General features: G+C 37.0%; 1 protein-coding gene across 1 annotated transcript; it reads left to right on the forward strand.

Moving 5' to 3' along the window:
- The first annotated feature begins 1,502 nt into the window (after positions 1 to 1,502).
- LOC139708914 (ubiquitin-conjugating enzyme E2 H-like) lies at positions 1,503 to 48,898 on the forward strand. Its single transcript, XM_071620879.1, has 7 exons — positions 1,503 to 1,696; positions 28,273 to 28,349; positions 31,921 to 31,995; positions 40,153 to 40,192; positions 43,010 to 43,062; positions 44,216 to 44,344; positions 46,219 to 48,898. Exons 1-7 carry the CDS (start codon positions 1,503 to 1,505, stop codon positions 46,335 to 46,337), a joined length of 687 nt encoding a protein of 228 aa, XP_071476980.1. The 3' UTR covers positions 46,338 to 48,898.
- Positions 48,899 to 72,089: the final 23,191 nt, after the last annotated feature.

Genomic DNA, 72,089 nt, shown 5'->3' on the forward strand with positions numbered 1-72,089 from the left:
CTAGAAGACAAACACAGGGTAGATTGCACTTCTCATCAGTGGTCTGACATGAAATATCTTCATCCAATATTTCCTGAAGGAAATGGTCGAGAAATGTGTTACAAAGTACAACACAAGGACAGGCAAATCGTTTGTTCAGCAGCATGTTTCTTTACCAAAGCACACACTCGAAGTACTCTGCTTGCATTATTTTGGTAAAATCATGTTTTTCCAAGATAGCAATTTGCTTTCTCTCATGCAAATTCTAATTTGTGGAGAGGAATTAGCATCAATTGTGAAGAGTAATTTCAAACCATGTTTCAGATGACTAATTGAAAGAGCATATTAATCAGATGAAAAAAAATCAAACTTCAGACATGCATCACACATTTTTACCAAATAGTAACATTGGTTACATAAGCATATATTTTCTGCCTTGTAGATGTTATCGGTTTGTGAAAAACTACACGATAAACGTGTTTCATCAACAATTTAGCCACTACAGCGTTTGTCCTCGTTATAGTAATCATTTGCTGGGTTATTGCAATGAAACAAAGATACAATGAAACACATTTTTCTACTTTAATTCATGTATGAAAAGAAAAAAGAAATTCAATAAAGGTTCGTGTCTATTCCATGGGAGATGTGTGAGTCCATGACACCATCACCTCTTCTAATTAGCATAGTGGTCACTGCTAGGAATGCTCAGGGTCTGCATAAAAAGATGCATAACTCATTTTAGGTCTGAAGCAACTGCGGTCATTATCTTTTTAGATTTTATTCTGTTCGTAGAAGTCAACTTGAAAATGGAGTGGAATAGCACTTTAACCTTTGACTGCATTGTCTGAAATGCTTTTTAAAAAAAGGACAGAAATTATGTCTGACTTGGCAACTGATGATGATATTTAAAATATCGCATCTTGTCATAAAGTGGCAGATTGAAAGGGTGGTCAGACACCTTCCCCCCCCCCCCCCTACACTTAAAGTCATTTGAGTCCATAATATGTTCTGTCTTGTACATGTGCTGAAATGATTTTATTAACTCTGCTCGCTGATATTCAAAACTGTAATTTATTTCATACCAAGGGTTTCAGTCTATTGGTATGCTTAGTCAATTAAGCAAAATAACAACAACAAACGTCCCCGTTCTCCCTACGATATCTTTTCAATGGCTAAAACGTATTTCTTGGAAGATTTGTTTACCTAATTTGCATATTATGCAATAGATATGACCTTCCACCGGTGACCCCCGGTGCACTGTCGAAAACCGTACTTGCTTACGTCATTTTTTCCAAAAGGGTATGATATCAGGTGAACACGTATAATGTTAAGAAGAAGTTTTGTTTTATTTGAAAATCATCATGTAAAATATCAAATCGACGTCAAGCCTCCTTACAAATATCTATGGTAGTCTTAGATGAAATTGTAAGACAAATCTCTGCATTTTCCGCTATTTCAAAGCCGTCATTTATGATGTTAGTTTAGCAATTTTTAGCGACAGTGGATTATTTCCCCCGCAACAAATGGAATCGTCCAGTTCTGTCATTGTTTTGGTTCGTTCGGCAAACTTCGGTTCTGCTTGCGAGTTACTGAGGGCGGCCTGTTGTGCAGTAATCAGCTGTGTTTTCATTGACAAAAATTACCCAGAAATAGGATTTTGCAAGATGTCGTCGCCTCCACCGAATAAAAAGCGAATAGATGCAGACGTTATCAAGTTGTATCCTTTTTGATCAACATATTTTGTGTTTATTTGCACGACATTTCGTGAGATCTCGTCTCCTGCTTACGCGAGCAACGTAAGCACTGAACTGCCATTGGTTTCCGTAGATTTGTTGTACACGTATGGCAGACGTATTACAGGCGAGTTGAGTTCGTATGCAGCTATTATCAAATTAGCAGCACGATTGTTGTCCACTTTGACGAGTGATTACTCAGCAATTTTAAAGTGTCGAGCCATATATTAAGAAGGTTATAATGCTCAGCATTCATAATTATATGCACAATCCAAACTTATATTTATGCTACTTTCTTTTGTCAATGTGAGGGCAGTCAGAAGTGGCTGTAGCCTGTGAAGCCAGTTACAGTTATTAACATTGCATGCAACTTCTATGGCTTGCATACCATTCGTAAAATCTTCTATAAATTGTGAGAGATGCATGCAAGGAGTACAGAAAAGTTAGGAATCATTGCCAACCAATGTTTTCCTGCTTCTACCTTAGTGCATGCTAATTATGTGCTCTTATTCAAGTAGATCTGGTATTTGATGATGAAATGAGTAGTGTACATGTTGACATTTCTTTGCCTTTTTTAGTAGGAATAATGATTAGTACGCTCAGTTCATACTGCTTTAGCATTGATGAAATTTGCTTGTTTCAGAGCCAAGCATAAAAGAAGTTGATATCAAGATATCTTATCATCATAGTTTTTTAGGATGTCCCCTGCAACACTTGGCTGTAAACAGGCCCATGCTCCACTACGGTTCGCACTGCCACCGTTCATGAGCAATGACGTCATGTCTCGCTCAGCACACTGCACGCACCATGCCATTTATCCCTATCATAGCAGACGACGACAAGCTAATATCGCTTGATGATCAGTTTGCTATCGCTTTCAACTATGAAAGGTTTTCCCTGGTTGGTCGGGTTGTTCTCCCACAATGCCTTTTGAAAATGACGTCATCGCTTTCTTCCATTCATAATCTTTACGTTGATACCAAGTACTCCTCCGTCGCTTTTCAGAAAATGATGTAAATTTTCCTTGAAATTTCACCCTCTCTTATGGAATTTTTCAGCGATTTGTGCCAGGAATTTGTCATCAAAGGAGTAGTTTTGGTCATACATGCAATTTTTTTTCATTCTCGTATTTTTTTCAATGAAATCTAGAACGATTTGTCTGTGTTTTTTATACTACTTTTAATGTGTGCGAGTATGTGCGAGGATGTGCATAGATCATTGTTCAAACTGTGAGATTTCCGTAGCGAGTGACCTACCTGATACTTCTGCGGTGCGCAGCGAGGCTGTGAGGGTGCGTACAAATGGGTTACGAGAGCGAGATAGTGTGCAGTAACTACACGCGCGGTGCTGGCAGGAAGACACACGGCCAATGCAGTGCCTTGGCTCAGCCAATCAGCAACAAGGTAAGACGTGGCAAGCACATAGCGGAGTGGAGAGAGCCCGAGAGAGAAGAGGCCAAGATATTTCTAGTTCTCTCCTTGCTGCGATCGCACAGCCGATAGTCGAGATACCGATATTCTGTACTCAATCGGGAGTGAGTAATGGAGCAGAGGGCATTCTCAGTGGGTTCTTTGGCGATGTGAATTATGCATGTCGGGGATCTGCGCTTGCGCTGTGTTGACCGAGGCACTGCTTAAACTGTACATGGCATACGGCTGGCAAATCATAATGTGCTCTGTAATTCTATTTTTATAAATTAATTTTTTTGGGTGGGGGGGGGGGTGGGTGGGGGGGTAGGGGGCAAACCCATTGACTTTCCATTAGTAGTTTCAACTGTATCACAACAGCTTCCCTTCTTGTCTTGTTTTAGCATCCAATGCATGCAGTGATAATATGGCCCACTTACGAACAGGACAGTAGATAAGGAGGACCAAAGCTAACCTGTGCATACATGAAATCTAATGACTTGCCTTCCCCTTGATTTTTGATGGCCTTTGTTGGAATTAGTGTTCTGTCTAGGAACAATGAAAAATGCTGTACACAAAATTTCTTTAATCACAGTAATAAGGTTAGGGATAAGCACTTGAAGGATATTTTTATATTTCAAACCTTCATTCATCATATTTGATGACCATGTTTGTTCATCAGAACTGCCACTATCGCTCGATCATAACAAAATCAGCAATTTACATGGGCTGTCGAAATTTTACACATACTCTGCCTTAATTTATATTCATGCATATTGTACACACTGAAAACCAGAGAAATGTTCGCGTGCATTTGAATTTCGCGAAATTCACGAGCGGCAACATTCGTGAAATTAAAATGCACGCGAAAGTTCTTGCCTACACAATATGCGTTGGATGCCATTGGAAAGTCATGAAAATTTCATGCTGCAATAAAGGCCGTCAGCTCCAGTTCGTGAAATTTTCATGCTGCGAATATATCATGTTTTACAGTACATGACAAACAAAAGGAATAAAGACATTCTTTTGCACTGACCCTCGACCCCGTCACCTATGTTAGAGTGCTAAGAGACAAGATGGAAGGTGGTTCTTCATTTTTAAGCTTCCTGATAAACGAACCAATAACAGCGCATACACAAGGAATGTCATTATGTAAATGTGCAGACACACACACACACACACATGCATATTATAGATTCATTGTGTGCATCCTACTACAGCTGCATAGCAAGTTGTGTACATCCATTACAAGCATGCTACTTCTGTCAGCCGCTGTTTGTGGAATACTGTCACTTTCATGTGTGACATTGAGGTACAAAATTTACACATACATTAACAATCTGTTATGAACAAGAGATAAATTTGCACTTACCATGCATCATTACCTCAGCCAAGGAAGTAATTTTTTCCCAGGATTGGTTTGTTTGTTTGTCTGTGTGCAAAATAACTCAAAAAGTTGTGAACAGATTTCGATGAAACTTGCAGGAAAAGTTGATAATGACAAAAGGAATGGGTGATTAAATTTTGGTAGTGATCAAGGAATTTTATGAATTTTTAAAGGATTTTTTTAATGTTTTGGCAAATGGGGTCAATGAACTTGGGAGTTCAAGCTGTGCATATTTGAGGTTTGCATGTATATACACACTAAAATGCGTACTCTGCTCGAGGCACCATGCAGCATGCGAGAAGCTAATGAAGTACTAGATAAACACAAGGCTTCTTTATCAAAAAGTTGGATGAACACCTATACAAATCTTGAGATTCTGCTATTTTGTATGTGTAAATGCGGCTATAGGGAAATTGGGCAATTTTCACCATGCATGTATGGGTGGAAATGAGCTGCTTGGCAGAGGTCTGTGCTCTCAGAGTGCTTTTCTAGTTAGTAATACTGTAAAAGTGGTTATTTTCGCGTGAGTAATTTTTCATGCTCAGATGGGTAAGATGAGTTTCGCTTCAGCTTGTTTTTAATTCCGCGGAATCAAGACCACAGAAACATATGGCATGCAATAGTATTCACATGCTTTTATTTTCACGCCAGCTTCTGGATGTGCGAAATGCACAAAAATTTCAACACCGTGAAAATTTCCACTTTTACAGATTAGAGACCGCTTACATGAAATATGAAGGAGCATACAATTCAAAGAGAAACTTAAAGTTTATGTAATGAAAGTCAGGTTTGAAATTGCTGAGAGATCCAAAAACAAATAAAAACAAAGTGGTCCATATCAAAGGTGGGTTCCACCTTTTATTAGGACCACTTTGTTTTTTAAGATATCTCGGCCATTTTCAAACAGATTTTCATTAAATGAACTGTTAATTCCTCTTAGAATTTTATATGCTCTTTAATATTTCTCATAAGTGGTTTCTGATCACCTCGCAAAAAAAAAAAAGTTAAGATCTGAATCCCCATCTTAACCCGTTGAGGACGAGTCCTGAGTATTGAGAATTGCGTGTGGCAGCAAAATTAGCCCGTCCTCAACGGGTTAACAAAAACTATACCATCCCTTCAATACAAATTACAGTAGACCTATTTGTGACTAACAACAGAATTATTTGTGTCCCGAGTATTTTACTTATTAACATTGGATTTGAGAAGATACTAGGAATGCTGCCTCTGTTATATAAATCCCCTCTCCAAAATCAATTGTGTTACAAGAATGCCATCAGCTAACTATAAATAAAAAGCAATACAATACAATACATACAATACTCTTTCTCTGCATACCGTATTGTCCAAACAAAACCAAAAGCAAAAGCATGTAACACACACACAGTTCATTCAATACAAACCCTTACCCCCCAACATCGGGAGATCTGAATGAAGAGTGATTTTATGACTATTTGCTTTCAGATCAAGCCTTGTGTCTGCAATTGAATCAAAGCTACATGTAGGGGGAAAAACAAAAAGAACTAAAAAGAGTGGAGATCCCCATTTGTGGTCAAAGTGTAGATCATTGCAGTGCAGTGCTATTTACCAAATTGTATACTGTATACGCTATAATTTTCGCGTACATAAATTTTCGCGAATTGCCGCTGTCACACATTTTCGTGAGTGGTTAAATTCGCGATTGGGGGACCGGAGAAAATATGAAGTGACAAAGAAAGTGTGAATTTTCAACTTACTAGCAAATAAGAATGATACTAGTTATACACTGCATGAAAAAAACTTACCAAACTCTGCGAACTAGTAAGTTAGAATTCAACATTTTTGAAGTGGTTAAGTCCATCACGCTAGATTTCTGACGAGTGGTCCCCTTGGGGCCTTGCGATAATGGATTGGCTCTCTACAGTATTCATAAGTAGACGTGGACGTGCGTAAACAAGCTTAGCCAGTATGGTCTGTTCGGTAAGCCGTGACATGGTATACTAGTACTGAAATGTTCGTATCATCAAGGCAAGGGATTCATTTTGGAAGGTAATATTTTCGCGTGTTGTTAATTTCGCGAATAGCTCCCGACTCGCGAAATTCGCGAAAATAAAACCCCCGCGAAATATATAGCGTATACAGTACTTAGCATGCTTACTGCTCAGAAGTAGAAGTGGTCATACAGGTAGCTGTGCAGTTTCAAGTACAAAATGTAGTCACAGTATGTGCATGCCTGTTAGTGCAGAAATGATGATAATATAGAGAATATTGGCTCTAATGAGTGCAATTATCCCTGGCATTCCTTGAAATAAAGACATTCAATATAATTAAAGGATGGCTTTATTAATTTTAATCATTGCAGTATCTACAGAAGGCATAAACTGTAAAAAGTACTTTTTATAGTAGAATTGAAGTAGACAAAGTACTGAAACAAGAGTGACTTGCAATTGTAACAAGAGTTCATTCACTTAGCAAGTGTTCATGCACTCCAGCCTACGCGCAACAGGCAAGGTAATATACGGTGTAGTACTAGTATTCCACAGCTACTGTACTACAGTAACCTATGGGAGATTAATACATTAGCCTATGTGTTTCAGTGAATATGCTCAGATATTGTACATGACAATCAAGCGGACAAAATGTATGTTTTTAATGCATTGCTAAAAATGCCTTTGTGGACCACATAAAAAAACCTGTATCTGATAAAATTATGATGAAAGTCTTGATGACTCTAAAACAATTCTGCCTTCAAGCAAGCACTCACTTCTCTTATCTGCAAAGCACTAGACAGTAGATGTCTTTTATCTTAAATGCTCCTGGGCCTTTTCATAACAGAACATAAGGAGGCAAAAGCATCCTACAGATAGCATGATCTAAATCACCTCCTAGAGATAGTCGCAGCCCTCGTGCATTGATAGCACTTTATTCAAAATTCTTGTGGTTTTCCACCATATTCTGTTCACACCAAAGCGTCATAATATTCAAAAGTGTTATATGTTCACCTGAATTTTGCAATGTGTGAAAGGGCTGTCAGAGGGATCTGATATTTTATAGGCCATTATTCTTAAAGAGTATTGCAGATAGTACCCAACACAGTGACGAACAATGACTGCAAGCAAGTTATTATTCTTTCTCTCTCTCTTTTTGTTGAGCATTCATTACCCACTCACTAACCCATGAGTAATGTTCCATACATGATATATCTTTTCAATTTGTTTGTCATGATCATGTTGTTGTTAAGACAGAAATATGTTGAGAATTCTTTTTTACATTTTAAGAAAAAAAGAAAAAGATTTGGCCCATGCTGTTACCAAGTCATTTGTTTCAAGGTAGCATAGGCATACCCTCCATGGCAGCAGTTTCCTATACTAGGATTTCCACAAACTCACACATAAACACTCTATGTGATCAGCAAGTTGAGTGAGACAGTGCAATTATATATTATTAGAGAAAGAGGAGAACAGTTTGATCTGTCTGTAGAAGGAAAGACAGGAGAGGAAAAGAAACGGAAAGACTGCAGGCTCTATCTGTCATCTGTGGTAACAATTTTGTACCTTTTCTATCCTTTTCTTGGACATGGTTCTCTTTTCCACAACATGATCAACTAAAAACAGAGCTGGGAGTCAAGGGAGTTGTGCTATTAAATGTCAATGCTTATGAATTATTGAGAGGGAAGAAGGAGAAATAAAGAATGGGCTGATTTGGATTCTCAATGAATGTTGAATGATTGTTGTCAGAACATGTCTCAACTCATCAATAAATGGGCACTGCAGGAAAATCAGGCATACTCCTAAGTGACATATGAATGACAAACTCCACAGAGTAGTAGAACATTTTTATGTTTGGTAGCATTAGTACTGTTAAATATTAGCATGTAACATAAGACATGCATCCTTTATTACATGGTCTTACACATAAATATGTTTATATGTTTTCCTCATGTTCGCTTTGGCCACATACCTCACATTATACATCTATTGAATCTGCTTCTTGGAAACCAGCATCGTTTTCTCTGTTCTCTCTTTAGATCACATGCTCTTCTTGCAAACATGTGTGTTATTTATATCCCTTTTCAGTCACATGCACTGACAGTGTGGAATTGCAAGCAAAGTTTGCCAAGTTGACATAAAGAAACTGCATGTGACACACCCCCCACAACAACAAAACCCACCCCATGCAAAAAAGACTGCAATGCACTGCATACGCACATAAAGACGATTTATGAATCTTCTGTTCGACATACATTTTGTGAGAAAAGGCAACACAAACTAATAACACAAGTTTAGTGTACTTAGTAAGTGTCTCTACTGTTTCTCGAGAGATCTTGTTCTTTGTTTCTCATTCTCAGGTTTTTCCTTGTTGCTGTACTCTAGCTTTCATGTGAACTGTTTATAACAGTATTTCACACATTGTGCAATGGACTCTATTAAAGCACTGAAAAGCAAGTGCATAACCATCGATAGCTCTTTTTTACTCTCCTGCACATCGTATACAGAGAAGGTTCTTGTGTGTGATAGTGGAGTAAATCATTTTAATATACTGTAAAACCAAAAATTTTCATGTGCATTTTGATTTTGTAAATTTTACAAGAGCCAAGATTTGTGAAATTGAATGCTCTCGAAAGTTCTTGTCTACATAGACTCGGTATGCTTTGAATGCCAGTGGCAATTCACGAAAATTTCATGCATCGCCACCAAATTTCCAAAAAGGCTAGGTTATGGTGGCTGATAAGGTATCTAAAATTCAAAATAAATTTTCTGAATTTCCTTTTATTTTGGACCACCAAAATTTCATATTCGAAGATTTTAGTGGCCTGAACGAGCCCCAGTTAAGTTAGTGGTGAGCCCTGACTATATTTTCCATCTAGGCTAGTGTGATTATTGTAAAACCAGGAATGTTCTAACGTATTTTAATTTCGCTAATTTCGCAAGAGTCAATATTCGCGAAATTCAAATGCATGCGCAAGTTCTTGTCCACACTATAAGCTTGAATGCCAGTGGCAATTTTCAAAAATTTAATGCCGCAAAAAGGAACGGCTACGGCTCCAATTTGTGAACAATTTGTGCCGCGCCACCAAAGTTCCAAAAAGGCTATCTTTTCATGGCCCGATCAGGCATCTAAAATACTGAACTTCAAAATGAATTTTCTATATTTTTGGACCCCCATGATTTCATATTTGAAGACTTTAGTGGCCTGAACGGGCCTCCAGAAAAAATGTTAGTGTCAAAGCCTGACTATTTTGGCTATCTAGGCTAGTGTGACTAACTTTCAGGGCCCTAGTCTATTTGCCTGGGAGAATTTGTGTGGCCTGCAGAAAGAAATTGTTTAAAATGTGTTTAAAGACTGATTTAAGTGTATTGTTGAAATTCTGGGGTTTCTTTCTACTAACCATGCAGTTGTACAACTACAGTTCATCATATGGAACTGATGGAAAAAATATGACTGTACTTAGAATGTCTTTGAAATATAACTTCCATTGCCAAAAATGCTTCCTGCGTGTACAAATACTGTACAAATACATGCTTTTCAAACTGCTCACATCTGCCTTGAGTCAATGATATACCACACAGTTGCTTTCAGGATGAGGCATGGCAGGTCCTTGACTTTTACTGCACCTTGCCATGCTAGCAATATCTGTATTCCATCATGTTTTTACATTGTACATTATGTTTATCTATTGAATTTTGCTGCATCTCTGAGTAATGAAGCAAAGGTGATTTGGCCATGACTGTGCATGAGTTGATATCGCTGTGTAATCAGTCTGTTGGACCATACTAAAGTCATATGAATTATGCATTCTTTTGTTAATCCATACCTATCATAGGCTATGACTGAACCTTATACAGTGCTCAGTAAATCAGGGCCCTGAATAGACTGACTCCCTCCCAAGTTAAATAAACAACATTATATACCTAACTTGATGTATTCTTTATTATGATTAGTCAAAGAAGCAGTCACTAGTTTTTGCTTAATCTGCGTGGCAGTCACCTGCATATACTGTACATGTGTAAGTGTACTGTATTTGCAAGTTGTGAAATTGTACTGTATGTAATTTTTCTGACCAGTGGAATGACAACTCATTTCAGTTGCTAAATTAAGCATAAATGTCTTAAATCAAGCAGGATTCAGTATATAGAATAAATGCTGACTGCTTCTTTGCAGGTCATGGTTGAAACTATTTGCCCTGCTTGATTTCTCAATTTCTCACCTTTGTATCAGGGCATAGCACTGTGGAGAAATCACCTCCAGGCAATTAATTTTAACCATGCCCCTAAAAGCAGCTGATATTTGTATACTACCTGCACATTTTTAGACCATTTTATATTGTAAAATGCCTCCATCTTTCATGGAATACATTGTATGTTGAGATGAATCCCTAGGCTCCATGTTATTGATATACCACATCCTTGTGCTCAAGTTGCTTTATACACATATAGCTCTTCTAACGTAGAGTAAAGCAATTCACAATTTTTCTTCCATTATTTTGCAACAGCATGAAAAACTGTTTAATACCGGTACTCATGTGCAGTGAAGGTTCAGGCGATGAAGTTGCTAACAGAGTGTAGAAAACACTTTCAAAGTATTTGTAGCTCACATGACCTCGCCAAAATAAGCTGTGACCCAAAACCCATTATCCCACTTACCAATATCTTTGGCTTTTCATCAAGTCTTGAGTTGCGTCTTACAATACATGTATTTGAATTATGGCCTCTCCCTTGAAATCCATGATGTATGGTCATTTAGATTTATGACTGTCTAGTCAGCCATAGCTCACTGAATCTATTTTCATTGCTGTGCCTACATTGTACACCAGGGTACCAACTCTTCCAAGATCATCAATGTCACTTTCCACTTCACACAAGGTATCTAATCTTAAAGATTAGCTCAAAGCTTTTAAAAGAGATGATTAGCTCTTAGTTTAGCCCCATGAAGATGCACTCAAAACTTAGCAATCTCTAAGATTAGTGGATGATTAGATCCACAAGATTTCTTAGGGTTTATGCTCTAAACAGGAGCTGAGGGGGGTCCCCGCTTGTTGTTAACATCATGGAGACATGATAATCGACAAACTCAAAAGGTAGCGTGACTTCTCCATTAACCCCATTCTCCCTTCGCTTTTGGGTCAACCTCCAGTGCGTGTTGTACACTACTTCATCATCGCACATTATCAGGTATATGGTTACACATAGCTCTCCATGTACATGTATGCATTTCTGTGGTTTAATCATCAAAAGGGGCTCTTCCCGAAAGTTTAATTGTAAATATTAGGAGTCATCTGGACATGCATCGTAGTTTGAAACTACAAGCTAATCATCAAAGTGTAAAAACTTTGAAGACTGCAAATGTCATGTGAACCTAACTAATGAAGTACAAATCTCCGCAATGGGCTGAGAAGGGTTAAAGGGTGACCTCATGTTTGTCCAAGATCATGCTTTGCTGAATATGATTTATGATTCATCAGGCTGTGGTTTAAAGGCTGTACCTAGGCCTACACGTATGTTTGTGCTTATTCCTGCATGTAGTACATCATGGGTGTCTACTGTGAAGTTAGAAGTCATTACCCACAACACTGGGACATCTGAAGTAAATGTATCTAAGAAGTGTAATAAGGTCTAAAGTGTTCATTATCATTACTTGTATTTGTATTGTAATTTCAGGGATGTAAATTCACAGTTTAAAACACTAGTTAATAATAGCTTTATCAATTTCAGTTCCTTTTTTTCAGTGTAAGAAATCATCCCCATTCTTTTTGTAATTCTCCTTAATGCCATAATGCATTTATAAGATAACAATTAAGAGCACAAATAATGTACATTGAAACAACATCTGTCATCTATAATGTTAGCTTTCAAGGGGAGTCCAAAATAAACAACAGCTGTGTGCAGTGTAAGAATGATTTCTTATAGTCCTAATTCATTCCTTACTATAGTATAAAGATAACATGTTAAAATATGTTCACTGTCGGAAAGATGATACAGCACAAGATATGCTTTCACATGAATGGCGAACACATACATAGTAGTGAGGTTGTCGTTTATTGGGGAAGATTCATATGATGGCAGATTATGTATAGTTCATATCATGGATACCTTTTTTAAAGAACTGCATTAGCCCAGCAGTGTACGTGTATATGTTTGAAATTCTTTGCTCTCGCGATGAGCAAAAGCATACAAAGTAAAAAGCCAATATTTGCCCACAAGGTGACGAACTACGCATTTGTAGCTGGCCATTTGTTAGACAGAAAGATCCGTCTGTCTGGAGGAGTCTTTTATATTTTTGACGTTATCGCTCTCCTCCGTAGACAGACAGAAGGTATTAGTACCCATCGCTGTGTGGATGTTCTTAACCACTGTCTCTATGGAAACTTGGGTGAGGTACCTCACCCTTCTCGATTGCGTCTAATTCACGGCCCTAGGTCAGCAAATTTAAGCTTGTATAGCAAAATCAAAATTTCAAGAATGCACTACATGAATAATCCAACATTTTGGTAGAATTTTCAACGTAAAACACACATCAACCAGCCCGTCGCGTCGTCACGTTCAAACTGCAGAAACATACAGTAAGAATCCGTTAGCCAATCACATGCGAGGTAGTTTCTATGTGTTCTTTTTACTAAAACACGTACCTTGCATGTGATTGGCTTACAGATTCAAAATGGTGACTTATAGCTAGCGAACGGCAAAGTTGCGATATGGATAAAATTTCTGCGTTATAACCTAGTTACTGTGAGTATTTCGATTGCGCAATGTGAAAAATTTACCCCAAATATTGCTGCATAATGTGTCATGTCATGTCAAACTTGTTTGAATGTAAAAAAGCTGTCTGGAATTTGGTTTATCGTAACGTTTGATCTGTGCGCGACTGCTCCATGCAGGAGCCGGAATCATTGACTCTGGTCTGTATAAGGAGGGGATCCGTGAAGCAAGACGCAGTCTCAGCGGGACATTCCCCGACGACCAGATACAGACCGATCTTTCGGTCAAGCCATTTGTAAGAGAATTTCTTGACTCTACGTCACAATCTAGTTTACTGAAGTGACATGCCAATCTTCCTCATGAGTCTTCTGATGCCCATAGTGCTGACATGGCTGATTATTTATTTTTTAAAATATTTTTTCATTCTTTATATAAGCGCATTGTTATTTTTGCAAATCCCAAATGCAATTCGCAACATGCATGAAAATAAACCCACGGCTACAATTTCAGCGCGTACCATACTCTGAGGGCCAATATAAATATACACTGTAAAACCAGATATTTTTGCATACATGAAACTTTGGCAAATTTTGCGAAGGGCCAAGATTTGTGAAAGTGTTTGTTGACACAATGCAATGAATGCCAGTGTCGATAATTACCTCCGCAAAGGGAGGAGGTTATGTTTTCGTTACTGTTGGTTTGTTTGTTCGTTCGTTCGTTTGTCCGTGTGCAAAATAAGTCAAAAAGTAGTGAATGGATTTGGATGAAACTTGCAGGAAAGGTTGAGAATGACACAAGTAACCAACTATTAACTTTTGGTGGTGATCCGAGAATTTTGGGGGACTTTATTAAGGATTTTTGATATTTTGGCAGGTAGGGTCAATGAACTTGGGAGTTCAGGCTGCGTGTATTTTAGGTTTGCATGCGCGCACTAAAGTGCGTGCTCTAGTTTTTTCTGCTAGGGAGAGCTAGGCGCGCCATGCAGCTGAGGGTTTATGACGTAACAGAGGCTTGTATATTGGGAAATCGCACAATTTTTTCAGCATGTATACCTATGGATGGGTGGAAATCACTGATCGCTATATGGACTTCTAGCACAAAGAGCTTTTAAATCTCTTTGGGAAGAGCAAAAGCATCGGGGTGTGGAAAGTAGCTGCTTGGCGGAGGTCTGTGCTCTCAGAGTGCTTTTCTAGTTTGTGAAAGTAACATGCCACAAAAAGAGGTCCTAGGCTCCAATTTGCAAAAGTTTCATGCTGCGGATATTTCTGGTTTTACAGTAAATGCCACTGAGCATACTATTTCAAGCCAGCTCTTCCTATGTGTAGCTGGAGCTAATGAAGGGGTCTTTGCGAGCTGTAGGCTGAAGTCTCACCTCACCAAATGAGGACTGTTTTGGGCCAGATTGAAAGACAGTGCTTCTCATGTGGAATAATGGGAGGATTAGCTTGCCAGTGGAATGAGTTTGAGATATCTGTGGGCAAAGTCAAGGGGACAATCTCAGTTTGTTATATCTCAGCAGCTGATAAACTGACCGTGAATCCATTGTACCATCTTTGGTTGGTGCAAACATTGTGCAAGCGTCTAGTAACAGACTAATTATTAATTAATGAAACAATTTGATTATCAGCTCCATACTTGAAATTGACTCATTCAAGACTGACAAGTGTTTGAACGCCTTATGTTTGATTAGTGTGTCAGATCGTATGCAGAATTTCCTTCTCCCCTCGATTATGTAATACAGCCTGATTTCATACCACATGAACCTACAATGTACATGTATGAGCTAGATGTGCATGTCCACTGAGAAAGTAGAGTGAAAAGGAAAAACCATTATATCCTGTGCTTTAGTGAATGTCACATGACATTTGTAGGTTATCTTGCATTGGTACCGCATTTGGTTGCCATTGATGCTGGTATTGTTCCTTATCTGCATTTGTGCATTTACATACATTGCATTATGTCATGCATTGGATTCTTTTTTTTTTTAGGGCAACTACAGTATTCATCAACAAAGCCACACCACTTGATGAGGATAGTGACAAGAGAAAGAATCATAGGTGGGCATTTCCATGAGTTGTGCGACATGACCACCAAAATTTTACCCGCATATTTCAAGACAACTGATAATCTTACTTTGTTAGCCATAGTTTGAAGTGTGTGAAACCAACTTTACCTTTAAGAAAAGTTCCCTTTTGTGCATTTTTACACCTTTTGAAACCAGAAAGCATTTTTTGACCTAAAAATCCCTAAAAATGCATTTTTGTTGCTCTTTGTGATTATTTTTTATATTTGAGGCTCAAATCAAACTTTGTTTGGTTTTACAAATCAAAAATATATTAATCTAGCAGTAAATAAAGTGGAGACCTCGATATAAGATATGTACTTCGGACACTAGCGTGCTCTTACATAGCTCGAGAAGCTGCTGTAACGTGAGTTACCGAAACATGAACTTTTTAACCTAGCAATTTTACTATGCCCAACTGAGACATGGTATTTTGGATTATCAAATAACTATGCAGCACACATCCAAGAAATATGATGGGACTTATAGTCTTTGCTTCAAATTCTCATAACAGAGGTCTTAAAATTGTAACGTGAGTTACCATGTAACGTGAGTTACCACAATGTAACGTGAGTTACCGACATGATTTTTTCTTTAATACCAAGAAATGATATGAAGGTTGTGATTGTAAGTAACCCATGAGTACATGATTACTGAACTCTTGTATCAAGATTCTATTTCCAGTAGATTGTTATTCTCTTGGTCTCTCTCTATCACCAAACCAACTGGTATACATGTACAATGTATTAATTACACATGTTCATCACATGTGCTTCAACAGGTTCCATATTTACTATCTAATATTACAGTGCATGTATACTGATCTGTTACAAAAGTTGTTAAAAGACATTTCTTCTAAAGCTGCATGGACCTTGTTCCAGCAAATTATCAAAATTTTGTGATAACTATTAATAGCCTCCCGATTGGGATAATCACTGCATGATTACTCTTGAAAAGTTGTTGTTTTTGTAATTCAAGTGATTTCTATTTGACATTTCATAGTTTGCGTGTACCTACCTGTATAGACCAAAGCCATTGTTTATGAGGCTGAAACATTTACATGTATGAACAGAATTTTAAGATTGGAGCTCGCTTCCTGCTGTTTTTTCTGAGATTTTTGAGAACTGAACATTGTGAATTTGACATGCTTAATGTGTTTTATACTATTCTACTCTGAGGTTTTAGCTATATTGTTGCAAAATCCTACAATGAAACTTTTCCATGTTTACTATAATTTACTTTACATGCTGATCTATTACCAAAAACTTTTTGAATGTGAACCTCATTATCAGACATTTTCTTTAAGAGCTGGACAGTCATGTACCTTAAAGCAAACTATTAACATTTTGTGATATTAATAGTTAGCCTCCTGATCACAAAATATTTACTATTCATGTTTTTCATTGGGATTTACTGCTTCAGTCTGCTTGATTACCCTAGAAAATACTGGTATACTTTTTACATGTATGTACAATTTAAATAATGGCTACTTGACATTTCATAGACCAAAGCCATTGTTTTTTAAGGCTTAAACATTTTTGAACATGTTTTATTAAACTGATCAATACTGGTAGCAGATAACTAAAATTTATCTGCAGTTTCTGTAATTCAAGTCTAATTTCTGTACCAGTTTAGTATAAGAATTTGTAAACAAATCAAACATACAAACAATTGATTATTGAGTAATTCAAACAATTATCAAATAATTGTAATATAAATTGCATTGTTTAAAAGTTAAAAGATTTATTGAAATATTCATTTCTGAACCTTTAAACTCTCCACAGACTACATGTACAGGTCTCTAGTCTCGTGACTCAGTGTATTAAATGGAATAGTTTATGGATGACTTGTTTTATCTAGATAGCCTGAAATCCATTTAAATCTAGTAAAATAAAAAAAACAATCAAATCAAATTCTCAATTAAATCCTCAATTTCTGATGCATTTGTTAACTGGAAAAGAGTGTAATTTAATGAAATAGACTCTGTTTCATATCATTTTGTTCAATACAATTTTTGTCTCAGTACAAATGAAAGCTTGGAAAACGACTCAATTAAAAATGAAATTTATCTTCAAGTTGGTATTCTAAATGTAAAGTTTCCTGCCTTTTGGTAATCTCATGGATAAAATGGGATTAATTACTGTCAGATCAATGTTCAAATCAGTTTAGATTCTTTATTCATGGAGTTTGTTTGTGAAAAAAATTGTCTTGGTAAGTTTTCTTTGGATTATTAAGACAAAAAATCGTCTTGTGATCATGTGGACAAACTGTAACGTGAGTTACCGTAACGTGAGTTACCGCTTCACATGACGATACCTGGAGAATGTAAGACAATTTAAATTTTTACCATACTCGGTGATGTATCTTGTTAGTCCATGACTTTCACACAATAGACTTGAAAGTCTCTCTGTTTCTTGTTTGAGGAAACTTTTGAATAGAAGACATGCCAAATTTTTGCATGTCCAAATTATGTAACGTGAGTTACCGACATTTGTAGTGTTTTTTCTCATAGTTCTCATAAGAGTCTGTGGATGTAATGTTGCTGTGAGGTAGGATGGAGGTGCATGATACTCATTCACATATAGTAACTCATATCACTAATTAGGTTTTAAGGATATTGATCTCAATGACCTAATTTTGAGTTCAAAATGTAACGTGAGTTACCGTGGAAATGCCCAGGTACAAATTTAGAACTGAGAGTAAGAGCAGATGCTTTATGTCTCTACACCCAAGTACGTGTAAGAGCTTCTTATCCCATTTGCTATATTTCTGTGAGTGATTTAGGCCATATGTGGTGCTGACACGTACAGTCTTCTTACACTGTAGGCCAGACCAGTTGATACTTGATGCCATGACATTTACAAACATTCTGGAGGCAGTAGAGCCTGAAATGAACCATCGCTTAAAGAAAGAAGAAAAAATGGAACCACCCTTGGGGGCAGCATTACATCTTAAATGTCAGTGTCAACATGTTTACAGATGGTGACCGCAATGGGCTGAATATCTACAACATCCATCTATGGCTTCCTGAATTCCCTGTTACATTTTGAGGGACGTGATCCATTTCAGCGGAAGCAGAAAATGATGAATTGTGTCACAGTTCGTGTGAGATAGGGCGGAGACTGAACGGGGCATTAGTCCTCATCCATCATTAGGCAGGTGTGTGTGTGTTTGGCAGGGGGGGGGGGGGGGGAGTTGATGAGGCTTTCTTACTACACATGTCTTGGCCCTATCTTTAATGCCTGCTTATAGGATGTATTAGAAGACAAGTCATGGGGTCACAAGAATGAGAGAGATGGTGTGCAACAGTAAATAATGTGTAGCGAATGTGATTCATATGATATCAATCAAACAAAGGTGACAAGAGTTGGTAATGCTACAGTAATTGAAAGAAAAACAGATAAGGATTTCATATACATTGATAATGGAAAGTGAAAGGATGTATTTTGAATACTGATTTGAATGATGATATGAAAAAAAAAGGACAATAACTTTAGGTGCTGTCAATAGCAGGGGATGATGATTAAATGGTGATGATGGTGATGGTGATGGTGATGGTGATAGATGAACCCTTCGTAATGACGGTAATTTGATGCCGCTCTTCAGACTTGAAGATCTAGTTTTCTGATATGGCAGCAATTTGCAGAAAATCAAAGGCACATAGATATGGTTTATAAAAACAGTCAAGTCATGGTGTCAAAATCCTCAGTTGACCCTCTGTTGTTTGCATATACCTTGATTGCAAATATTGGCAGGTTGCATCAATATCTTGTCTTGCAAGTGGAAATGAGCGATATACTCGAATAAAAGTACACTGTAGTTGATTTATGATGCTTGAGTACAAAGTACAGTGACTTCAGCATTTCCACAAGTATCTGATAAAAAGCACAGTATAGTTCTACTTTTACAAAATTGAGCCATATGTTCTATAATAATCTGTCTATGCATGTGCATTTGTGTAGTGTAAGAGGAAAGTGATAGAGTTATATAGAGAGATATCCAGTAGACTGAGGTATTCTAGAGTGATCTGTGCAGCTCATCACAAAGCTTACATAATGTGCCCTGATGAGGTCATCGGGAAGTATTTTGAGTCTGTGACAGGAAGCTGAGAATTTTACCTGAATGCCAAACATGGCATAAAATATACTATTTTTAGAACCAGCTGAAAAATTAGATTGCATACATGTGTGCTAACATAGGGTGAAGTATTAACTTTACATTAAGTCTTGATGGACGGCCATGATTAATCAATTGTGTTTTGTGCATGCTCTTCATTACAATATTAACCAAAGATGAAATTTTCATTTTGAGAAAGCAATGCTTCATACAGGAGGTTTATAGCATTTTATGTGTGATAGTACAGATCTAGGCTGTTGCATTATTTGAACTCACTGTCAGATTCTGTGGGTATCAAAGGTTTTAATAATGAAATACAAACAAATTTAAATTAAGATTTGTAGGAAAATGTTTCATGCACAGAAATCACATGGGAGTGAAACATGCTAGAGGTTTATTTTCTATAGTACACATTTTATTCAGTGCAGTGATGTCGCTGGTGCCCTCTTTATAAAGGGGCCTAGTTAACCCAAATGAGCTTTTAATGAGCATTAAAGACGTATTATGAATCAGTCTCCCTTGCATTTCAGAAGTGACTGGGTTATTGTGAGCTATAGCTTTGGATGTGTAGGGGTTATTGTACAGTACAAGCAGTAAGCAGCCATTCCTGCCATCTTTTGTAATATTGTTTGTGTATTTATTGATTAATGGTTTAAAAAACAACTTCCATGACAGCCAAAACAGGCCGAATTGAGGTAGTTTACACAGTAATACAACATAACATTAACAATATCACATACAAATTGCTTATTAAAAAAACAACAACTTACATTACAGAACATGTGCATTGTTGCATTGCTTATTCATTTTACAACTCAATTTCCAAAAGGCAGATATAACATTAAAAACCGTCGGACTTTAAAACATTCACAATACAAATAGAAATGGATACAATTACACTCTTGAACACACTTGACACTTATACCCCTCACACACATCATACACCTCCCTCTGTGTATATATTTAAAAGCAAGTTTTACAGTGTATCTAATCTTCATTTGTGTTGACATTTCTGTGTGACAGACATACCAGAATGACACATATATTTGTATAGATGGCACACACAGATGTAGTTTAATTGTATCTTATTTTAATGTAAATCAGCTTTTTTATGTGAGTCTTTTATTTCGCAATGAATGATTTTTTTTTCTCAAACTCTCCATGAGGGTCATTACATGTCAGACTGTGTGCCTTTTGTCTTTATTTTATAAAAAAATGCTCATGAATGTTTTGTTTACAGTAATGAAAGTAGAAACAAAAATAGTTCTGGTTGATGTGAAGGAAATACACTGTATTTTGTAATGATTGAGTTTTACGAATTTTAAGAGAATTTAACCTTGAATTACTACAAGCTACCAATATACTTGTCATCAAGTCACAGTATTTATTTTGATTATAGAAATGATAGGGATCGTATAGTTTTGGTTGAGACCTAACTCCGGGTTTGTAACATTTTTTTGTGAGATGATGAGAAACCTCTTTTAAAATGTGGAAGAGCATGTAATTCCAAGACGAATTCAATGTTTATTTGCTGAAAATTGGTTTTGAAATGGCTGAGATATCCAAAACAGAGCAATCCTAATAAAAGGTGGGACCCACCTTAAAATTATTACCATCGCTTTGTTTTACTTTGTGTTTGGATGTCTTAGCCATTCGAAAACAGATTTTCATCGCATAAAGTTTGAATTCCTCTTAGAATGGTATGCTCTGTAATATTTCATAAGTGGTTTCTTGGTATCTTACAAAAAGCTCAAAGACCAATCCTCACCTCACCCAATACTGTACCATCCCTTTAAAATCAGTTTGCAAAGCTTTATGAATGTTTGTTTATATGCTCTGAAATAGCCCATTATGTGTTAATGACAAAAATTGGATCATGGAGGATTACAGAGCAATGCAGATGGTCATGTCATGTTGATATAATTGATAGTTAGTATCCATGTTATATAAAACCTCCTGGCATTGGGTTTGACAAGCCACAAGAGAGAGATCGAGAGAGATCAGAGAAGAGCAAAGAGCTGTGTGTACATGGAGAGAAGAATTTTAACTGATCAAGTTGCTATGTGCTAGATCAAGTGACATGCCATGTGGAGATGGCATGTTCTATTGGGTATCAACTGTACTTTTCATAAGAAGTCCAGGATAGAAGCTTCGTAGTAACACTTTTATCCACAACCAAGACATTTTAGTATTTACTTGTGGTTGTCTCTGCCCAGGTGTGCTAGATGAGTGCTGGGTACCGTAAAACGAGGAATATTCGTGCGCATTTTAATTTTGTGAATTTCGCGAGCGCCAAAATTTGCGAAATTAAAATGCATGCGAAAGTTCTTGTCTACACTCTATGCATTGAATGCCAATGGCAGTTCATGAAAATTTCATGCCGCGAAAAAGGCCATCGGCTCTAATTCGTGAAAATTTAATGTCGCGAATATATCATGTTTTACAGTATGCAATGGAATGTATCATTAGGTGCATTCCCATTGACCATAAAATGCCGCAGTATTTCACACGGTAATTTGTAATGTGAATGTGAATACACCATGAAATACACCATGAATTACATCCTGAAATACCTTCACGTACTGTAAAGGAAGATGTTTTCGCGGCATGAATTTTTTTGCAAATTTGAGCCGACTGCCTTTTTCACAGCATCAAATTTTTTGGAAAATATTAAATTGTGGTATTCAATGCATAGTGTAGACAAGAGTTTTTTCATGCATTTGAATTTCGCGAATCTTGGCTCTCACGAGACCGCCAACATTTCTGGTTTTATAGTACCTAGGGTAATTCAAAACTTTGCATGAAATATGTGTGCAAATTTTGAGTATGAATCGTGTGACAAATGACCACCGATCATACGCCAGTGTGTTTCTCACATGACCTAACACCCCCATCATGGGATTCGTCTTGTAGATTACACAACTTTTCACAGCACATTCTCCTGTGAAATAAATGTGGATGCAATTACACTCATGCACTGTTTGTTAATGCAAACATTATATTAGTAGTGATGATTACATCTACATCTTGTCACTTGTATTTTAAAGTACATTAGTATAATATGCACCATCAGCCTAATAATCTACAATATTCTGAGGAGCCAGCTTTAACAACTCTTTTATCTGCGTGTTCTAATATTCTAATTTCAATGACCATGTGAATGTTTGCTATCATTGTATACACAAGGAGGTATTATACCTCCTTGGTATACACAATGTGTACATACAAATGAGACTGGATTTGAAATGAGGACAATTTTAGAATGGATTACAGTTCTCAGTTTTTTGTATTATATGGGCACTTAGCGTATGACAATCGTCTCCAACTACGGAGAAGCCAAAAACTGTCTTTCAGACCAGCCTGCTGTGAACATACATATTGTGATTGAAATGTCCACAACGTACTGTGCAGGCTGTTAGAGAAAGGTTACAGATCATATATCTTCTTTCATGGGTTTAAAGGGACACCTAAGATAAGAACTAAAAAATGCAGTGATGTATTTGGGTTAGGGGGTCAGAAATTGTGTACTGCAGTTTTGGCAGTGCCCCCCGTGTATTTGTTGGTGTGGGACTGAGAGGGAGAGTCAGACTTGTACACTGTAAGGAGAAGGAATATACAGTCAAACTCGGATACCTCGAAGTCGTCGGGACTGAAGAAATTGGTTCGAGGTACGCGAATTTCGAGGTACGCGTACGTCGAATTTTCTTCGACTTATCCGATTTTTGTCGATGTTCAACATGGTATCTGTTACAGTGCCTACCGATTGTTTGTATGCTTGTCAATTGGATTTGAATCAACTTTAATATGAATGAATTGAATGAAAATCGATGTTCTTCTTTCATCAGTATTTTCTGGTGAACAATTAAATGACTTAAATCACCATAAAAACAAAAAGAAAATACCGGTACGTAATCGAGCGCAAGACAGGGTTGCAGAACATGCGTGCTGAATGTACATTGTCGCGTCGGCGTAGGTACCCCCTCGATCACTATTCGTTTTTCCTCCTTTTCTCTCTCTAAGTCATCATCTCGTACACAATATCCAACACAAGAATCAGTCTTAGCTTTGCAAACTATTAAAATTTCGCACAACTATGGGTGTACATGTAGCTCACCAAGACTGTGTAGAGCTACAGGGAGCGACGGCAATGTCGCACCGCTACGCACCGGTCTTCCATGTGTCTACCAGCAGCACTCACAGTCAGCAGGCGATACCGTTAATCATTTCCAAATGTAAAAGCAACGAACAGTTATTTATTTTAGTATCATACGGAGCAGAATATTACTGTTATTCATTTCTAAATTTCCAAGCAAACATCCGACATTCGTTTTACTACCATACGGAGCCCAATATTACTGCTGTCCACTTCCAAAAGTGAAATGAATTATCTGACAATCATTTTATCATCGAATGGAGCTGAATGTTACTGTTATTAATTTCGAAATGTATAATAGCAAATATCCGACATTTATTTTAGCATCGTATGGAGCAGAATGTTACTGCTATTCACTTCCAAATGTAAAAGCAATCATGAGTGTGATATTTATTTTGGAATCTTCCGCAGCCGAATGTTCTTGCTATTTACTTTCGAAAGTAAAAGCAAACATCCGACATTTATTTAATCATCGTACGGAGTTGAATGTTATTGTTATTCATTTCCGAACGTAAAAGGGATCATTCGACATTCATTTTAGCCTATCCCGGAGCCCAATGTTATCGCTATGTACTTTCGAACGTAAAAGCAAACATCCGGCATTCATATATTATCATCGTACGGAGTTGAATATTATTATTTATTTCCGAACGTCAAAGCAAACTTTCGAAATTTATTTTAGCATCTTCCGGAGCCGAATTTCATTGCTATTTATTTTCGAATATAAAAGCAAACATCATACGGAGTTGAATACTATTGTTATTCATTTCCGAACGTCTAAGGGATCTGATTGTTACCGCTGTTCATCTCCAAAAGTAAAGGCAAACATCCGACTTTTTTTTTGGTGGCCCGACGTGCGTTTTGGTGGCCTCGGGCCACTGTAAGTGTCGAGCCCTGAATAAGTGCAGCACAGTACATTAAGGATGGGCTACTAGTGAGTGATATCGCTAGATCAGATTCCGGCTATGGCTTCTGAGGACAGTGCTATTGCTGTAATCATAAACATTTACTGAAGAGGATTGTTCGCATTAAAAAAAAAAAAGAAGCGAAACAATCTTAGGGGGCCTTGACGATTGTGCTAGAAAAGAAAAGAAAAAAAAATACCGAAAACTCGAAAAAGATTCAATTCAAAACAGGGGTAAAATACATGATGATTTCTTTCTTCTTTTTTTTTTTGTCTGAAAATCGTAAAGCGTATTATTCCGTTACTTCGAAATTTATCAAAATAAACTGTTGTTAAATCATATCTATACTATTCTTTATTATGCTAGGCCTATACTTCCAGATCATATACCACACTTATGCTTCATAATCGCATTGCTGGAAAAAAAATATTCAGAGCTTGCGTTCTCGGGGAGAATAAATGAAACAAACTTCGTGAAAGGAAAAAAAAAACTAGCGGGAGATTGATGTTTGGACAGTGGACCTTGATTAATGCCAAAGATATAACTGTTAACACCTAAGCAGGTGCGCCACGACGGTTAAGAAATGTTCGCGCACGGCATGACTATCACGATCGCAAATCAAAATAGAGCGTAGTGCTATTGTAAGCTCTCCATTTGCACGGCTGCTACAAGTATATGCATTCCGGGTACGTGTGTAGGTACAGTAGGTGTTGGGGATTTTCCTTGTCAGCTGTGTATCGGGTATTTGAGCGCACGATCGTTCTGGGGCTCAGAATATTTACAATCGAGTGTGAAAAGATTTGTGACATGTCTTCGCTGTCCACGCGCGCTTCATCGGAAATGCTGAGTGATGTTTGCAATTTCAATTCGAGCAACATGCTGGGAAAAACAATAAGTTAATTAAGATCGGGACATGAGATTTCCCTTCGAGGTAACCGAACTTCGAGTTAGTTTTTTTCGAGCTACGCGAATTTTAACACACGAAAACTCCATAGGAACAATCGGGACTTTCATTTTGCCTTCGAGGTAAGCGATATTCGGCTTATCCGAGTTCGAGGTATCCGAGTTTGACTGTATCTGATATTCCACACTGGGAGATGATCTGGCCTCCAGAAAAACAGCAGCAATCAATAAAGCTGATTCAGTAATGGGATTGCCAGGGTGCACAGGTAGTACCTTTCCCCTCAATGGTTGGTAGCCCTTCCCTCTTTCTAATCTCTTCTTCCTCCCTGGGCTTTGTAAACAGACTTGATTGCTTTTGTGTGAAAGCCAAAATACATGCAGCCATGAACCTGTTCCACAGGGAGGCTGAAAAAACATGGTTGGTGTTTCGTTTGGAGTTCAGTGGTTGTCTTTCTGCCAACTTGAAAGAGATTGAAAATACACTAAACCCCACCTTTCTGTCTAGCATACTGTAGGCAAAAGTAGATATCCATTTATTGTGGGTAGCAGTTAAATTCAGGTGCTGTTTACAATGTATCTGAGATGGCTGTAAGATTTAAGGAACAGCCATAATCTTGCATTTATATGCCGAATGTATTGCATACAGGCATTTTTGTGAATGAGAGGATGTATGCCATTTTTGCCTACAAGTTTTCATGTCATGCAATTTGTATTCATTATTTGAAACCATTGAAGTCACAAGCACATCAGCCTGTCCTACCTGTGATGCCGCAAATTTAATAAAGAAAGAAAGAATGTATAATCACATATACTATTATAGTAAAGTATTTTTAGTGTAATAAGGCTGTGCCATTCTATTGCAAATCATATCCTGATTAGTATTCTCCTATCCATCTCCTACCTCTGTGTCATGTTTTTGTTGTGGGTCTAAACCTAACCTCAGATAGGTTGAGCACTTTTTGTGGTGAAGCAGGAATCGAGATAGGAGTGGAAGTGGATTTAAAGGTCTAATGAGGTGATAGGGTCGTACATGCCCACAGCGTACAAACTTGACAAACAAGTCACAAGTGATTTCGTCAAATATTTATTGCTGGCTGTAGCAATGTGATGTTCATATTAGTCATGTGGTGAGTCTGTCTGACCGTAGTGTCTCAGCTGATGCTGCCCGCCTACTGCACTGCTGCTTCACTAAATTCCACTAACCGCAACAAGACGTGTATATGCTTTGCCTCAAACATGTTAGCAGGTAGACAGTTCCTCCATGCTACAAGGAGTCTGTATCATCTTATTTATTGCTTCTCAGAATGAATGTGGAGTGAACGAGCCTCAATAAAACTAGACAGGGAGATAATTGAACAAATTGGTGGCGTAGAGTTGAAAAAGTACTAGCGCTCAGGGAGCAGAAATGATGTTGACGTTTGTAACAAGGTTTAAGCACTGAAAGAAGATAAAGAGCTCTACCTGTGACAAGCAGATGGAAGAGGTCACATGCTAGACCTGGTGCAAATATGAATTGGGGGAGAAAAAAGTGGCAGATAATGAAACAGTAAGATATACTTGTCTGCATTTTTATCAGTGATCAAAGAATATATAGTATCCTTCCTTCTTGCTTTTGGTAATAGTAACTGATAGATTAACTTAGTTGGATGATATTGCACCTTAAAGGCACTATTTACCATTTGCAGATGAAACAAAAACCCAGATTTAGTGCTTAAAAATAGTTCTAAAATGTGAGCCAGGGATAGAAACAAACAATGTAAAAATGTTAATCAGTATAATCAATGTTACATATTTTTGAATATACAGAATGTGAACAATGGTTATGATAAAATAGTTTCTAGACTAAACCGTCTACAGTTATGGTTTATAGTAAAAAAAAAAATAGTGGTATCTCCTTAGATTTTAGGCTTTATTGTAAAATCTTTATATGGTAGGATGTTTTGTGATACAACTGACCTACACATATGCATCAAATTTGATAACTCAAACATTTTTTGAAATCACTTCTCCCTAGAGTAAACAATGCCTTTGAAGTGTTCTGGGCACTATAAAGCCAGGAAAACTTAAACAAACAATGTATCGGTAGTTGTGTGAAATACAATTATAGTGGTATTGAATGAAAGCAAGCGACATCATGCAAACATAGTACAGTTTCCCTCCATGTGAGAGTCACGTGGTAACAACCGATATCTTGTTTGTTTTCTAATGGGAGATATTTTTTGCAGTATTTGATCCAAACATCGAGTAGCAGGAGAGGGAATGTCAAATAGCCAGCTGCGTTTATGTCATGTATTCCATCATTATTTAATGAAGAGCATGATTTTTTTTTTGTTATGATTTTATTTTTTACCATGTGTTCCAACTTGCAAGAACAGAAACATATTTCACAATGCAACCACAGGTTTACAGTTGTACATGTTCAGTGTACATTGCACTCTTCTTTTCAGTATTGCCAATTACTAATATTGTCTTGTTTTTGTGTATTTCAGAATTTTCTGCTGTGTTCATGTTATATTTATTATGCTATGTTATGTTCATCTATAACCTTATATATTTTTCCTGAATTGGAAGAACAGTGTAAATGAATTTATTGCAAATTTGCACTTACTAGTATAATATCTGACTCTTCTCATAATCTCAGTATCAAGTGATACTGTAAAAGTGGATATTTTCGTGCAACTAATTTTTCGCGCTCAGCCGGTTAAGAAGAGTTTCGCATGTTTTTAATTCCGTGGAATCAAGACATCAACTACTGGAACATATGGCAAGCAAAAATATTCGCATGCTTTTATTTTCGCGCTAGCTTCTGGTTGCGCAAAATGCACGAAAATTTCAACACCACGAAAATTTCCACTTTTACAGCACTGTGATATAAAGTTGTGCTGTTGAAGCAATTCATTAAGTATTGTACCACATTTGTACAGCCATTCCTTGACTTTGATTGCAACAACAGGATTGAAACCAAACGTGAAGTGACAATGTTAGGTGGGCTGAATGAATTCCTAGTCAAATTCTACGGACCCAAAGGAAGTAAGTATTGTGTGATTTCATATTTTTCTCACTATATTCTATCATACTAATGATAATAGAGATGCAGATTTGCACAAATTTATCAGTGCTTTTCTACATTGTTTGTGATTGTTCACTCAGTGCTTGTGTATACTTATATACATGTATGCATGTTTTTATATTGCAGGCATAAGAGAATTGACCCACTGTATACAACCTCTACCTTTGGATGTATTTGTCATTAGTCGTCTATCTCACTCGTGAAGTGCTATCACTACACTTTTTGTATTTAAATGCAGAGTCAGAAGAGAAACAAAAAAAGGAATGAAAATATATTTATCTTTTTAAAAAAAATGGATATTGTCTTTTCTGCAGTTGAGCCACATCTACTGTTCTAGATTTACATGCAGTTTCACTAAATTGCACTCTATTCATTAGTTTGCATAATTTATCCAAGTTTCTGCTGTGAAAAATGCTCTTCCCTTACCATGTTTTGCAGAGTTTGATAGTATCATTATGCAGGTATACTTGTGTTTAAGGTACATAAACATGATTTTCATGATTTTGTATTTACTTTATGTATTGATTGGTATTGTGCAAATTCATGAAAATTGCAATTAATGCATTTTTCCTTTGACTGTGAATATGACTTTCAGTATTCTAAAATGTCTTTAAAAACAATGCAGAGGATTTGAAGGCAAAATAACTTTGTGCCTCTTTACAATACATGCCATGTACATGTAGCATGTGACAACAGTTTTAGACAGTGGGCAAACTTGCTGTGTTCTTTGTAGCTGGTGCTGTCTACATGTTAACTGCACCAAGATGATAATATGGGATTATGTTCTTATACAACCACACAATGAGATTTCTAACAGTTCGAAATGAAAAAGTGTGAATAACTTCTTGTATTAGACCGTAATTGGGGAAGACGGAGATCATTTATCAAGGGAGCATTAATGCTGATTCTCCCCTCGCTGGCTATGTCAATTATGTGGTGGATGCTCGATCAGACATTTATGGCTTTTACACACACTTAACTGAGGTAGATGAACTCGTCTGAAGACATAGCGGTTGCCTGACTCTTTTCTGATGCAGGGAAGAGTATTAGGATGAGCTAGAAGCTTGGAAAAGATTGCCTGGTGGGGAGAAAAATAATTTCTGTGTATAGAAGTAGGTCGTGTCAGGGTTCATTTGCACTGACCTGATTACAGGCGACAACTTATTGCGAGCACACTCGTGATTGGCCTAGTGAAATGATATGTTTTGTTGCCGTGCATGGGTCGCAGTGATCTCATTTTGTCGATATCAGAGCATCACATGCACTTTATAGTCCAATACTCATTCATTGCACATCAGTAGGCTCCTCCTGTATCATTTGTTAATACACTATGCATCTATAGAGAGAAAAATACTCTATTATATGCTGTGTTTGCAGCATGCACATGATTGTCTTCATTGCATGAATGCTGGTGTCAATATATCTCTGAGATTAAATAGGAAAGTGAATAGAAAAAAAAAAAGGTGTAATGACTTCACATCCAAGACTGATAACCAATACTCTGTGTATTAAGTGTCTGACATTTATCTTGTCATGCCCCCATTCTGCACTCCTGAAAGAATTCCGTCTCATCACACATCTCCGTATTAGACAGTAGAGATCTAGAAAACATCAGACATTAGAGGTCTGGAAGAACATGGTCTGTAATCTACTTACAATGTCATGGTATTGAGTCATTGTGATAGGTACAGCTGTAGTACACTGTATATGATTCATTACTATGCTGAGTTCCTGAATAGACTGTAAGTCCTTCCTCCTGCAATTTTGTAATTATACTTAAAATCGTACTCTTTTATGTCACAGTCTATTTTAATTTATTCACAATGTTCCTTTTATACTCTGCTTCTCTCTCACAAAGAGTGTTTATGCAGAAAATCCCACTTCTGATTAAGCCCTTTAATGCAGCATGACCCAATGGATATAATCAGCACATTCATCTTTATGAATGGTCTTCTGTCAGCCCTGTGATCTGTATTTGTCTGTCCGCATCTGGATGTGAATTTGTCAAATTGATTGATTAGTTAATTGATTTGCTTATTTCATCCATGTGATCTAGATCTCTTTCTATCTTCCTGTGTATATCACATATTAGCTGTTAACAGCAGTTCCAATGTACCATGCTTGTTTTTGGGGAAAAAAAAGGAAAATGCTTGTCAGTGGTTTATTACTTCTACATGATACCACTTTGGGCTTGGCAAATCTCATTGCTACGCAATAACTACACTTATTGCTTGCATCAGTGATGCATGAATACATGTCAAATGCTTTAAACTGTCAAATTTGAGCTGCATACATGGTTGATGGCAGCTATACATCTTTTGAATCTGTTCAGTCCACAAACACAATCAGCTGACACACAAAACCTCCTGCTAGCTGTTAAAATGACCCAGGAGATTTCAGTTGGTCAATCCATTTGAAATCAGTGGTGGTTTATTGCTCCCACTGAAATATCATCATGCCTGTTATGGCAAAGGGAGCTGGGCCAGAATATTGATGTTTTTCAATATCATATGGCTATCCATACTGGAAAGGTAGGACTGAAATACATGAAGGTATTGAATCTCTTTCTGAGAGTACAGTATGTTGAAGGTTGATGAAGGCCATGTCAGTTTGCCCTGCAGTCTTCAGGTATCATCCAATTATGATAATCATTACCTTGTGTCTTGCCATATTTACTCCAGTTCTCCGTGATCCATTCCTGTGTGCAATATATTGTACTCGTATGATATTCTCTCTTTTCAGTCATTGTATTATTCATGGACAGTACTCTGTCATCCTATCATAACATTGCACCTAAATCTATGGAGGCTTCGTGTCGGCTGGGAAATCTATTTTCTTCCTCTCTGTCTCCTGCACTTACATGTATACTCTGTCCTTGCTATCGATCCTTGTTGCCCTTTCGAACAAAGAGATTTATATTCTGTAAGTTTTTGTTTTCATCAATAGGTATATTAAAAAAAAAATCATTTCTTTTTATTTTCTACCATGTGTATATTTTCAATGTTCTTTGCACCTGTCTAAAATAGTACACTTTTATCACCTGCAATATTGTAATGTGTAACACTTCTTTGTTACTACTGTATATGCCGAATATTTTGCGAGGTTTTTATTTTCGCAAATTTCGCGAGTCAGGTGCTATTTGCAAAATTAAAGACACGCGAAAATAATGACTCTGATCCCGGTATGAATGTGATGCACACATATACATTTCTCCGTTCAGTACAGCACTCCACGATCACGAATTTAATCACTCGTGAAATCGTCGGGAAGTCACGATTCGCGAAAATTTAGACTCGCTAAATATATGGCGTATACAGTATTTTGTACCATTGTTTCTGACCGGTAGTCTGAAACATGATACCATCTACTTGTATTGTTGGGTTGACATTTCTTTATGATTTATTGCTTGATAAAAGTCTCCATATTTTAGTACGAGCACAAACTGTGTAATGTTTGGCAAGGTAATGCTATAACATCTTTTTTTTCCCTTCCGTTCTCTTGTATTATTCTGACTTTTTTTTAACCACCTAGCACCGTACGAAGGAGGAGTATGGAAAGTCAGAGTAGATATACCAGACAAATATCCCTACAAGTCACCTTCTATTGGTGAGTATAATATGTGATACATATTTTATATGTTTGTCAGGACATGATCAAGGAAGGCTCACTAAAGATGCATGTTTTTATCCATTAGCACGGAGATGGCTAGAAGAAAAAAGCATGCTTGGCAAGCAACTGCCTAGTTTGATTGGACAGTGATGTCATGGAAATCTGTCATGCATCTTTCTCTTTGTTTCATGAACTTACAGAGGGAAAACAAAATGAATCAATACAATTTTAGTTACAAGTATGTGAGATTAGTAGAAATCATCAATTATTCAATCAATATACTCTGTAAGATTATTGTTTTTGAAGGTTTTACTACTATTCATAATTATTATCATTAACAGGCCATATATAGGCTTACGTAATTTTGTTTTGTATGCCTTTTATACATTCCACAATCAAGATTCAGCTTTTACCAATATTGCTTGAACATTAGCTCTTGCTTGAACGTATTAGCTCTTGTTTGAGCATTAGGCAAAAAAAAAAATTGTTGTATTGGCGTAACCTGCCCGACCCTAAAAAAAAAACCCGACCCTGAACTTTTCACAAAAAAGAAAGAAAGAAAAGGAAATACATCGTTTTTACCGAGAGAGGGCGCGATACGGGTTTGCGAATTATCAAAAACAACAACAACAACAACAGCTGGTGTCGGAAAATGGCCGTGAAAACGGGAACACGCATGCGGTCTCCTATGGGTTCGAGTGGCGGGGGCCAGGGTGTTTTTCCATGTCCAAAATATGATTCTCTTTTGATATTTATTGCTTTAAACCGGTGATATAAAAAATTTTGGATGCAACAGACCCTCTCTATCGAATGGGGTTTTGTTAAATATGAGTTTTACACGTAAAATACAGATAGCAAAAAAAAAAAAACAGTCCGCCCGCCCGACCCTATTGGAAAATCTCATGTTACGCCAATACAACATTTTTTTTTTTTTGGCCTTAGCTCTTGCTTGAACATATTAGCTCTTGTTTGAACATTAGCTCTTGCTTGAACATTCTGTAGCTCTTGCTTGCACTCCTGAAGCAGGGCAGTGAGAGGAGAAATCACATGAATACTTATCTTGAGCAGAAGTATGCAATGTCAACCTGATAAGTGTCGATATAAAAGGAACTGTGTTTCATAGAAACTGTACCGTGTAGAGGAAGAAAACCGTGTCACACGATTGTGTGTACATTATAGTATGCACTAAGAACACACACTTGTGCACATGTATCAGAGCTGTGTACATGAACATGTACATGTGTATATATATGTGTTCTGTTATGCATCCACAGGATCAAAGCAAAGGCCTTTGTAATTGATACTTGTGCATTACTAATTGATTCCAAAATGAATTCAATTAAAAGATGATTTGATACACCGTAGCTTCATTTTAAGTTTCTTGGTCTCATCTTTTTGCCAAGATGTACAATTGTATCACCATTTAATACAATGTACATGTTTTGTGATTCATTTTAATAGTAAAGATTATGACAGACTCTTGTAATCGTTCGTCCACTTCATGACTCAAGCCATGTCAAGACATGGTCTGTAATTAACATGAAAGTTAAACAGTGTTTTGAATGAGAATATTCAATTACAAGGATGACTATGTGTACATGTGGCAGTGTGCCAACCTAAACCACAATGAATATGACAGCCCATAGAAAGACCCTGCCCTACACATCAAAACTCATGTCTTTATGATATGGAATCTATCATGGTCTTATGATGTGTTAATATGTCACATTATATCAATGGTGATAGATTTAATTCAAGTTTGTTCCAGTAGGCCTACTTATCTGCAATAAGGTTATTATCAGATTGTTTGTCAGATTTTTCTCAGTCATCCCTTTAATAGTCACTAGTGTGTCACTCATGGGACTTCATGCATTTCCAATACAGTATAAAAATCACAGGAAACTGTCTGCTTTTCAAATTGTAATTTTGAAGGTGTAGAAATCTTGCTACCATGAAACGAAAAGCAATTCCCTAAAGTGTCTGGGTTGTGGTCTCTGTTATATGAGCTCAGAGAGGCAGAGTTACTTTTGATTTGTGTTCTGTCACCTTAACTGTACTTTTACTGGGGCAAGGTTTAGGGGAGGAGGAGAGAGACTTTACCACATACTGTCAGCTGAGAACAAGAAGGGCACTATTACGTTCTGAGATTTGAGCGACAATAAAAATGAAACAAGCAATTTTCAGGAAAGAAAAAGCTAAATCTAATCAAAAGTGGGTAGATTAGTAAACATTGCTTCAGTGATTGGGTAAAATAGCACCCTTGTGGTTTTGATATTGAACATTTTACTGAAAATGAAAATAATTTAAAATAGACACCATAATGTAGAGGAGATGGAGCTTGACAACATGATACCAATCATTCGATACCCCCCGAAATTGTGGTAGCGCCCTTCTTGTTCTCAGTCAACAATATTCAGATTGATTTTGTGATCAAATATTTGCAGTCAGTTGTAGTGCCTGAAGGAATGGGAGTTTCAGTGTCAGCCTAAAAGTTCACTGCCAGTTCATTTAATAGTGAAATAGGTCTCCTGGCACAAATATGAATGCAAAATTGGTGCTTTATTTCCCTTTAATTGGTTTGTTTGACCGCCATGCTCTGTATTGATTATCAATTTTTTACAAATCATGTATTCAAGCTGCTAGTGCCCACATACGTTTTCACCCTGTGATTGTAATAAGGAAATTGGTGTATTTTGAAAGATTTCTTATGTAATCCTGTCTACCCAGCTATGGACCCCCCCCCCCCAATAAAAAAGAAAAAAATACAGATTTTCCCAGTGCTGTGCCATCCAAACAAACATAAAGTCCATTTGAAGAAACAAACTACAGTGTATAAGGAACACACTAGGTAAAGAACATTGATTGTAAGCCATTACTGTAAGCCCATTAGACAGCAGAGTACAATGACCCCATGGACAGCTATTCAGCTTGGTGAACTGTGACATCAGTTTCCATGTAATAACATGCAAAGGAATTACTGAAGGTCAGAAAAAAGCCTTAGTATAGAGAGGAGAATGGGGTATTTCTGTGGTTTACGGTGCTTCATTTCTTAAAATAGAGTTCTGCTAATCCTAATCTGTGGGAGAACAAGGAGATGTTTTACCTCCAAAATGATGAACTGCAAGAATGAGTGGTTGAAAGGACTGAGTCCTCATTCACATTTATAGTTCTTCAGATCGAGTGTAAAATACAGTAGGTGTTTGGCTTGTTTACTTGATTCTGCAGATTGGTTGTGGTTGTGTTTATGTACTTTACAGAGAATTTGTCTTCAAAGTTTTCTTCTGAATGCTTATTTGCATTTAGCCCTGGCACTCTAGAGTGTCACTGTAGGACTAGCAACAGCAAATTATCAAACATGCTTGGTGTAAATAATATGATGTATTTCAAGGTACCAACAGGACTGGGAATGCTAGGAAGACTTTACTTTGTTTATCAAGAGTAGCTTTAATCCATAGCATGCATTTTAGTTGTTAGCGTCTTTAGCCAAAAAAAATATCAACAACAACTGTTTAAAGGACAAGTTCACCTTCATAAACATAAGGATTGAGAGAATGCAACAATAATAGTAGAACACATCAGTGAAAGTTTGAGGAAAATTGGACAATCGATGCAAAAGTTATGAATTTTTAAAATTTTTGTGTTGGAACCGCTGGATGAGGAGACTACTACAGCTTGTGAGTCATATGCGTACAACAGTATAAAGAAAATGTAAAAGAAAATTCAACATATTTTCACTTTTTTCGCATAATAAAAGAGCACTTGACTTGCCTCTTTCTAAAGGCGGGGGGAATAATATTACCCATAACATTTGTCGGTAACGAGTCAGGGGAATGTGTACTTTTTTCAAAAGATGGAATTTTGTGAAATTCTCTTTATATTTTCCTTATATTGTTGTACGCATGTGACATCTAAGTTATACATACACTGCAGTAGTCTTCTCATCCAGCGGTTACTGCACAAAAACTTCAAAAATTCATAACTTTTGAACGGATTGTCTGATTTTCCTCAAACTTTCACTGATGTGTTCTACTAATATTGCTACATTCTCTCAATCCTTATGTTTATGAAGGTGAACTTGTCCTTTAAGAATTGGTGTGAAAGAGTCACAACTCATGCGCGTAAAAGATTCATTCATTCATCACAAAGAGCAAGGTGAGTATTAACTTGATGAAGTGATCCCACCCTCACATCCTACTGGACCCCATGGAAGACCAGCTCGTGCAGCTGAATATCTATGGGCTATCTAGCCATTTTCTCAGATGGAAAATGAAACAAACAAACACATTACCATCCCACAGTAGAATCATCAATGATGACAGAGAAGTAGAGGACGAGGGTTCCCATGTCATATATTTTGTCCTTTAAAGACAAAAAAACAAAACAAAACAAAACAAGAGGCAATTAGCAAGAAAAAACAACAACAACCTACTGAACCTGGTAGTTAAAAGCAGCTTTGGTGGCTGAATTTGAGATAATTTGTTCCAGTGCTGAAGTTTAAGAGTATTGCTACAGATATGTATTGATTCAAGTATTGGTCGTGTCATTTAGTAGTCCATAATCCCCATTTAAACCCACATAAAGTGAAATTTGTGCTGTAAAATTTTTTGTTGTTGTTAGAATTGTGAATGTGAACCTACAGCTTGTATCCTACAACAAGGAATGGAAAGATGACATACAGTTTGTGAAGTAAATTAATAAGATTGCAGCTCAAACTTTTATCAGCTGTGAAAAAATTCAACAAAATTTCCTTTCCATTTTGGGGGCTTTTTTGTGTGTCTCTGAGAAACCTTGCGACCTCTGTGATACTCCCCCCTGTTCAGATGCAAGCCAGTTTATACCAACACTTGATAAAGAAATGATGTATAAAGAATCATAGTATTGCAGACAGATCGTTCAGAAGCTAATCTCGACCGTTCTGGAAAACATCGTATACATGTAGATGCACAGTTTCTCACTGTGCGTGTTGTTATGGTCATGACGTCGCTGCTAGTGAGAGGAATAGGGTCACCTTAAGTGCGTGCTCACATCAAGCCCCACCCAGTATACCATTCTATAGTCGCCATATGTTCAAACGTACACGGAATACTGATTCGTTTTTTAGTTTAGCAAAACGATGCTCTGACTGTCATTTCGTTATACATCATTTCATTAACGTTCAGACGTATAAATTCGTCGTAAAGCTATACTGTTTTTGAATAGTTACACAATTGTGTACCATTTTAGTAATTTTTTTTTTTTTTTTGCGTCTGAACACCCTGTGTAACATGGTTTTGCCAAGGGGATCATGACCTGTGCATTGTTTGTCAACTGCTAGTTCATCCAAAGAGAGCTGGATGTTTTGGGGGTAACATTTCCTGAGGACACAGATGGTAGACACTCAATGCAATCAATTAAGTGAAGTGATCACACCAAACAGACTACAGATGATGAGACTTTCTTGCCTCTTCCATCAATCAATTTTGTTTTGTTCCCATTTAGGTCAATTTAATGTTGTCCATGCATTAACATGCATTTATGGCCATGATATTCCAGTTTCTTAAGCATTTACTGTATCATGGATAGTACTATACAATTCTTGTTTTGGTCTTGAATCTTTGTAGAAGTTCGTGCAATATGTTAAGGTAGTGAGGCATCAAATTTGAATTTGTATGTGAATGATGTATATGCACTGTTGCAGAATTAAAGGCATACTTTACATGTACCATTTGCAGATGAAACAAAATCCCAGCATTAGTGCTTTAAAATAGATTCTAAATTGTGAGTTAGGGATAGAAACAACCACTGTAAAAATTTGATCGGTAAAATTGATGTTAAGTATTGTTAAATATACAAAATGTGAACAATAGTTATGATAAAAATGTTTCCAGACTAAACTGTCTACAGTTACGGTTTATTGAGAAAAATACAGATATCTCCTTATATTTTAGGCTTTAACGCGAAAATGTGATATGATAGGATGTTTTGTGGTACAACAGACCTACACATATGCATTAAATGTCATATCTTGAATTTTTTTTAAATCACTGTTCCCAAAGGTAAACAGGACCTGTAATATATTTGCATAAGGAAGTAATACCATAATACCAGCAATCTTGCTTGTTTATACAATGATTGTGATGTCATGAGCTCAATTTTTCCTCAACGTGAGTTCATGAGAATTTAAGACATTTCTCTGTTGGTAAATTGTCTCCTCCCAATAACACAAAGTCAGTGCCAAGCTAAATCAAGTGCCTTGCCTGAGGAGTTGGCTGTGTTTGCCCACACAGTGCCCTTGACTCCATTCAGCCTACACATTGTTTATGAGTGATTTGTCACCAATCACGAGTGATTCATAATTACTCTACCCCTGAGGGGCAGGATCCAGCGTTCTTCACCTCTCTCTGCGCTTCCTTCCCACATTCTGTCACTTTACTGCCTACTGTCAGCCAGCCCTCCAGCTAATCCTTAGGGGTATCTGGTGTAGGATATCTCCTATAGCTTGGGGCAGGTGTGACCACTTGTCTTGGCATAAGATGTATTTTGACCCAGCCTATACATTCTGTACATGTACTTCATGATGAAATGAGAGTGTTTTTCACTCCCTGTGTAATTGTTTTGACAATCATGTAATGAATACAAATCAAGTCATTGGAGTCATTCATCTTGACAGAGTATCTGCATCAGTTGACGTTAAGTGGAGATTGCAGTTTGGTAGTGTGTGTGTGGGGGGGGGGGTGTTTTAAAAGCATTGTTGATACTGGAATGTGGTTTGTTATTATGATCTGAACTGTGTAGATGGATTAAATAACTGAGTTGGGTCTTTTTTGAGAGATTGAATTCAGCTAACTTGATGATTAGATTGTAATGCTCCATACATCTGGAGTCTTTTCCAAATTTGAGATTAATAATGAACATTTTGCATGGATGAGATTCAACTCACTTCCTTCATTGTAAGTCCATTTGGATTTATAGTTGAATGCATGGTGATCTGAAATCATATACTGTAGTAATTAAAGGACAAGTTCACCTTCATAAACATAAGGATTGAGAGAATGTAGCAATATTAGTAGAACACATCATTGAAAGTTTGAGGAAAATCGAACAATTCGTTCAAAAGTTATGAATTTTTGAAGTTTTTGTGCAGTAACCGCTGGATGAGAAGACTACTGCAGTGTGTGAATAACTTAGATGTCACATGCGTACAACAATATAAGGAAAATATAAAGAGAATTTCACAAAATTTCATCTTTTGTAAAAAGTACACATTCCCCCGACTTGTTACCGACAAATGTTATGGGTAATATTATTCCCCCTGCCTTTAGAAAGAGGCAAGTCAAGTGCTCTTTTATTATGCGAAAAAAGTGAAAATATGTTGAATTTTCTTTACATTTTCTTTATACTGTTGTACGCATATGACTCACAAGCTGTAGTAGTCTCCTCATCCAGCGGTTCCAACACAAAAATTTTAAAAATTCATAACTTTTGCATCGATTGTCCAATTTTCCTCAAACTTTCACTGATGTGTTCTACTAATATTGTTGCATTCTCTCAATCTTTATGTTTATGAAGGTGAACTTGTCCTTTAAGTTCAGTCAAATCTCCCTGAGCGGCCACCTGTCTATAGCGACCACCAAAAACAATAACTCTTCTCAAGACAAAAGGCATGTTCAAGACCCTTTCTATAGTGGCCACCTGGCTATAATGACTACCTTTTTCATCTTCCTTGGGTGGCTGCTGTAGACAGGTTTGACTGTACATGATATTCTACAGTGGCCCCCAGGGGGTGATTATGCACTTTCCCAATGTATATTAAGACTGCCTGACCATATGACTGTTGACACTTACAGAATTCTGCACTGTTTGAGAATGGGATTAGATGAAATACACTTTGCTTTAATTACTGATTTTTTTTTTCAATCCATAGCATGGGTAGCCTAGAACAGTTAGGCCCAATGCCAAAATTATGTTACAGCTGAAGGAGCACATACCGTACTCCTTGTGTATTCCTTCTGATGTGGCTGTCTCTCTCTTAAGAAGAGGAGATGATACACAAGTTAACTGCCTCAGATATTTATGTGGAATATACATGTAAGAGGTAGTGATGGTATTTTACCTATGCTTTTTGCTATGCATTTTATAAATGATATGTTGTTCTTTTCTGTTTTTATCTTGCAGGGTTCTTGAACAAAATCTACCATCCAAATATAGATGAAGCGTAAGTATAGCCTATCATATGAGGATATCTTCTCTCCATACGACAATTATTGCTGTACTTGGTTCAATCTTTTGTAAGAAATATGCTGATTTTTATCTTTACCAAGGGAACCAGTCAGTGATACAAGTACCTATGTGGAGTTACATGCAATGCGGTAGTTACGGTAGTATTTTGTTGATATAGCTCGATCAGGCAGTCCCATGCATGGTCACTTGAGTATGTCTCCTCATATTGTCTTCTGTAATCTTTCCTGCATGATAGAGGTTGCCATGGTGATTTGGGTAAAATTATTACAGTTGGGGGATTTGCCAAGAGAGGTATTAAAACGTGTTGCAGTTGTCCAGCACACACAACAATAGGGGCTCCTCTCTGCCATAAATTTAATGCTTATCCATCCTCTCTGCGGCTGCAAGAATGGCGTTGGTTGAGTGATTGCAGTGTGACATACACAGAAAAAGGCAATACTGTGGCTGAGTCCAGTGTTTGGAAAGCTGTAGACAAAATTGTGACCTTGCATTATTAGCACACTGGAAAGAGAAAGGTGTCCAGCTTCCCTCCTCTTACTGCCATTGGGGGTGTATTGTTATGTTCAAAAGGCCAGAATTGCAAAGAATGCATTGATTTCTACAATGAGCAAGTTACAAGCACCTTGCTTCAGGAGCCAAGACTGTAGACAGAACTGATACAAACACTCTCACCTGGTAGTCTCCGTGTAAAGTCAATGGGGAAACCACTACACTGCTTTATTCAGACCTACCGTCTGAGATACCACAACAGACACACGTACACACACACATACACACTGCTCAGAGATACTCTTACTTCCTGTAGCTGTATAAAAACCACCATTACCTCCCAGTGTACCCCCTACCCAGCCAGCCAAATCCATCGCCATCCTCTCAGCACTCAGCAAACATGACATGAGTGTGCAGATGCAAGACATTCTACATCCTTTAACAAAGCAAATTGTCAACAACATAATCACCAGACATGAGTCGTATTTGTCTCACTGGGAATAATGTACATCTGCTAAGGAGACATTTTATACAGGACTATAGTCTCTGGTCATCCTTTTTCTCACTAATTCAGTCAGTCACCTTGCTTGCTATTTAGGGCAAATATCAAAGATTTTAATACCCCTTTTGCAAACAACACAAAATTTTGCATGGTTGGAGAATAATGTCTCTCAACATCTTGTATGAGATCTCACAGCAATACAACTTAAGAGTTAAACAAGAAAATAAAAAACGAAGCCCATGTCACTTGAAAGTATGCTCCCCTTTTAATAGAATAGCAGTTAGAATTTTGAATAAATTTACTAGAAATCTATGGTATTTATTCCTCTCGCATTTAAAGAAGTTTCCAGTTTTATTATTCGGAGGATAGGTCTGAATTACACCTTTCTCTGCAATATGCCACCTTATGAAAGGAATCTAATTTTCAGGGCTGCAAATGAGACACATAAGGAGGAACATTCTGTGCTCTAAAAGGATATTGTGATGTGATTACACTGAATATTAAAGGGAAGCAGTCCTGAGATTTTCATTGTACTGATAATTAAGAAGAGTAAAAAATATAACCTTTCACCAATTTATACGCGTGGACATCAAAAATTGTCTCCGTACGCGATTTTTAAAAAATGATTCCTGCAAGCGATCGTGTAAGAGCCTGCCAAAAGGTGCAACGTCATTGATGCTCTACTCTCAAGTTGACAGCCGTGCCTCAGAAAACCAATTTAAGTGTTCAAAATGATCATATCTGACTTTTTCATAAAATGTGACAATATGTGGTTTTATTATTTCAAACAAAATATTTCAAGCTTATTTATATATACAATTAATATAAAAATAAATAGTAAACATGTATTTATAAATAACTAGGGATGACGAGCAGAACACCGCTGGAAAGAGTTGTGCATCGATGACGTATGACTCTCCGCCAAGACTTGCTCATTTGCAGAGTCACACTTTTTTAACTGAAATGTACGAGCTTATTTGGTGATTTGAAAGTTTGTTTTTGATGAAAGTAGTTCATTGGAGGTACCAACAACAACATATTTTTTTAAATTTCGTGAGGACTGCGTCCCTTTAAAAAGAGGATTATGCTACTAAGATGAGTTACATATCCATGCTATTACTGTAAAAGTGGAAATTTTCGCGGTGTTGAAATTTTTGTGCATTTCGCGCAATTCGAAATTAGCGCGAAAATAAAAGCACGCAAATATTTTTGCTTGCCACATGTTCCAGTAGTTGATGTCTGGATTCCGCGGAATTAAAAACACGCAAAACTCTTCTTACCCAGCCGAGCGCGAAAAATTAGTCGCGCGAAAATATCCTCTTTTACAGTATCACCAATTTTCTAAGTAGATACCAAATGTTTTAATCCTTTGAGGACGGACTGATTTCGCTATATCACGCATTTCCCATAGACACCTGCCCGAGTATACTCAGGTCTCGTCCTCAATGGGTTAGAGTATCAAGGCCAATTACAAGGGTCATAACAGTGTAATCTTTATCAGTTGTATGAATGTATCCTATCAAAGAGCACTCAACTTTTCTGTTACATTTTGCTTTTTGTTGTTCTCAAATTTGTTTCAAATGTGTTTGTTCTGCCCTGAAGTTGCGTTTGAATGCCATCAGATGATCAGTAATCACAGATTTTCCTTTTATTTTTAGCATGCAGAAAACAATACTCTTGCATTCCAACTACTGTATTTCTATCTTCTCAGTCTTTCTGTTGCGTTTGAAACATTACAATGGTTGGAATTCATTAAGCATTTGTCCCCATGACAGTGTTTGCTATGCTTTTCCAATACAGATCTGGGACAGTTTGTTTAGATGTTATCAACCAAGCCTGGACACCACTGTATGGTGAGTCACCCCTAGAGTTGTGAACCACCTCATATTAAATCCTTGTATTCCTGCTTCCTTATCTCCACCATGGAAAATGGAGGATAGATATCTTTTTCTGTTCATTCATTTTTTTCTTTTCTTACTTTTTTGTACACCTGAAATTATTCCCGATGTAAGCATTTGTTTTTGGGAGAGCATTTCACATCCCTATTTTGCAATCATTTTTCTTGAAACTTTCATCATTTGACTGGGTACAAGCAAATATGATATGAAGGGCAGGAGATACAGGATGAACTGTCAATTATCAATCTATATGGAGAACAATTATATAACGGTCCACCTGTGCCAAGTCCAAACCATACCACACCCAGTGTGGACTTGTACAGTTGTAATTTATCCCATGAATAATGGAAAGTCTGTGTGGTCAGCTTTTCATGGTTCCCCAACAGTTTGTGTTAAACTTACCTGCTTAGTGCAACTTCATGGTAGTGGGAAAAAACCCCAATGTTTAAACAAACAAGGTATTCTTAAGCCAGGGGTGCCATAAGGTTGGTTATTTTTTCAACTTGGACCACTTGTATTTGTGTGCTTTCTGTTCCTTGTCAATCTGGAAAAGCTCCAGGCAAAACAAACAACAACAAAATAATAACAAACCCAAGGAAACAGATGAAGTATGTCATAGATCTTTGGACAGCTTTAGTTGCAGGAGTATTTTATGACATGTTATTTCCCTAATTACAGTAGAAACCATACATAGTTGTATATTATCTGTTCTGTTATATGATTCAGGTGACAAACCTACATGTATAATGGTAGGTGCTTCAGATGAATAAGTTTAGTGTAAGGCAATAAAAAACAATAGCCATTCACCAAGGTATCATAGCTATCCTGGAGATGGATGGTAGCATCGTTGGCAGTTTGAATGAATGTCACAGGTATGTGGTACATGTATTGAATACAATAAATGCTTTGTCTTAAATCACTTCAGTTCTGTATTTTGTTTGTTCATTATGAAGGTTGTCTGTGAAAAACAAACCTCCAAAGTCAACATAAGTGTTATGCTGTACTTGACTAGATTTTCTAAAGCACAAAATGACAGTCTATCAAAGTGAATGCATTTTGGTAAATCTTTAGCTGATGTATTTTTGTTCTTTTTCTTCTCTTTCCGTAGATTTATCAAATATCTTTGATCAGTTCCTTCCACAACTTCTGAGCTACCCAAACCCAATAGACCCACTCAATGGAGATGCTGCTGCCATGTCTTTGCACAAACCAGAGGAGTACCAAAAGAAAATCAGGGGTGAGAAAGAAGACACTATGATATATACTCATCCTATCACTTATGGATTAACAAAATGATTAGGGTCGTTCATACAGACAAAATGATTGGGGTTGTTAACACAGACAAAATAGCGGGATTTCGATCCCGATCCAAGTGCCAAGATTTTTTTTTGCGCCAATTCAGAAAGATGAAAATATCCCTGCAAATTACCGATCATTATAGTTTCCGACCAAAGTGCGCATGCCTGAAACCTACCGAAATAATGACCCTTGCCCTTATGTTCGTGTTCTGTTGTGATGTGTGTTTTGAATGATGGGATAAACAATTTCAAGATTTTTTGCTTCAGCATTCAGACACTCCGTGCGGTGCAAATTATCTAGTTAATTCTCCAATAATGGCGATGATTCTGAAAAAATCACAAGATTTCTTTGGACATGGATCGCGATCCTGATTGTGCTAGATGATGAGAATTGTACATCTACACTGACAAAAATCTTAAGTTATGGGTTGCGATTCAAATTTGTTTATTTGTTTCCTGCTAATTGGCATCAGTGTGAATTCCACCATTGAAACTAAATGGAAAGATAAACAAACGATCATGAGAGTCCTTAAAGGACAAGTTCACCTTCATAAACATAAGGATTGAGAGAATGTAGCAATATTAGTAGAACACATCATTGAAAGTTTGAGGAAAATCAGACAATCCGTTCAAAAGTTATGAATTTTTGAAGTTTCTTTGCAGTACCCGCTGGATGAGAAGACTACTGCAGTGTATGAATAACTTAGATGTCACATGCGTACAACAATATAAGGAAAATATAAAGAGAATTTCACAAAATTCCATCTTTTGAAAAAAGTACACACTCCCCTGACTCGTTACCGATAAATGTTATGGGTAATATTATTCCCCCTGCCTTTAGAAAGAGGCAAGTCAATTGCTCTTTTATTAAGCGAAAAAAGTGAAAATATGTTGAATTTTCTTTTACATTTTCTTTGTGCTGTTGTACGCATATGACTCACAAGCTGTAGTAGTCTCCTCATCCAGCGGTTCCAACACAAAAATTTAAAAAATTCATAACTTTTGCATCGATTGTCCAATTTTCCTCAAACTTTCACTGATGTGTTCTACTAATATTGTTCCATTTTCTCAATCCTTATGTTTATGAAGGTGAACTTGTCCTTTAATGAAGGAATGAACACTGCTTACTTCCAGCATCAGGATATATTTTGGCATCTCTGTGTGTACCATTATCATCACCACCGTTTTCATCACAAAAGAAATCAGATTGGCCATCATAATTATGACATCATTTACCATTGAATGGCTGTTATTTTATGAGTTTATAGCTTTTCACTGCACTTTTAAGCTTTGTGGTTTGTCACAGCCATGTTCAAAAATCCCACTCTGTCAAATTATCAGAGAGTAGAAATTGACTGTCAAAAGGGCTGTAGTCTGGGAAGACACGCCCACACAGTATCTTTGCGCGCACTGCAGGTTTTATTACTACACTGCAGTGCGCGCATTTTCACTCTTGTGCTGTGCAAATTTTATGTTAACACGTTGTACTCGCTGGATGTAAACAACTTCTTGACCGTGACCTGCATTGGCATTGGAGCATTGGCTAGAACCCCAAGATGACATGGTAATTGTGACATGCTGTAGAATGGGCGGTATAACCAGAAAATGATTAATGCTGAAAATAGTATAAATTGTACGACTGGATGTGAACACTTGAAGTATGAGTGTACAAGGTGACATCTGTTATAAAATATTGAAAAAGAAGTATATTGCAGGAAGGGAATATTTCAAAAATTGATATGTGCTTTGATGTTTGGCAGCATTGATAAATGATTTGACCTTTTTTGTGTGTCTGCTTTGTCCGTCCTTGCAGAATATGTACAGAAATATGCAACTGAGGAGGTACTGGAGGAGCAGGAGAACCCATCGTCATCCAGCGAAAGTTCCATGAGCGATTATTCAGAAGATGAAACAGAGGGCATGGAGCTATAGCCCCTGCCCCTCTCCTTCCTCTTCCCTCGCAATCTTAGCCCCTTCCTGCCCCCTTTTGTATAGTAATTTACCTTCTTTCTCTCTCTCTCTGTCTATCGATCTCTACTTCCTCCCTCTCCTTACTATTGTGAATCAAGAGTCACTTTTTAACCCTTTATCTCCTGTGACTGTTATAGAACCACTTTATCTTCCTAGTCAGGGTGGCTTCTAGGGCTTGTTAGGTTAATCAGTGGTCAGCTGAAGATGGACAATGCTGACCGAGTAATGTTGCAGGCACACTCACTCTTCAAAGCAGGATAAGAGATAGCCCAGAATAGGGACAGCCCCTCTGCAGTATTGGTTGCCAACACATGTCACACATGATATATATTTTCCTCTGGGTATGGTGTGATAGACAGGTTTCAGCTGCTGCGACGGTGGTAACAGGCAGGAGGGAGATCCGTCAGGTGATGCTAGGAGGTGGAGAGTGAGCTGTTGGTGACAACTTGTGGCTACATTTCCCGTCGCATCACGATATGACAGATGTCTGTATGACAGCATCAATCAGTTCCTGCTCCAAATAATCTCTACACTCGATATTCCGTGCTCCCATGTCATTAAAACTCTTCTTGCCATTACGAGGGCCTCACTTTATTTAACGGCTTACAGCAATTGTTACATACAATGATCGTAGCTGCCAGGGTAACAGCTGAAATACAGCTGATGGGCTGTGGCATTTCCGTTGCTGCTAAATCTTCTTTTTGCCTACAAAATTAAACACTTCTTACCTAACAGCTGTGCAAGCACATTATGTGGTGATAATCAGCTGACTACACATCAGTCAACAAATTTAATGTGTGTTTGTGTGTTAGCTCATCACATTTTGCCATGCAATATCACAGATACTTCTGTCCAATGCTGCTCAGGCAGAAATAAGCCCTTCAACATCCTTTGTTATAGCCCTTTTTGCAGTAATGTATGTTTGTTTCATACCTCACACATTTGACACACATTATTCTGTAGCTTTGCCAAATAACAAAATGTGTAGGGATTCAGTGGAAGTGAAACAACAGTCAATAGTGGTATATACAATTATTTTTGTATATGTTAGATTAATAGTTATTTCTCTCAGATAATGTTGAGATGCCACATTGTAATGGCAGAACTGTCCAGACATTTCATCATATCCTGACACTAGTAATCACAAGGCCGATTCTGGTCAGCTGCCATTCAAATTGCGGCCATCCAAGGATGTCCAATGTCCAAGAAATTGCTGGCCACAACCACCAAATTTTAGTGGCCACAAGAACTTTTGTTTCATGGATTCTGCACCTGTTTTACCAACTTCACTCAGGTTAGGTGCCAATTGTGCTGTCATGGTAAATCAAGTCAGTGTTGCCATGGAAACCACAGGGTTCAGCACACCTTTCCTTGCCCAAGTGTCCTTATGTTTCACATGATGGGAGTATGTCATAGACCCTCGTATGTGAAAGTCCTGCATGGTTTATCCAAGACTAAAAGAGGTTCTGATAATATACTCACACAGCATCATTCAACAAAGATGTCGGCCATTTTGAAATACTCCCCCGGTATGACAGCTGCCACTTTGAGTGGTTGCATGAGTAGCAGCAGTGTTACATGGAATTGATATTCAGACGTGCAAAGGTATAGTTTTCTGGTTGGAGGCAACGCCACATTGAGCCTTACTGGCAAGATGCAAGTAGCAGCACATGGTAAAGTATGTTGGCTTGAGTTGTGGCGATCAGATTTTTCAGCCTCAATTATGATACAGAGATTAAGAGATATATAGTTTCACATTAAGTTAAATTCCATGAAAGGCAAGTTGTTTCAAGTCAATCATGCACAAATACCTGTCATATGGCTTATATACAGTTATCTGTCACACAACTGTAATGTTACTCATATCTATGTATTCAAATGATAGTAGAAACAGTAGTATCACTGTATGTAATTTAGTTGCCTCATTCTGAATCAGATTGTTCCATAATGCAGCTTCCTGATGGCTTTAGCTAATTTTTCTGAGGATTTTTATGAGCACTATGTCAAGGACATTAATCTTTTTACCAAGTTAATATTTCTGATTGTTTATTTTATTAATATTTAAGATTTATAGTAAATTGATCTTTTAGTAATGTTTTTTGAAGGTTTTCTCATTATTTATTTCTCATTGCCGTATTAATTTCATGAGTGTGGTCAGTATTGATTTTTACGTACTTTGTTTTCACTTATATATGAAGAGATGGCATATCGCTATGCTGGCAGTGGGTTAGCTGTTACAAATATCAAATTGATTTTAATAATAATTCCTGCTGCCTATGATTGCTGTACCATTTCAATACATTGTATCAGTACATGACATGGTATGTGACAAAAGAAGAAACCAGTCGAGATATATTTTTATGCAATGCTGCACGTGCACAAATAGCTGTTTTCTTTCTGCAGAGGCAAGCTGCATGATTGAGTCTTTTCTCTATGCTTTGATCTGGGAACGAATTCAATGAATTTACCAAAGTGCCAGCGATTGCAACGATGTCATAGGTGTGTCGAGCTAATTCATTGCTGTAGACCGCTTGCCAATTTTGTTCAGTATTGCACAATATGGAAAAATTCCCATGTAATTTGCGAAAAGTAATACATGATGGTACATGTTATTTATGTTGTTCCTTTGCACACACCAAAGAGGGTCTGGTATCCACAGACTAGCATTAGGAATATCATCTGCAGCAATAGGAAAGAATTTTTTTCTCTCTGCTACATTTTATGTGAATTTAAGTATTTGGACTGACAATTTCTTGTGAGTCATGTGGCATGCAGTCATATCTGTAATTTGTGCTGAAATTGAATGTTTATGTATTTCAGAATTTTAGGAGGAGGTTATGCCAAGGAAAACTTGATAAACTTGTAATGGAATGAAACGAATGTGACAAATGAGCGAAAATTTGAGCAGAAGCAGGAAGCTAGGGAAAGTTGCCAAACTGTTATTGTCAGTACGTTGTGTAACCTGGCAATCTGTAGGGCTTCAAACTGCTTGTTTGACTGAGGTGTTACAAACTTCCTTATGAGCATGACATGTCAGTAATTTCTCTGTTTCTCAGAGGATATTCTTTCTTCATGCCTCAGCTCAATACACAGCTAAAGAATGATATACATTGGGACTAGACACACTCCAACATAGAGGCAGTTGATCCTCCATCTTGATGGGCCATATTTGATCCTTGTTGTGAGTAAAACATCCACAAACCATCCCCTGCCTGGCAGAAGGGCCCTATCATAAATTTTTACCCAAAAATCTAATTTTGGTTTGTGACATAATTCAACAGAGTTTTGAAAGCTCTTTCATATGATGGCTTTCATTGTTTGTTATTTTTGAGCGAGCAAGCCATTGGGCCCTTCTGTCAGTCAAATTTGCTCAAATTTTTGCTCATCTGTTGACTTCATTTCCCCAGTTTGATTGAAAGCAATGTTCATTTGAAGTAAATTCAGCATTAAGACAGAGACAATTACTGTCCTACACTCGAAATCTGAATCTAGTCAATCTGAATCAGAGAGTATAATTAAGTTATAGGGAAATTGTGAACATTTAATCGCAAGTGTATGAAACAAGTGTGTCGTAGAGTTTCTTCCAGATGATTATGAAGAAGAAAGAAAGCCCCACCCTGACTCTTCTCTTGTCTGTCTCTTTATATTCTTCTAGAACTTTCTATTTTTTTCTCCTAGTTTGTCACCGCTAATCTACTGTACATGTTTACCTCTCTGTACATGCATATTATATTTAAACTAAGATACACGATTTTTGCTAGAGTTATTTAAATATGATAGCTAAGGTGTGCAACGTAGGGAGGGGGAATCCCCCTCCATGTGTAGGACCAGTGGCTGTGGGCGGAAGGAGGGTGTGACAGACACTAGAGCATGCCAGTCAAGTAGAAATCAGTCTTTGTGTGATATTCTTGCATCTTTGTCATCATCATCATCCTTTATCACTATTATCTTTTAGTTGGAATTTGTAAATAATCTGTAAACAGATCAGTTATGTGGATCTTATTGTATTTTTTACCTAGACGGTGGACAGATAATGAACATGTGCTGTGCTATTTGTGACAGAGTGTCTTTTTTCATTCTATTCCAGGATGTTTGGTAGGCGATTCAGTCCAGGTATGAATTAATGCTGGCTTCTTGTGCCCATCCCAAACCCTCACTGTGTCATTTGTTGTGAACCCTTGAACTTTGTACCCGTTGAATTAATATGGAAATGGCTGAACGAAGGCCTGATGTAGATCTAAAAGAATGTTGGCAGTGAATTGAAGCAAGCCTAAACATGTTGGCTGATCCAAATATTCATATTTGAATGACGCGCCTCAAATACAAAAACAAAAAAAACAACAACAAAATCTTTCCTTGTCGTGTCAGATGAGGCATAGATTTAGCCTTATTTCCAGGCTCTGAACTATATTTTCCTTTCTGCACTCTGTCTATTTCCATTTAAAGGTATAAACAGCATGAGCCTTTTTTGAGACCAACTCCTCTGAGACATTCAGCCCCTCAGTACCAGCGAGGCGAGCTCTCTTGTGAATTTTTATCTGAAAAAAGCATGTAGGAACACTTCAGAGCCTGGAAGTGAGGCTAGCTATAAGTCAATGAACGAAAGAATGTTATGTTGAAAGCAGCATTGTATAAAATGGCGTTGAGACAGGGAGGTGTTGTAGAGGGAGTGGAATCTCTTCAAAATTCATTCAAAGTCATGTGTAGGTCTTGTAGACTGACAATTGTATGCTTAGCATTCCACTGGCTGTGATGTTCCATGCGCCAAGTCAGTCTTACAGAGAGTTTTTGATATGGCTACTGAAGAAGTGGTTCTTACTCCTGACAATTTTTCGGCCATATTTCAAAGGAAATGTGATATCCTGTATAGATATTGGTGGTGATATTGTATGGAACAAATCCAATAAGTTTTCCTGAAAATTGCCTTGTTATTAATGCCACAGAACTGAAAAGGGGAATGACAGTATTTCACCAAAGCATAACATTAATTAATTAATCATTTTGCACATATTTGTGTATAATTTTGTCCTCTAGGTTTAGCACTTGAATGTTTGATATTTTGGATTAAGCATTTGGCTGATGCATATTTCTGTCTCACAGTTGAAGAAGTATAATTTTTCACTGATATTTCATCACCTGTGCTGTTCTATGCACAGTATAAAATTGCTGCCAAAAATTTTGAAAGGGACAGCAAACTGCTGCTCACTAGGTTTTGTTGTGATTGAGGAATGATGCACTCTTTTGTCAAAGCAACGTAGAAATACCTGTGATAGAGCACACAAATTTTGTGTAGCATGGGCATGGGAACAAAGGAGAGATTCTGGTTTCTTCTATAACACCTCCCTGGTTAAGGTTTATGGATAAGAGAAATATTGAGGTGACAGATTTTTTAATTGAGGCATAGATTTGTCCATTTCATTTATTACAGTGGAGACTGATGGCAAATTAAGAAATTCTGGTGTCTTACAGTCACATTATTCTGCACTAATGATTTGCAGTACACTTTATTGTATCTGATTCTGAGATGAAAGACTTCACATTCATTGACTTAAATAAGACCACAAGCATTACGTCGGTGACTTGCCGTAAAGTAGCCAGATAATATCTAGTCAATCCAGGGTATCTGTATTATTCAGAAACTACCTTTCTAATTTTGACCTTAGAAACAATGATCCACTTTCTTCTGACATATTTCAAGTGTCACTGTTATGCACAGCACAACCATTAATTGCTGTAAACTTCATTTATCTTTGCCGGAAAAAAGAAAAAAGAAGAATCTTCAAGAACTTTGTGCTTTTAATCACAGTGCTAGTGGAGAGGGAATCTTGAGTTACAAAAATTGTATTATCAAATACATTGTTCTTGAGTGTAGTATTCTGCTGCCAAAGAAAACAAACAAACAACAAAATCTCCTCTGACTCCTGTATGAGGCCATGTGTGACATACAGTAAGAAAAACAACCAGTGCAGACTAAAGTTTCACACACCAGAAGAAGCCAACACGTGGTATAAGAAAGGTGATTTTGTTTCGCTGTCTGTCGTATGTGTGAGTAGGTTTTGTTTGGGCTGGCTGTACATAATGATCCTGTACATTAGACAAAGTGGATATAAAAGAATGGGACAAATGAAGCAGTGATGTGAGGATTTTAGCAGTGTTGGGTGAATGTCAAGCAACTGGAAAAAGGGATGAAAGGCAAGAGAACATGTCAATATCCATCTTTCATATTTTAAAACAAACCCTCAGCCGTCATCTGTGTCTTCATTTCGGTGTCTCCTTCAAAAGGTTCCTTTAGTCATTGGTGATGGTAGTTATGTGTGGTGATGGTATTGGCTGTGTTGGTAAGTTGTTTCTGGTAGTAGTGGAAGTGATGGTGATAGTAATGATGAATAAGAGGAGGGCGAAAGATTGGTTAGGATAATGGAGGATCATGACTAATGGAGGATCATGACTAAATAAAGTAGCGATGGCAAAGATTTTCCTCTGTGTGTGTGTGTGTGTGTGTGTGTGTGTGTGTGTGTGTGTGATATGTGCTGTGAATATATGTTTACAAGACACGTTGAAAATATATGATCTTTTCAAACATGTTTTAAAGTAATGCTTTCGGAATTTGAAAATAGAAGTAATTTGCATCAGTTTTAATATTGGTTTCATTTTATAACAAGAAAGCATGTTATGGATCCATTGCTTAAGGTGCAGATTTTGCTTGAAATGTTTACATTTAGAAAGATAGAGAATTAATGAGAGAGAGGGAAAGAGAGATAGATACATGCAGATAGATATATACATGTATTTAGATAGATAGATAGATAGACAGACAGATAGATAGATAGATAGATAGATAGATAGATAGATAGATAGATAGACAGACAGACAGACAGACAGATAGATAGATAGATAGATAGATAGATAGATAGATAGATAGATAGATAGATAGATAGATAGATAGATAGATAGATAGATAGAGGTAGGTAGATAGATGGATTTTAGCTCACCTCAGCCAAAGGCTCGAGTAAGCTCGAGGTCGTCGTGGGACATGTGATGCTCATGCTGCATAAACTACATTGTACATGTATTAACATTTTCAGCTGCTAGGAAACCCCATGACAGACTTTTACCAAACTTGGCAGGTAGCATCCCTATTGAAATAGGATTACTATTACCTGACAAATCAACTGGCTTTGATATGGGTCTCCTGATCATACCCTATATCAATTTGAATCATATTTGCCTGATAGGGCCTGCCTGATATGAAAAAGGTAAAATGCAAAATGTTTATAAACGGTACTTTATTCCCCCACTCTTTCTTGTATATGGCAAAGTTCTAAATGTCCCAAGTAGTCGATACTCATTTCACTCTCACTGGACACAACAGTTTGATTTTGCCAAATAGATAAACTGATACAGTATTTTGCAGGTTGTGGTGCACTTCAATTCAAGGATTAAATTTGTCAATAGACACATATCAAGTGCGCCCTCTGTAGCTCATATTATCTGATAACTTGTCAAACTCACTGGACTGAGAAATCGAATTTTCTACTGTCGTCTCATATAAGTCGTCTTTCAACCGCGATCAATCGCGCCAGTTTGTGTAAGATGTATAGTGCCCTCTGTTGATCACTGCATAGCTAGTCGTGAGCACCCTTACAGTTGGGTTCGTTTCGCCAAGGAGGTTTAAGAGTTGGAGTTCCAACTGGCTGTAAGTATATAAACAGTTGTCAGATTTCTATTGATGTACAAAAGAATTTCACAGGTGCATTTGTGCCTTTGATGATCGATGTTCGAAGCCGTCGTCTTGCTGAGCAATCTGAAGATCTCATTTTGAACGTTAACATTTTTTGCTTATTTATTTATGAAATGAAATGAAATTTCATTAAATGATGAAGCATGTAAAACAAAAGTCAATCCCGTGCAGAAATTTGTGCAATATTGTAAATCAGAGCTGCATCATGTGAAAATGTTTAAAGCTGTACCATCCTGGAAAGCCGGTTTTATCACTTTTCCGCTTAATTCCGACAAATAAAACTAACATGGAATAATCTTCAAATATAATTCTTTATTGATAGATATATCAGATTAGTGCCCGGGTATGCCCAGTCGAGTAATTTTCATCTTTATTTCAGCATTTTTTGCGCAATTTCTATTCGCACATCCTCGTGTCTGTACCACCTACCTTTTATAAGAAGGGATAGCGGAAAGTAATTACCATCACAAAGACATATAATCTTCCTTAGAAAGTGGCTGGTGATTATGCAATGAGACACGAGTCATATTGTCTTCCTATCTGCGTGGCAGATCCTGTTTGGCACATGCTTCAAATATTTTTGAGCGGCGGCATCGAACATCTAGCAAAGGAAATAAGACAGTTGTGACTCCATTCTCTTGAACCTCCTTGGTTTCGCCAAGTATTCAATACTCGATGTATACAATTTTCCGTGTTTGCCTAACACCCTGCTCATGTATCATTTACGCCAACTGTAATTATACTTACAGATACTTTCAAGACTTATTATTTTGCCCAGGCCGATTAAAAACTAGTTGTGTATTTATTTCGTATTTATATTAGGATATAGATGACTTGATGGAGACCGAGTAGTTAACGCAGATTAGTCTACCTTTCAGAGCTGACACTTTGTATTTCGAATTCTCAGAACTCTTGTGAATCAATGAAATTTCATTCTTCCATTTATTAAGCCTTCCACAAATTACATTCGTAACATACATCTACAGATTAAACGATAATAACGAAATTCCAATATCAATTCCAGAATTGATTTTACACAATAAAGTTACAGAATGCATTGAAATTAGTCCAGTGTATGCCTTGTTTATACTTATAAATTTAAGATCATGTGTGGGGGGAACCTAGAGAAATTCAAAAGCTTGTGGGGTAAGTTCCAGGAAAAGACTTTGATACACATCAGTGACATCATGACTGTCAATTCATCGTCTAAAGGAGAAAACCTTAAAGGACAAGTTCACCTTCATAAACATAAGGATTGAGAGAATGTAGCAATATTAGTAGAACACATCATTGAAAGTTTGAGGAAAATCAGACAATCCGTTCAAAAGTTATAAATTTTTGAAGTTTTTGTGCAGTACCCGCTGGATGAGAAGACTACTGCAGTGTATGAATAACTTAGATGTCACATGCGTACAACAATATAAGGAAAATATAAAGAGAATTTCACAAAATTCCATCTTTTGAAAAAAGTACACATTCCCCTGACTCGTTACCGATAAATGTTATGGGTAATATTATTCCCCCTGCCTTTAGAAAGAGGCAAGTCAATTGTTCTTTTATTATGCGAAAAAAGGGAAAATATGTTGAATTTTCTTTTATATTTTCTTTATACTGTTGTACGCATATGACTCACAAGCTGTAGTAGTCTCCTCATCCAGCGGTTCCAACACAAAAATTTAAAAAATTCATAACTTTTGCATCGATTGTCCAATTTTCCTCAAACTTTCACTGATGCGTTCTACTAATATTGTTGCATTTTCTCAATCCTTATGTTTATGAAGGTGAACTTGTCCTTTAAGACAAAATGAATTCCAGTGTAGCTGGTTTGGTAGCACGTACAGAAACCACACAATTTATGAAGTCCTGTCACTGACGTTGTTTGCGACCTCGAGGAAAAGGAAGAATAAATGAGGGATAAACAAGGTTAACTATAGTCATAAAGCTTTCTATGGAAGGTAAAAGGCTTGCTAAAATCTAAGTTCAGAGAAGAGACTGGCTCTAGGCCTTGTATCTAAGTCTTCATTCTCTTTGCTTTACGATTCTCAAAAACATCATTATCTGTATATATATATATATATATATATATATATATATATATACATATAAAGATTGAGTTTATTCGACTCGAATTTTCAGCGGCCTCCGCCTTCTTCAGGAGTCTTGTCAAGACTCCTGAAGAAGGCGGAGGCCGCTGAAAATTCGAGTCGAATAAACTCATTCTTCATTGGCAAAAAAATGCATTACCAGTTTATTTCTTCATTTCTTCGTGGAGCCAATACGTGAATTCTCAACATGTTTGTAATCTATATACATATATATATATACACTATATATATATATATATATATATATGTATATGTATAAATAGCGAAAACTTTGAGCAAAGAAAATGGGTTTTCATCTGGATGAAAACCCATTTTCTTTGCTCAAAGTTTTCGCTATTTATTATTACAATTGTTTCTGGTCAGTTTTTCCTTCCTTGTTTCAAAAAAAAAAAAAAAATATATATATATATATATCAAAACCTAAAATGTAACCATAATTATGTACGTGTGAGTATGTTTATATTCATCAGTGTGAAAGAGTGTATGAAATGATATCTACGATGTCTGAGTGTAAAGACTATTCTATTCCTGCGTGCGTATACTTCGTCTAACCCTATCATAATCTTTATCTGCATCTGCTCCAGAGAAAGTGACAAAAAAAAAAACAAAGAATATGCATATATAGACTAAGACGGTTTAAAGGGAAATTCCATCCTACTTAGTTTCTTTCTATGAAAACAGGAACAAAAAGCAGAAAAATAGATCATTGAAAATTTAGGAATAAATCACTAATACAAAAAAGTTCTGAACTGTAACAGAGAGTAAGAGAAATTGGTAACTTTGTGTGATCTAGGCGTTGAACAGCTCTCCATTTGGCTTGGCAAAAAAAAAGTCACAAATGCTTCCTTGTATATTTCTCCATAGATTTTTTTTTCTCTATAGACCTGCTCTTGGCGTTGATAAGAGTAATACGTGTTGCGTGTCTTCCTCTACGAATATGTTTTATCCAAAATATTTACGAAAAATTAGAAATAGGTGAAATTTTGTGTACAAATACAGTGGAGAGCTGCTGAGCACCTGGATCACACAGACCTGCGTGTCTTACTCTCTAAACTAGTACAGTTCATATTTTCTTTTTTCATATGTCCGATTTTCCTCCAATTTTCACTGATATACTTCTTTCACCTTTTTTTTTCCAAAAAAGTAACTCAATGTCAGGATGACATTTCCCTTTAAAGGTCGGTTCATGTAGTCTTTCGTCTCTCCCGTAAACACACATTATCCTGCTAACCTGTCATCGTTATTAATGGTTGTAGAGTTCAAAATAAATAGACACACCTTATTACATTGATTAGAATCATTTAGTCAACATGCAAAAAAAATGGGAATTGACCACACGTCAATAATACACAACCGGTGTATTTTCCAACTTCATTACAAGCTATATACAGTATATACTGTATCTGTAACTGTAGACTGACCCAGAACAGCAGCAATCCAAAACATGAGCTGCGTAACGGAGGAAATCAATCGGAAATAGCACTTCCAGGATCAGGAACACCTGTTGAAACTACTTGTGTCATTTCCCAGATGTTTAGTTACAATGAACTTTGCAGAGAGGATTAGAATGATTTAACAATACAACCATGCCATAAGTTACTCTTATATAGCACCATCTCCACGCCATACATTCAATATCGTATATCGTTAGATTGTGAATACACACGGAGTTCGTTACACTGAATTCACATGTCCACGTAAATTGCTAAGATGCTATAATGTCGTGTGCAAATCATTTAGCAGACATTCAATGCAGCTGGCTGGATGTATGGAAAAACAATGAACTAAAGACTGCTGACCCACAGTGAATGTGTTTATCATGCCGATTTCGCAAAATCGTTACTACATGTACAATCTTATATGCAGTCATAGTCTCTAATGTATACCCACATGAACATGAACAGAGAACATCAACACGCACGCACGCATAAAACAAACACAATATACACAAATAATTCACATGCTTGGTATCATATAAATGACTGATCGTAATTTACATTTACGTTCTTTCTGAAACAATCTCATCTGCAGTATTTTACGTGAAGGAGATTGTATTGTGAACCACTACACAAAATGGTGGATCCGTGCATTTTGGGGTAGATGTCATTGCTCATTGGGCGGGCAGGTGCGGGCGAGCTGGGAAGGTGCGTCACCGCGGAGCTCTGAGTCGCGCCACCGTGTTTGGCAATTGCAGAACCACTGATTACGTAATGGGTCACAGTGTGAATTCTATCAATTGCCAATAATAGAGGCGGAGGAGTCTACTGATGAAGATAGTCACATGATTGTTGGGCGTAGACGCGATGTCACTCAGCGAACTCTATTTCCGAGGTAGATAGAGAGAAATTCGAGTGTTCACAATAATTACATCACGCTTTGTCAATACAGGCAAATATGAATCCCCCGATATTTCAACTTTGATTGAAACGTTGTGTAGACAGATGGATTGAAAATGCTGATATGCTGATACAATAAGGTGAAATCATAAATTCGGTATTATTCAAGATGACACGCACATCCTCTATCAACGATATCATGGAATCACTTCCAGTGAATTCGTTTGTCAGTTTGTCAGTTTTACTTGCAACACAAATTAAACCATAAAACAAACTATAATATACATAAATGTTGTGATCTTGCACGATCAAAAAGAAATGCAAAAAATACTCTCATGGCGACTGGTCACATAAGCTGAGATAACAGAATATCTTTCAAATTTGTACAACTTGTAAATTCATCAACGCAGTGGTATCTTACTTCTTTAGCTGTCAAAAAATTGATGAAAATTAATTGAATAGATTTAGATGGATATATAGATGAATATATAGATATAGATAGATAGATAAATAGATAGACATATAGATAGATAGATATATTATAAATAGATAGATAGATAGATAGATAGATAAATAGATAGATAGAGGGAGAGAGATAGATAGATATAGATAGAAAGAAAGAAAGAAAGAAAGATAGATAGATAGATACAGATAGATAGATAGGCAGATAGATAGAGATGGAAAGATAGATAGAGAGATATAGATAGAGATAGATAGATAGATAGATAGATAGAGGGAGAGAGATAGATAGAGATAGATAGAGATAGATAGATATAGATAGAAAGAAAGAAAGATAGATAGATAGATATGATAGATAGATAAATAGATAGGCAGATAGATAGAGATGGAGAGATAGATAGATGGAAAGATAGATAGATAGATAGATAGGTAGATAGATAGATAGATAGATAGATAGATAGATAGATAGATATAGATAGATAGATAGATAGATAGATAGATAGATGGACAGATAGATAGGTAGAGAGATAGATAGATAGATAGATAGATAGATAGATAGATAGATGGATAGATAGATAGACAGATAGATAGATAAATAGACATATAGATGGATAGATAGATATACATATAGATAGATAGATAGATAGGTACATAGATAGACAAATAGATAGATAGATAGATAGATAGATAGACAGATAGATAGCTAGATAGGTAGATAGATAGATAGATGGATGGATAGATAGATAGATAGATAGACAGATAGACAGATAGATAGATAGATAGATAGATAGATTGATTGATTGATGGATGGATGGATAGATAGATAGATAGATAGGTAGATAGATAGATAGATAGATAGATAGATAGATAGACAGACAGAGGGAGGGGTAAATACAGTGGGGAAAGTAGGCACAACCAAATTACTTAGTATACAATGAACATATTGGTGTGACACAGGTACCGAAAGGATAAATTCATCGAGGGTTTATTATATCGGACATTTATACTTATAATGTACTGTTATTTACAATCTACCTATTTATTTTGCTGGTCCCATCATGTTAAGAGATAACACTGAAAACGAGAGAGGAAAAATTGACAGGAAAACTCGAGGAAAAGAGAAACAGAGGGAGGCAAGGGATAAATATCATACATATAGATTAGCTCATTGGGAAACGACTGCATGGTTAACAGCAGTCTCCGCATACGTACCTATACACTGTATTACGAATAACCAACATATGGCCAGAGATAGGTGGAAATGAACAGCCTTGATCAACCATGTGTGGAACAGACAAGACACCTAACGAGCAAGCAATCACTGTTTCCTTTTTATCTATTTAGTGATTGCACACGTATATATATATATATATATATATATATATATATATATATATATATATGTATATATACTAGATATAGAATGATATATAATAAAGAGTTTAAACGAGTTAACTCCATTTTTGCTGATGTGAGATATTTGCGATTAAAGCTACTGAAAATAACAAAAAAATATGAGACATTTTTACTCATAACTTTGAGAATATTCCTTATTACGTAACAAGCGGGGTATCATTGATAATGTTTTGTTTTGCTCTCTCTGATGACCTTAATTCAACATGTTTAAAAACGGCGCTTCTTTCGTTTCGTGTTGCGATCAAGCTTTTCTAAAACTATCCATAAATTATAAACATACTTGTAAATACTTGTAGATCATAACAATCAAGACCCAATTAACTTCCCATGAGCTCTGTGTGTGTGTGTGTGTGTGTGTGTGTGTGTGTGTGTGTTGTATATGTGTGTGTTGGATATGAGTTAGTAGGTGGGCGGGTATTGGTTGATAAATAATATGGTTCCATTATTTATTACTGTATAATTTTGCTGCATAATTCATTTGGATGATTATTAAGATCAATGCTAGAAGAATTGAATTATCACTGTTAAATTTAAGTAATTTTTTTTTTGAGAGCATAGGGGAAGTGACTGTATGTAAATTGATAACTGTTCATGGAAATGTAATTTTTGTTATGTCAGTATGTACAGCAATAGCAAATTTGCTATTATGATCGCAAATGTATATTTTCGTAATTTCAATTGTAGCAAATGAAAATTGTTATTTTTTTTCTATTACTTTGAATGGAACAGAATAAACATCGTTGAAAAACAAAAAAAAATATGTGTTGTGTGTGTTGTGTGTCTGTGTCTGTGCATTTATGCTTCTGCTGTTTATCAGTGTGTCGAGCTGAGTGTGTGATACATTACGCATAATATTCCAAAAATATACCAATAGCTTTTCCAGGGCTATAATGATACTAAAATCAGTTGCAGTAACAGGCTAGCTGCTGGATAATCAAGAGTCATTGAGCTTCAGACGATATGATTCTTTTTGCTCATGTCATGATGACATCATGGTGGAATTCCACTTATAGTGTGTAACACTATCATGTCGTGTTATATCAAATACATATGATATTCATTTGATTGGCCTAGCTTCGTGGGATGCAACCATCTAGATAACCCGCAGTTCTGACTATCAGTTTAACCATAGGAATAATCATATTCATTATGCTGACGATATCAAGTTATGATGTCATCAATCAAAATAATCCTCGTCATTAGAAGCACGCACGCAATCCGTTCATTCTATGTATACTCAGTGGTATTGGCCGATCGCTATGCTTCTCTTTATGACAACGAAATCACATTAATACGAGCGGGGCAGAATCTTGTAGGAAGGGATGTCGAACTTAATGCAGCCACCTCCCTGATAGGAGAACTATCTTCATCAAACCAAGGAGGTAACGCAAGGCAATCAGACTAAATATACTGGACATGCAGCTAATCCAGAATTCAGCTATGATGATCAACAAGGAAGGGGCCCTTTTGCCCGATTCTTTAAAATAAGCACTTTCATTAATGTTACTGATGTCATAGGCTCTCAGTGTGGCGCCAGGCAGCAGTAGACAGCGAAGAAGCCTTACAGCTACCTACTGGTGGATGATCAGCGTGGACGATGCATCAAGAAGCCCCCACGGTTATTACGTAACTCCCTAATTAATCGCACATTGCGCACAGTCAGCAATGGCGGGATGCACCAACTGGGGTCCTACTAGGCAAACCACTGCCCGACATGCATTGACCAGACAACCCGCAGACGGGACAGCTGCGCGCCTGATTTGTGGTAATGCAGTCATCAGCGTGTGAATGCTGATACAGGGTAATCATACAACGAACATTTTCTCTTGTTTGTGAATGAATGAGTCACTTCTTGCACGCCGATGTTCTAACCTTTCTTTGAGGCATTTTTGATCATGATTAGATCCATTCTCGTGACTGTGCGGTGAGAACGAGTGTTGGGGAAGGGTCATGTCAATATTGTTCCCGGTAATACTTAGTGATGTACAGTCGATGTCGATCTCGATGTCGCTGTCGATGTCGATGTCTCGATGTCGTTGTCGATCCCGCCGTTCTGGTTTGACACTCGCATACTTTGCACACATCTTGAACGAGGGCTCCCTCTAGTGGGGATAACGCAAAATGTGCTAGTGCCAAACAGAACAGCGGGTACAAGGCCAAGCTTTGCCGATACTCTCTTGGGCCTCCCGGGTCAAGGCAAAGACGTTTCTCCGTGATCACGGCTTCGAGAGGGCACCTAGTGACATCTCGTTAACTTCCTATGTCAATCCTGCATAGACAAGAAATTTCTAGCCTTTCTTTCGTCGTTCGAGTGAATGGCTTTTTTTTAAAATTATTATTACGGCAAAGACTTAAGCTCATTGCATACTTTGATACATTTTCTACTTCTCATTCTTCCTTTTCTTCCACTGTCATTATCCCTACTGCTTTCATTAAGAGTCGCTCTTTAATTAGACAATGACTGAAATTAAGGGCCCGACCGATTTCGAAATATTTCCCACCATATTTAAACAACCATGCCATCTGCTGGTATAGTCTCAAATCAAGGCTACGGTAGTTGTACCTTCATTGCAGAGAGTTGCGTAGCAGTTAGTTAACCGAAACACGTAGATATCATTTTTACCTTACAACAATTCTCTGCCAAGCGTATGTCATATTTTCATGCTTCATTCACTTTTGATGGGTAAAAAGCAATCAAAAGATATTTTTTGGGGAAAAAAAGACAGTTAGTGACGAAAGTGAAATGCTTTACAATGTTTCCGATCTTGCCCTGTTTTTGGCCAAATATGACCTAAAATTTGTGGCTCAGTATCTAAGACAAATAGAGAGTAAATGTTCCTTATCCTCTAGTGAATACAACACGAATAATGTCTAAATCTTTATGGATTTATATAATATTTTCAGAGGAAGACTAATTCCCTCCTAAAGACAAATTTCAAATATTTCTACATAGTCACGTCCGAAATTGTGCTTGATGTTGGACACCCTCCTCATCACGGGTTTCAGATAAGGGGTTGCAAATATCCCACAAAATTCTGACTCAGTGAAAAGCAAAGATGGTTTTTGTGAGTCCAATTTTTTTTACCAAATCAATTTGTGGGTCAAAAGATATTGCATCATATTGAATCTTGTGCATGGCTACCGAAAAAAAACCACTAACAAAGCATAATAGTATGAATAAAATGATTTTATTGATGTATTCTCACTGAACTGACATGATTATCAAAAGATGACAGACACATAATCTGCGAGAAGCGAAAAAGATGAAGTCTTAACTGAGTAGGTATAAGCCGAGCAATGGGAATCAACCAAACTGCAAAAACCACACGTGAATGACTACATCATACAAAGCGAAGCACGAACACCATCATTAATGAGCGATTAGGGTTTCTCGTCGTGTGCGCTGCAAGAAACGGAAATGAGTCTCAGCAAGCATGTGATGGCGGGTGCATGATGGGAAGACAGGATAATTCAGTGTGTTGGTCGACACGGATACACGACACACGAAGGTCTACTCGTCATGCAAGGTACCACAGAATCCACTGCCTCGGTGGTTAGGCAAGCCATACAGTGAATTCTACAGTGCCATACAAGACAAGCAGACGTGAAAGAGGTAACACAAAGCGGACGAACGCAAAGCATGACGGGTAAAAGGCAGATGTAGCGCACTCACATGCCCGGATACTCTGGGTTGACAAGCAGGGGTTAAGGGGTGGGGTGCTTGTGAAAATAGTATATTTTTTATACTTACTATGATCATTTTGAGCTTTTGGTCCCTACACTTAAATAATCTCGATCATTTTAGGATGTGCACCGATATTATGACTTCTAGAACACATCTTGATTCAAAATATCATACTCATGAATGCAATCAAAGGTAATTTAGTATTCATTATCATTCTAATAATACTGACTTCTTATAATGCAAACATACCAGACCGCCATTGAGAAGCAGTGCTTTGATGGAATGGCTTTGTGAGGATGACCGGTCATGGACAGAACTTGATTATCATTGTTATCATCATCTTCATTGTTATTAATATAATCATCGTCATTATCAACGTTATTCGTCATTATCATCACTAACAATCAACCAAATCTACAGTATGGGGAATTTCCTTTTTATACCGTTCTAATAATGTCTTGAGTTTTATTAGAGATATTACTTCTGTTATATAATATAAAGCGTGACTTAACATACATTTTTTTTTGCTTTTAATAAAAAAAACAAAAGGATTATATATTATTTCCTTTCGATGCGTTGCTTGAAATGGAAATATTTTGTTTTCAAAAAGGCACTTCTTACAGTTCTTCAATCTCGAAGAGACATTTCTTGTTTGTAAAATTACTGATATCCATCTTTTTTTTTTTTAGTGTTTGAATAAATGATGCTGGCTTTGTGAAGGTTACAGCCATAAGGCAGAAATCGTAAGATGAAAGAGAAAAAAAACAACAAAGTAATGCAATATTTCAAGATTCTATTTAATGATTACATCACATATCCTGTCAAAGTAGCTTGCATAGTTTTTCATTTCATGCATTATTTCACTTCAGAACGGTGTTAAACCCTCACGCTGTCAGGTCCTGTTCACACCCAACAATAATCACGTTAACGCGACATACAAAAAGTATACTATCGTCACGATGACACACATAATGTGATTTATGTGACTCCAAACTGACTATGATTTGCTTTTGTCCACTAGGTCCTATTCACATGTCTTTGTATTCTTTCAGAGAGTAAAATTGTCCGAAGGGCTTTGTCATTTCGTGGGATGAAAGTGAATATGCAGAGAAAGGAAAGGCACAGCAAAGCAATGTGTCACAACTAAGGTGGGATTACAAAATCAGGATATACAATCACTCGCGGAAAGTGTGAACACGTGCATAAATATATCTACAATATGTATGATGAGCCTCTAGCTATGCAAGGGAATGATTAACACTTGCGTCTACATCGTCATTAATATTCTCATATGGGATCATGAGGCCACCATAGAATGCGATGGTGTCCCCAATGAATAATTTGTAACTATGGAGACAACAAGCGTTAATGAGAGCTATGATACATTATTCTCATCGTAAATCAAGAATAGACCATTGCAAAAAGGCTCATTATTCTGTCGTTTATTTCATTTTTTTTCAAGAAATGCTTCTCTATATGAAATGATACAAATGTGTGATCAATTGTATTACATATGTAAATTCAACAACAAATCTTTGAACAAATTTGAACAACGACACACGTATCTATATGATGTAATGTTAATCATCATGGCAAAAAAAAATTATCATATATGTATATATATATATATATATATATATATATACATATATATATATATATATACATATATATATATATATATATATATATATATATATATATATATATATACATATATATATATACATATATATATATATATATATATATATATATATATATATAGTATTCTATTCCAGTTTCTCGGGTAGTAATTGGTGAGATGAAATATCAAACTCATCGTTTAAAGCAAATAGTAGCAAGCAAATCAAACGAAACATATAGTGGTAAACAGTAGGGAATTCATTGTGCGCATGCAAACACAGTACATGACGTAATCCGTCGTTTCGTATTGTCTATTATTTTGGTAATTGCTTTAAAGAAATGCTACATGGTGACTTATAATCGTCACCATAAGGATCAAAATTGTTGAACGATCGAACCCTAAATCTATCTACCAAACGGATAGAAAAATAGGTTAAAATACTTACCATTCCATTTGGATAGATTGTTTAGAGAAGAGAGTCTTGTAGAAAGAGAGAGTTTCATTTACACAGAATACACGACTTCAGTGACACAAAATAAAAAATTTATGTGATTAAGTTTGCGTAACTCAGATATTTTACCTCCTGATGTATTTATCGACCACGATACTACTTGGACAACATCATTTTACTTGCAAACTAAAATACATCTGTTCCTTTTACTGGCATGTCAGATCTCATGACGCATAGACCATGCAGAACAGAGTTAACAGACAAATACTGTATGATATGTCATGACATCAAACATCCACACAGCCTAGATTTCTCCTTCTTGGATTTTTGAGTAAATTCTAATTCTATGTCATTATTTTGTGTGCAAAAAGTAATGCCTGTGCAATAATCACAGCTACTGGTCATTAATTTTGAAAGAACAATACTCATAAATCTGTCTTAAAATGTATATCATCGAATAGCAGAGCTAGGACTTTCTCTATACAATTTTGCTCATTGCATGTCCAGCATACCAAAAACCTTCAGACAATTGCATAGATCTGAAAATAACAAAAAGTTTTTCTGAAGCATGCCTGCGTTGCACTCTCAGAATAATGTGGCACACAGGGGGTTGTATACCGTGGCGCATAAAGAGTTGGTAAGTGATGACAATATTTAAACAAAATCTGCAATCACGTCTTCGTGGCATGTTTATATATATGTAATTCCTTTTAAAATAGCCAGAACTTCAAAGTAATGTTGAACTAATTTTTACTTACCCCATAGTTCAGTCTCATATTCATCAGCATTATCAAGGTTCGTATGAAGTCTGCATGTAAATCAAACAAAGAAGCAAATATTGCATTAGCTTATCAACCTGAATGGACAAGGGCATATATTACATATATATAACTTTAACGAGAAATGATTTACTATCAAATTAAGATAGCGACGGGAAAAAAAGACAGAAAGACAGCTTAGCAGACGTAAAAAAAATGCAATTCCACATTATTGTGCAAAGAAAAACACAGTTTGAAGGTGCAGTATACATGACGAGAGATTTCGAGAGTATCAAACCGATGTTTTGTGGTCGACTTCAACCAAGAACCACTGTCAGAAATGATTTCAATCATTTCTCCGATCAATGTCAACGTCAAGTCATGACGTTGTCAATATCATTTGGTTATATACCCTCACTGAGAAGTGAAGGAACAACATGGATCATGCTGCTTAAATTGCTCCAAGAGATAAAACATCCAAAACTTCCTCAATAGTGATTATCAAAAGGACAACTACATGTCTGACTGGTAAATGTAATTATAGTAACTGCAAGTTTTTATTCTATATTCAAAATAAATTACAAGTTTTTATTCTATATTCAAAATGAATATGCAGTAGTTTCTCTCATCTTCAATCTTTTCGTTGTCGACGTAAAATAAATCAACAGAAATAATGAATTTACGAAATAGAAATGGAAAATTAAATGGAAAACCATGGGTCAAATTAATGTCACATTCAAATACACGTATCACAAAAACTTGCACGATATCGGACCAGTTTGCACTATGGGTAGCTCACAACAACAATGAAAACCCAACACAGACAAACAATTAAATAAACAAAAAGCAACCGCTGAATAGCAGCGTATTGTCAGCTTCTATCGAATCACATCATCTTCCTTAAATTCCTCTCAAATGGGTTGGCAATATCAAATACCTGCAGTGCGACAGACACTGCCGACGCATAGAGTCAATACTACACCAGCACTCCCCATTCTTTTAAACAACTCTTTTGACCCAAATCATCATGAAACGCATTTAAACCCGATACAAGTCCGTTCAACGACATTGACCTTTTCTCAGCCTGTGACCGCCCTTGTTTTCGCTTTATTTTTGTCCATTCTTGTCTAACAGCGTTTGCACGGAAGTTCAGTTGAAAATGGTGACATTGTTTGATGTTGGTACAAAGTGATAAGCGACGCAAAGGCGATACCTGATCGATCACTGCCGGTGTTATACCGATAGGTGAAGCTAAGTGTATGATGATTGACGGGAATATAAGCCGGAATGGGGCCCGAGGCTAAATTCAATACATGTACCGTGATTAGCACTTCGCGCCTCACTAATTATAGAATATAATATCAACCTTAACTCTTGGCATGTATATAAGACAGGATGATAGCAAAACATAATGACAGGTATAAAGACCAGAATAAAATCGAACAAGTTGACCTTGCACTGCCTTTCTAATATCCCTCCTTCCCATCCCACCACCCCACCCCCCCCCCCCCAAAAAAAGGCAGAGAAAATCGTAGATACAGTCACACGCCCATAGGGAGGTGAATTTCGACGTTGCTCAATTTCGTCTAGTTCCAACTTTCTTTCTAAATAATCCCATTGTGAATCTTCAAAATGTATGTTGTATTTTCTTAGGGAAGGAGTTTTTTATGCCTCCGCCACGAAGTGTCGCCGGAGGCATTATGTTTTTGGGTTGTCCGTCCGTCCGTCCTTCCGTCCGTAATCAATTTTGTGGACAGCATATCTAAAAAAAACCATTAGAGGTATCCAAATGAAACTTGGCATGTATATGTATAAGTGGGCGAAGTTGTGCCTATCAACTATTGGGCGCACATGCTCAAGTTCAAAGGTCAAAAGGTCAAGGTCAAATACTCAAAATTTCACTATTTCCCCCATCATATCTATGTAATGCATGAAGACATTTTCTTGAAACTTAGTGTATACATGAACTACCAAATAAAGATTCTCCAGAGAGAGTTTCGGGTCGTGAGGTCAAAGGTCAAAGGTCGATTGAAAATGTTAAAATTTCATTTTTTTCTCACATAAATGGTTCAAGGTATCTTCGTGGAACTTATGTAGTACACTTGCATGTTCTGACTGGCAGTGATTATCTTGGGAATTTAGGGGTCATGGGTCAAAGGTCAGGGGTCAACTCCTCAAAATATCACTATTTCCCTCTTATCTATATGCAATGCCTGCAGGATTTTTCTTGAAACTTAGTGTATGCATGTACAGTATTACCCAATAGAGATTATCTTGGAAGTTTCTTGCCAAAAGGTCAAAGGTCAAGTGAAAGTGCTAAATTTCACGTCTTCCTTAAACTTGTAAAAGGGTCAAAAGTCAAGTAAAAATCCTCCAGTCCCCAAATACCTGCTCTCTTAAACAATATAGCCATTCATCCAATTCAACCTACTTAAAGGAAAGTGAACATGCAACACATTGGTGACAACCCTGTCATTTTTATATTTTGATAACTATACAGGTGAAACTGTCATCACACATTGTCAAGACATTGTACTACTAGACCTATAAGGAGAACCATGCATTATGGCGGAGGCATAGTCGCCATAGCGACATTTAGTTAGTCTTATTTGACGATGCAACTCGTTTTGAGTGAATTATATCTTAGAAAATAATACCGCTGATAACTATTTGATCTTCGCATACATGATCATTAAATCTTGATCACTTATGGTAATGAAATATTAGATTTAAAGCCAATTTCAAGCTAGATATATCCAAGGCAATGTAAAAAAACTGTTTGAAATAGGAAATATTGTGTTGCAATGATAAAGATGTATACATTTCTGTATATGCATTGGCTTTCTAAAATAAAGTTCAATCACTTCTAAAAACACGAGCATGGCAAACATCCTAGGCAAGTAGTAAAAACATTATTTCTGATGTTTGAAATGTTGTAGAAGTTGTCGCGTGACTGAATTGTTGCTTCAAACTTTTCTGTCCTTGCATGATGTCGGCTTTCACTCGAATACGACACGAAGGCACAAATTTTAGCGTAGCTTCAATGGTTGTTCCCGGAACTTTGTTCGGCCTTCAATCGTCCCAACTGCTGCGAACGATTCATCTTTTCCCTCCCAACAAGGCATCAAAGGAAATTCGTCCCTGATACCCTTTTAAACGGGGCAGGTGAGACACGCCAGCAATACGGTACTACGAAAGGCCACACGTGTAAAGCGGCTCACCACGGACTACACTCATTGAAGACTTCCTCCCCTGCCGCCCTCGCCCCGACAGACAGTGAGTATGATGCTGACTGTCAAACTAAACGTGGATGAGAAACGTTGCGTAACGACGAATTCAAAAAGTACAAGACTTTACGCAGTTTAACAAGAGGTTGAGTAATTGCGAAATAGATTTAAAGGAAATTGTCCGTCAAGCATGGAACAATTTTCAATAAAAACTGTGAAATAAACGTGCAGCAAAAGTTAAGCAATTATCGGAAGAGTATTGAGGAAAATTGCAAAATTGATAATCTGAGGATTTATCGCAGGCCATTTTGGTCATGTGACCAGAAAGGAACAAGTTACATGAGTGAACGAACACTCAAAGTGAAAAATGATTTTTTTTTTTGCGTTTGTTTAATTTCTTATATAATATCAAAGATGTGTAAACAGATATTTAAAAAAATTGTTTACAGCACATTATTAAAAAAAAGAATAAGGAAAGAATAGTAGAGAGCTGCGTTAGGCAAGGCAACCCTAGTCACGCGACTGTAATTAAAGTACGTCATGGAATGAATTGCCCAGTTTTGTATGACTAACGTACTGTCTTGATAGTCATAGACTTTTAATACCTAAACCATTAAACAGCTTTTGCTCTCGTTTTGATGCGTTTGTATGAGGAGAATTCCTTGAGGTCCATTTTCCTTTAAGAAGAACAATACTTTTGCTTTATGATTTTATAATGAGTATTCACCCATATCGTCTTGGTATATATGTATAGAAAGTTCACTTTATTATGACTTAAATGACTTTATAGTGGCAAGTGCATAAGATATAGCTACTTGTGTTTTGTTTTTTTCCCTTTGAATCAGCGTAGATTTCAGTCCACTTGGCTTTGAACCAGACATGACGGGTAATATCATGTAGCTGACTTTATGTTAGAAGGACAAGCACGTGGCCCCGTTTCGTGTGAACCGAGCTGTGAGGCACGACTGCCGCTGTTGGGCCTGCCACTGGCACAGGTGACTCTGGCTCTGTGAGCGAGGGGTCGTGATGAACTATTCGTCGAAAATAGACCGACGTCTTATTGCCATTTCCGATTGTGATCCCGTATCCTTTCGCGAGCTCATTGTTGTGAGCACTCTGACACAATCACTGCTCGAGTGTCACCCAACATCGTTAGATTTGTGAAGGTACTTTGTAGGTATATGTGACAACACGCAGGAACGCAGTCTAATTCTGGGAAGTAGGTGTAAGTGGACGCTGATTTACATTGTGGAGTAAACAAATCCAGTGGCAGTATAACAGTTCTGATATCTGTTTCATGCTTTCAAATAGAGGGAACGTTGGTGTGACTTAATTAGATATCGAACCAAAATCATCAATAGCTTTTCTTTTACTCCCTCATTCAGGAACTGACAGCTTCGACGTATAGATGCGCAGAGCTATGATAAAACTGTGGTATCGTTCGTAACATTTGAATGTACATTTGAATGTTCTAATTACTATTTCCATCAATCAATAAAATAATGTAATGTGTTGAACAATACTAACTGAAAATGTATGATATGACTAAACGTACAAATGTGATTTGGTTGGGCGTATTATAAACTTAAAAACTGAGACAAATGTCTTAAACACACACGTCTACGGATTATGTCTCTACATGCGTGAGTGACATTTTGGATAACTTTCAAATGAGAATCACGAGGTGTTGATCGACGCTTGTCATTATCTGCGCTGCAAAGCTGTAAGGTAGCATGCTATTGTCCGCGGGTAAGTGTTAATCCACACACAAGGCCAGTCGTAATACCCACATCTATTGGCGCTGGATCAGCCTCGCCCGGTGACCCCTATAAAGCCTATATTTCCAGACAATCCCATTAAAAGGTATGTTGTCCTTTTTTAATGTAAGGTCGCACGGGAGAAAAAAAT

The sequence above is a fragment of the Diadema antillarum genome, unplaced genomic scaffold, assembly GCF_040938485.1.
Source record: "Diadema antillarum isolate AM-2024a unplaced genomic scaffold, OU_Dant_1.0 seq00001386_RagTag, whole genome shotgun sequence".
NCBI classification, from domain to species: domain Eukaryota; kingdom Metazoa; phylum Echinodermata; class Echinoidea; order Diadematoida; family Diadematidae; genus Diadema; species Diadema antillarum.

Excerpts from the sequence above, each read along its gene's own strand:
- LOC139708914 (XM_071620879.1), top strand. The coding sequence starts at position 1,503 with ATGGAATCGTCCAGTTCTGTCATTGTTTTGGTTCGTTCGGCAAACTTC. Across the intron at positions 28,350-31,920 it reads ATTCTACGGACCCAAAGGAA|CACCGTACGAAGGAGGAGTA; the intron begins GTAAGTATTGTG and ends TTAACCACCTAG. Across the intron at positions 31,996-40,152 it reads CTACAAGTCACCTTCTATTG|GGTTCTTGAACAAAATCTAC; the intron begins GTGAGTATAATA and ends TTTATCTTGCAG.